Source organism: Glycine max, chromosome 16 (assembly GCF_000004515.6).
Source record: "Glycine max cultivar Williams 82 chromosome 16, Glycine_max_v4.0, whole genome shotgun sequence".
In the NCBI taxonomy this organism is placed as follows: Eukaryota; Viridiplantae; Streptophyta; class Magnoliopsida; order Fabales; family Fabaceae; genus Glycine; species Glycine max.
The window spans coordinates 15,299,477-15,371,565 of record NC_038252.2 but is presented as its reverse complement, the minus strand read 5'-3'; the positions used below and the strand labels follow the sequence as shown (position 1 = coordinate 15,371,565).

General features: G+C 35.3%; 1 protein-coding gene and 1 long non-coding RNA gene across 3 annotated transcripts; both read left to right on the top strand.

Moving 5' to 3' along the window:
* Positions 1-20,634: 20,634 nt before the first annotated feature.
* Positions 20,635-28,005, top strand: LOC100811896 (G-type lectin S-receptor-like serine/threonine-protein kinase At1g11300). 2 transcript variants are annotated; one of them, XM_006599125.4, is made up of 8 exons: positions 20,635-21,334; positions 21,756-22,538; positions 22,937-23,059; positions 25,674-25,825; positions 26,491-26,701; positions 27,069-27,309; positions 27,390-27,540; positions 27,626-28,005. In XM_006599125.4, exons 1-8 carry the CDS (start codon positions 20,659-20,661, stop codon positions 27,929-27,931), a joined length of 2,643 nt encoding a protein of 880 aa, XP_006599188.2. In that variant the 5' UTR covers positions 20,635-20,658; the 3' UTR covers positions 27,932-28,005. The 2 variants fall into 2 exon arrangements, with proteins under 2 accessions (XP_006599188.2, XP_006599187.2); XM_006599124.4 differs by having other exon boundaries at positions 20,637-21,334; positions 22,934-23,059.
* An 8,129-nt stretch (positions 28,006-36,134) lies between these two features.
* LOC102667603 (uncharacterized) lies at positions 36,135-39,377 on the top strand. Its single transcript, XR_418781.4, has 6 exons — positions 36,135-36,320; positions 36,525-36,777; positions 38,192-38,364; positions 38,462-38,751; positions 38,874-39,010; positions 39,107-39,377. It is a non-coding gene; the product is annotated as an uncharacterized lncRNA (long non-coding RNA).
* Positions 39,378-72,089: the final 32,712 nt, after the last annotated feature.

Below are 72,089 nucleotides of genomic sequence, written 5' to 3'. Positions count from 1 at the left end.
ATATTATAAATTCAGGAACAAAAGACATAAAGCCTTAACAAAATGAAACTCTAAAGCCTAGGCCCAACCGTAGAGTTTAAAAGCCACAAAGGGTTATATTATGCTTGTCGCGTAAATGTCCGGGCGCTCCTCCACTCGCCAATTTCCTAGTCGAAAACCAGGACGGCATGGTCGTACCAAATCCGACCCACTCAGAGAATCATCGTCGCATATCGCAACGACTTGGCCTTCGTGTCCTAGACCCGCGCTTATAAAGCTCCTACTGATGTGGCAGGGCGGGCCCCCTTTGACTTTTCGTCCCAATTGCGAGCCTTGGCTTCCGCTCTTCCTTCCCGCAACACTTTTTCTTATGTCCACCTGTGTGGGTTTATAGCCTAACCCAAACTTCCCACGGTTTCCTCTGGTGCTTATCAGGCTGGTTCTGCCGCCGTTGTTCTTTCCTAAACCCATTCCAGGTTCGTAACTATTCCCCAACATCACCCAGGCTACCATCATTACCGTATCGGACAGGCACGGTTGCCCAGAGAAGGAATCTACGGAGGCAATGCTTACTACCTCAAAAGATTGGAATGTTGTTTCTAATGACTCCTTCGCGGCTTCCACATATGGCATAGAGGATGGGCAACTTACCAAGATGTCTTCCTCGCCCGACACAATAACCAAATGCCCCTCTACTACAAATTTCAATTTTTGGTGGAGTGTAGAGGGAACGACTCCCACCGAGTGAATCCACGGGCGTCCCAAAAGACAATTGTAAGCCGGGTTAATATCCATTACTTGGAAGGTAACCTGACAGGTATGGGGGCCTATCTGTATAGGGAGGTCGATCTCTCCCCTAACCTCTCGGTGGGTGCCATCGAAGGCACGGACCACCATGTAACTTGGCTTTAGATGGGAAGCGTTAAACGGTAATTTCTCCAACGTGCTTTTGGGAATTATGTTTAAACTGGAACCGTTATCGATGAGCACCTTGGCCACGACGTGGTCCATGCATTTGACTGATACATGCAAAGCCCTGTTATGCCCTTTCCCCTCGGCAGGGATTTCTTCTTCGACCAAAGCGAGATAGTTGTTGGTGGTGAAGTTATTGACGAGTCCTCCAAAGCCTTCTACAGAGATATCTTGGGCCACATGAGCTTCGTTCAAGACCTTTACTAGAAAATCCCGATGAGGCTCAGAGCTCATGAGTAATTCCAAAAGAGAGACCTTGGCCGGGGTTTTGTTGAGCTGCTCAATGACCTTGAACTCGCTTTGTTGAATAATGCGGAGGAACTCGCCTGCCTCCTCTAGCGATACTTCCTTCTTTCCACAGCCATCCCTTTTCTCCGAAAGACCTTTCACTGGAATATCCTCGTTCGGAGTGAGAGTCGTTTTGTCATTTTGTTCTTCCATCATCTTTGCCTTCCCTTTAACATTTGGGGGTTGTGTCGGCAGGTCGGGGGGTGCAAACACGCGACCGCTGCAGGTCATGCCGCTCAGCCCCGTGATATTGGTTACCATGGCTGACAACGAGCTGATGTCGGTGGCCTCTTCCTTCCTTTCACTTGGAGGTGCATACCTCCACAGGACTGCGTGGCTGTTTCGGTATGGAAATGGAACAGGTTTAACTACCGAGGGGTATCGGGGCTTTTGGGGAGCTGCGTCTTTGGTGAAATATACCACCAAAGGCTTAGGCCTTCCAAAACTTCTCTCATCTACGGACTGCATACATATATGCTGCTCTTCCCTCCCCTCATCGCCGACTTCCAGTCGGCCTTGATCTATCATCTGTTGCAACAGGTCCTCCACTGCTAAACATGTTTCCATGTTTCCATTGGTGAGCGGGTTTGTTTTCATGTTGGGCCGATCCTCTTGAAACGCCAACCATCCGGCGTCTATCAAATGTTGGACCTTGTATTTAAGGGCCAGGCATTTTTCGGTGGAGTGGCCCGAGGTTTTCCCATGGTACGCGCAAGTTGCGTCAGGGTCATACCACTTTGGGAAAGGAGGTTGGTAGATCTTCCTGGGAGATATCACAGCCATTTGGTTGGCGATGAGGGACGGCAAGAGGTCTTCGTACGTCATTGGGATCGGGGTGAATTCCGGAATTGGCCTCGGGGGAAAGTTCCTCATCGCGTTGGAACCGGCACCAAAGTCGGCATTGTCGGCCGGGCGAGTCGTGGTTGGAGCCGGAGCTTGGGGGCCTCCCTTTGGATGGGGGCGGGCACCCTAGGCTGTCGGGTGCTGAATTCAAAGAGTTCCCGGCGCGAGCTGAGAAGCTCGGGTGATGTTGCGCGTACTGATGGGTACCATGAGAGGTCTGCGGTGGCTTGACCCATGCGGGCATTGAAGTGACGGCATGGGTATCTCCTTCCTTCCTTATTGCCCCAGTTGCTCTGATCCTCCTAGCATTGGTACTTGTGGAGGAGACGTAATCGAACTTCCCTCTCTTCAAACCTACTTCGATTCTCTCCCTGGCAAATACCAAGTCCGCGAAGCTGGAGGGCATATAGCCTACCAACTTCTCATAGTAAAACACTGGTAAGGTGTCTACCATCATGGTAATCATCTCCCTTTCAACCATGGGAGGGGCCACTTGTGCTGCCAGGTCTCTCCACCATTGTGCATACTCTTTAAAGGTCTCACTTTCCTTCTTAACCATGTTCTGCAGCTGAGTGTGATCGGGAGCCATATCGGAATTGTACTAATATTGCCTAAGGAAGGCAGTAATTAGATCCTTCCAAGTATGGATGTGGAAAGCTTCCAGATTAGTGTACCAAATAACCACGGCTCCAGCCAAGCTATCTTGGAAAAAGTGCATTAACAACTTTTCATCCCTAGAATGTACCCCTATCTTGCGACAATACATCTTGAGATGGTTCTTAGGACAAGTTGTCCCTTTGTACTTGTCGAAATCAGGTACCTTGAATTTTGGGGGGATGACGACGTCCGGCACCAAGCAAAGATCTGTCATGTCCGCGAACGGATAGTCACCAAAGCCTTCAACAGCTCTCAATCTCTCCTCGATGAGATCAAGTTTCCTTCTTTCTTTCGCCACTGGGGGTGGTCCTTCTGTGGACAAGAATATTGGCTGTCCTGGGAGGTTGTGCTGAGGCAATGTGTTGGGCGCCGGACCCTCGACGGGGATCGGGGGGTAGAAATCAACGTCTACTTGGGCATGATCCTCGTGGACCTCGTCCGACTGTCGAGAAGGCTCCCCTTCAAGGATGGGGGAAGGGACATGACCCGCGTCATCACACACGACTGGTGGCGTGTAATTAGGTGGTAATCCATAAGGGTAAGCCACTTGGTTGTATCCCAAATGGGGGTTGCTGATGTGCCCCAGTGTGCTCATTTCTCGTCCTACCGCGTTTGGGAGAGGATGGCGCACGGTAGCTGGGAGAGTTGGGTCTGCTTCGACAGCCGAACTAACAACGGCAGCAGTGGCCACGTTATTCTCCATGAGTTGTCTCATTCCTAACATGGCCTCCATCATGGAAGCCATTTGCTCTTTCAAAGCTGACATGTCGGCTTTCATCTATTCATGTGTCTCCTCTTGATCACCCATCGTTCTAGATTTGGATTTGGTGCGATAGGGATGCCTTGGGGCACGTTTAGTTATGGTGTTCTTCCTAAAAAACCAAACGTGAGGAGTAGGTAAAGAAAAATTAATGCATGCTAGAGATAAAATGCAGGAGCGATTTGATTCGCACTGATCTTTGGAATAAAAACATGGGATAAACTCATTTTATTCAGAAAGTTATAACTAGTCAATATCTGAGTGACAATACAAACTTCCTAGTGGTTTCTAATTATATGGGCCATTAAATCTATCATATGCTGACAATAGCCGAGAAGTCCGTGGATCTCCTCGGGGGCGGAGTAGGTGTTCGCCATTGCTTTGGCCTTGGCTAGCAATCGGGGAAGTTCTTGACTCCCGTTCAAGGTAAGAGCAAATCGGTCCATCCACATTGTTGCCTCTTGATGTAACGAGTTGATCACCCTTCCTCTAGCCTCCTTTTCCGCATACACTTGGGCATACTCGTTCGCCACTTTATGCTCGTGGGTCGTGGCTAGATTTAGTTCTTCTTCGTACTTGCTGACGATGGATAACATGTTGGCCTCTGTCTCGCATAAACGCTGAGACAAGTTTCTTTTGGACCTTGAGCAAGCAGCTAACTCCTCTTTCAAGACCATGCTATGTGCTCATGATTGGTCTCTCTCTTCCCTTCGAAGCTTGAGCTCACTATTGCTGCCCCACAAAGCTCCACGGAATTTGTCTCGGCGAGCCCTCTTGGTTTCTTGTTCAAGGGCTCTTGCGGTAGCTGCATTTTCTTCTCGTAACTCGGCACACTCTTTCCGGACGTCTGTAGCGACCAACTTGAATTTTTCTTTGGCAAGTATTGCTTTTCCTAGTTCGGTTTTTAGAGCTCGGACTTCTTCATCCTCTTCCAGAGCTTCGAAGTTCTCCTCATTGATAATTTTCAACTTGGAGAGCCAATCTAACCCTCGTGTATGAACTTTCAGCCATTCATGATAACCACCGATGATGCCATTATGAATGCCCCTAAGTTCTTTATCTTTCCTTAACGGGCTTTCCCACGCCTTATGGACTCTTTGTATAATTTTGAAACTTTGTGTACCAAAATCTCTCACAAGGAAAGGAGAGAGGCTTTCTTCTATCGGTGCTCCCCTCATGGGGTACCCTAACTGTCTTATAGCAAGTGCGGGATTGTTGTTAATGCAACCCCTCGTTCCTATCAACGGGATGTTTGGGTAGTCCCCACATGAGAAGAGAACTCCCTCCTTTCCTTCCTTCCATCGAGGAAACCAGTTGATTGTTCTACCTCCTATCCCAGCCAAGTGTTGGTCCCAATCTACTCTTCTCTTTTCGACACTCGAGTGATGGCTTTGGAGCGGACATGGATGCCTTATGTCTTATTGGAATAGGTGCGAAACCAACCATACACAAAGAGCGGGTAAATAGCAGATGATCCGTGCACTACTCTTCTCGCATCTTCGGTCAAATGTGTCAAATAAGTCCGCCAAGATAGCTACCACAGGGCTCTCTTTGCTATGGTGATATGCAAGGAAAGCATAAATTGTGGCTAGGTCCACCAAACCATCCATGTTTGGAAAGAGGACAACCCCAAAGATAAGCAATGCTAATACGTCCATAAACGGGACCCGCTCCTCTTGATTCGCCATATCCCTTGCCTTGCCTTCTAAGTACTTCCAGGGTAGGCCCACTATGCCGTTTCGAGTTTGCTTTACACGATTCAATCCTCTCGCTGAATCCCTGACCATAATTGTAATCTTGCTCAATGAGGGAAGAAACCTGGAGAAAAGATACGGTTTCCTTCCCCCAAGAGGACATCCTAGAATCTCCTCATATTCTTCGACAGTTGGTACTAATTGGAAGTCTCCAAACGTGAAGCATCTCAAAGGCTGGTCATAGTATTGGGTGAGTGATACAACGGCTTCTGTAGATATCTCTGCTATGGTCAAATCTAAAATCTTTTCGTACGCCTTGCGGAAGGCTTGCATTTGGAGAGGTCCCATCAACCGCCCCAACTCCTTAATGTTGGTGATATCTAGGCCTATAATCTTGACTTGATAAAACCTTTTTCCAGTTTGATTTGTTCCCATGTTTTACTAAAGTGAAACAAAAACCCAGTGCGAATCAAAACTTCGACATCTATCATGGGTCGAATGGATGAATGCATGAAGAAATGCATATGACACAGATGCAATTTATGAATACGGGAGCTCGGGAAATTGGCTCCTTCTTAGATATAACGTCTTGGGGTAGCACGGTGCCCAACGGATGTATTTAAGAAGGTGACACGGACCCTCCGTTGGTTTGCCAAAGAGAGGGGATCAAGACGGAACCCGTGCATGATGCATATGTGAAAGGCACAACACGGGGATGTACATAGTACGACAATATTCACAAACAAATATAAGCAAAGGGGTACATGACACTTAGGACTACATGCATGGCAGTGTGAAAAGTGGCACGCAGCGTCTTTTCTCCGTGCCCTTATTTTAGGGACCTACATGGGAGGGAGCTAAAAGGGCTTTTAATGATAATTCCCAAGGTGGTCATATCTCTCTTGATGGCCTCTAGAGGTATTATCCCCTTCGAAGAACGTATTGCAGCAGTAGGGACTACTAGCAACAATATGTTATCAAAGAGAAAAGCTCTAGATGAGGGTTCACTGTAATCAAGCAAGTCAGAGACCTAGCATGATCACAAATTCACCTCCACTTCTTATGTTCCCACAAACCCGGGTATAGGGCCCTTTTTCAACTCACCGTGTGTGCAAATAGTGTCGGTGTTTGTGTGCATCAAATGAATAAATATTTACCTCATGCATACATTTTAAAACACACTAAAAGCATCAAAAGAGTTTATATACACAAGAACATAAGAAAAAGAAAAAGGACAAAAGGGAAGTCATAGTAAAGAAAGCGCACTTATTGATTGGCCTAACTCTCTAACAACAGTCCCCAGTGGAGTCGCCAACTGTCACAACCTACCCTTCGGCGGGAGGGCGACGCGAGACTCACGAGTGCGTCTTCCAAGAAAGAAATACACGTGGAGTCGCCACCAACGTTTATTTGAGGAAAACGTCGGAAAAACCGGAAAAGACGTGGTCTACGAACTTTAGGTGAAAGGTTCGAGAGTTGTATTTACGCACAGGGAAGGTATTAGCACCCCACGCGTCCGTCACAAACGACGGCAGCCTTTAATCAAGTGTGCGGATATGACTTCGATTTGTGTTATCTTCCCTTTCTTACGTTTTTATGCCTTTTATATATTTTTTCTTTTGTGGTCGACAAGGGGTGTTTCCCTTGCTCCTACGTATTCCTCAATTGAGATAAGGAAATCAGACCTACGTAGTTCTTTGAGAACTAAACGTTGGTTAAATTGTTTTTATCCTTTTTTTGCAAGATATATTTTTATTAAATGAAAGGTCATTTAAGGCGTTGGACCATTAAACAATCTTTCGATTCTTTTGAAAGGAGAGAAAACATTAAGGCATTGGACCATTAATGATCTCTTGTTATTTTTTAAAGAGGTAACAAAGCTACATGTTGATTTTAGGCTTTTAGAAATCCACGTTTAACCAATAAAAGCGGAAAAGACCATTTCAAGGCGTTGGACCTTAAAAATGGCTTTTTAGGTGATGACAAAAGTTTGATTTATGAATTGATTTTAGCCTTAGTTTCACTTTGGTTATTAGTCAATTCGATTAAGAAAGAAAAATCCCAAAGAAAAACGTCCGGTTGATTTTTATTTTTTTTTTACTAAAAGATATTTTTTGATTATTATATTATTATTTTGTCTCTTTTTTGGTTTTAAACGTGGTTATGGCATGACCGAACGGTCAAATTTCATTTTTACAGAAATTAAAAACTGTTACAATTCAAATGATCGGTGGAAATTTATTTTATTTTTTGATTAGGCGAGAAAATGACTTAAATAAATGACTAAAGCACGTCAAAAGGGGGTACGGAAAGTAAATGAAATGAAAATAAAAGCACGCGAAACAAGTGGGGACCACTAAGGGTACATAGAATGAATTGAAAAGTTCAATTTCGGGAACTTACCAGTTGAAGACCGAAGAGCGATGAAGAACAAACAAAGAACGATGAAGAACGGTGGAAAATCTTCGCGAAACTGCCCACGAAAACGTCTCGGAAGCGTTACAGAAGCACCTCGGCTTGGATTTTCTTCACGGAAAAAATTTTTCTCACTAATTTTAAGTGAATCTCAGATACCATGAGGGTTGAACATTTTTGTTCTGCCCTCCTTCCCCTATTTATAGGGGAAAAGAGGGAGGTGGTTGCCGCCCAGCTTGCCCAGGCGAGCAGGGTTGCTTCCACCAGAAGGCACCGCCTTCTGTTGGAAGACCCTGGAACGCCCAAGTGGGCATTATTGCTATTTGTACCCCCCCTGTTTACTAAATACACCCCCTATCGTTTTTTGCTGATTCTTTTTCCGTAACGTTACGGAACTTTATGAATTACGTAACGATACTTGTTTTCTTTCTGTAATGTCATGAAACCTTACGGATTACGTAATCATTTCTTCTTTGGCTTCTGGGATGTTACGGAACTTCACGGATTGTGCAACAACGCTTCCTTTTGACTTCTGCCATGTCACGGAACTTCACGGATTGTGCAACAATGCTCCCTTTTGACTTCCGGCATGTCACGGAACTTCACTGATTGCCTAACGATGGGTGCCAAGTACCTCGAAGTGGTCAAACAAGGGTCGCATCCCAACAAACGAATGGTCCCCGAACGAAATTAGGGTATGACAACATGCCTCACAAAGTAAATCATCCTTACATGACATACTTGGTATACCCTTTACAAAATTGTTTTTCTACAATTTAGAGATTAACCTCCAACTTGTATGACCAAGTTTTTTTATGTCATAACCAGTGATTTTCTTTAACAGACAGTAAGCAAGATACCTTTTGATCTAAACGTTCTCCTAGTCTAATCTTGTAGAGGTTGGATTTTCTCTTGGTAGAGATTAGAGAGGACCTATATTTACATTTTATGACACATTCATCCTTGTTAAAGGAGACACCCTATCCCTTGTCATATAATTGACTTATGCTCAACAAACTGTGTCTAACTCCTTCAAAAAATAGAACATTATCAATAGATGGGTAGGGATGAATACCTATATTACCCACTCATGTTATTCTTCCTTTTTTATTACCTTCGAAAGTGACAATTTCACCATGATAGGGAGTTAGGCATTGGAACATAAACTTTTCACCATGATTATTTTTCCTTAAAAACTTCACAAGCATCACAAGTCTGAGTGGACTCGTCCAATGAAACATCTACTTTATCTTGAAGAGTTTTTTCAAGTTCCTAATGATCTTTGGCCAACTTTTTGAAATCTTTTTGCAATTTTATGTAAGCTTTTAAAAGAAAGGATAAGTTTGATAATAGTTCATGATAAGCTTTTTTAAGAGATTCAAGATCATCAAGATTTACCTCACCCTCGTGGTCTAATTCAAATTCTTCAAAAGTTGCATCTGCCATAAGACATAGATTGGCTTATTCTTCATCTTCATCAGATGAGGTGTCATCTAGATATTCTTAGGTGCTCTTAAGATCTTTCTTTTCCTTGTTCTTGTAGTGTTTCTTCTTGTCTTCAGACTTCTCCAGTTTTGGGCACTCAGATTTGAAGTGTCCAGGCTTTTTGCATTCATAGCATATAATGGAGCTATTGTCTTTATCTTTCTTTTCCTTAAGCATCCTTTTTAGTGAATTCTTCCATCTAGATCCACCCTTGTTTTTCCATATTTTGTGGATCTTCCATGAGATAAAGGCAAGTTCATCTTCACCAGATTCTTCTCAGAAGAATTTTTTGCTGAGAGCTTTTGACAAGCTCTTGGACGTTTGCTCTCTAGAGGATGAGACTTTCTTGTTCGTTTGATTGCTTAGAGCCAAAGACTTTTTTTCTTAAGTCCTCTGTCCTACTAAAGTTATTGTTCATGAACCTTGAGAATGCCAACTAGTTCTTCATGAGACATATAGTTAAGATTCTTCAAAGCCCTTAGCGTTGTTACCTATGATCTTCATTTTTTAGACAAATTTCTCAAGATTTTGTCAATATGATCATAATTGTCATAGGTTTTTCCTAAAGATCTTAATTCATTAAGAATGGTTTGAAAGCATCCAAACATACTTGTCTTTGCCTTCTTCCATAGAGAATAGTTCATACTTATGAGTAAAGAGCCTTAGTTTGTTCCTTTTAACTTATGTTGTTCCTTAGTAGGTTACAACAAGAGTAACCCACATTTTCTTGGCACTCTTGGAGCTATGTACTTTGGTGTGTTCTTCTTCAGATAAGGCGCATAACATAACATTTCAAGCCTTGGAGTTGAGCAAAAATTTGAGTTTTTACTCCTCCATCTATTGGCTTCTAAGAATTTCGTTTAACTCATCGTCATATGGAATGTGATTTCCATTTGCTACCATATCCCATAGGTCAATGTGAATGGACTCAAAATGAGCTTTCATTTGTTCCTTCTAGTAATCATATTTGGCACCTCTGAACATGGGTGGTTTGTTGGTAGAGTATCTTTTTTCCATTTCCTTCTTTGATTGTTGGATCTTTTCCTAAGTGTTGTTAAATACTCAACCTCTGTGAGGCCAAGCTCTGATGCCAACTAAATTAACAACAATCACACTAGAAGGGAGGTTGAATAGTGTGTTAATCAAAGATACTAACTTTTCGATAAATAGAGACTTTAAGTGCAAGCTTAGAAAGTTAGAAAGAAAGAAGTTGTCCACTGATGAGAAAAACAAGTTTCATGAAAACAAAATATAGATGTCATAGTAATATCAAGACAATATTTTCAAAAACTCTCATCAGTGAAACGTTGGTGTGAAGACAGTACCAAAAACAACTTAAAAGAATACTTAATAAAACCACTTAAGAGACATGTAGAAACACTTGGTCTATATTACTTCACTCAAATAGAGCTACATCTAGTTCTCCTTTACTCAACTGTAAAGGGTTCTACTAATCAAAACTTTGATTATAAACAAGTATTCTGACCTGTCACTCCTAGCTATAAAAGTATTATCTTTGCCACTTCTGGCACACCCTTAGACTCCCCCTAAATCTAAGACAACCCAAGTATTGTTTAACACTAAGCCACTATTGGACTTCACAAACAAAAGTTTAAATGAATACATCTATTCAACAACACTCAAAGAGTGAATAGACAATTAAGGATATTAAGTGTTGATTATATCGTCCACTTAATTGTACAGAGTTTTACTTTACAGAACTTGTGCTTATTTTTCCATCCCAAGAAGTGATTGGGGTTGCCATCAACTACCCTAATCTTTTTAGAGGCCAGGAAGATCAAAGCCAAAGGGGTGGTGATGCAACCATACAAGAGGAAGAACCTCATGTTGATATTGTTGATGAAATACTAATAGGATTGAAGTCAGAGAAACTGAGCATATAGAGCCTGAGCTTGTGGCTGAGAAAAATATGGAGCTTAATGATAATGATGTGGTGGAGAAAAATGATGCAGGTATCATTGTGGATGAAGATGATGATATCATTAAAAGTGTAATATCTTCCATTGATAAAGAGATTGTTTCTAGTGATGAGAAGGATAAGGAAGTAGCGGGTAACGCTACCGAAGGTATTACTAATGCAAAGCAAATGGAAAAGGAAAAAAATCTCATGAATGATGCTCTTCTCGCTTCTTCTTTTTCCCTCCCTTATCAGTTTTCTCTCTAATTCTCTCTGATTTTGAACAATATAATGTTTTTATAGAATTTGGATATGTTTTTTCATTATTTTGGAGATTGACAAGTTTTATTTTGTTTTGTTGTATGTCTTTAGTTTAATTTTTCCTTGTTTCTATTAATAAAATTCGCCATAATAAGTGGTGAATTTGCTATAATGAAGAACACTCAAATCAAGAATGAATAAGTGTCTGTTCATTGTAGCAAATCATACATTCGTTGTAGCGAATTCACAAAAGAAAAATTTAGAAAATCATACTATGATTGCCATGCAAACCTCACTGTCCAAAAAATAAAAATAAAATTAGTTTTCAAAAATTTAAAAAGAAATAAACTAGATGATTATTAGTCCCTTTTTCTTAGTTTGAAATGATTGAGCACATCATAACACATGATGAATTTATGATTGTGCTAATTCCATAGGGACTTGTGCATGTGAGAACTTGGGTGAATTCAATAGATTTGCGTATTTGAATGAGATTGGTTGTGTGACATTCTTTGATGAGATTCAAGAATATGCTCATATCTAGTGAGGTGTGAGGTATGAACTTACACAGTGAGTAAATGTGCATCACCATTGTTGTGTTTTCCATTGGTTTTGTTTGATTCATATGTCATAGGATATCACTTAAAGCATGAAAGTGATCAAGGAACTTACTAGAAGAAGAAGAAGAAGAAGAAGAAGCAAAAATAAAAGAGAGACAAAGTCTCCAAGAAAACAAAACAAAAGCAAAAGTTAGAAATAAAAGGTCAAAAAGAGAAACTTGGTTCAGATAAGTGAGTGCTTATGTCAAAAGTTTCACAAGAAGAAGAAGAAGAAAGAAAGAAAGAAGAAGGAGAAGAAGATGAATAAGCAAATATAAAAGAGAGAGACAAAGTCTCCAAGAAAACAAAACAAAAGCAAAAGTTAGAAATAAAAGGTCAAAAAGAGAAACTTGGTTCAGATAAGTGAGTGCTTATGTCAAAAGTTGCACAATTATTGCTCTCCTTGATCCTTGGATGATTTTGATTATCTAGAAAAACAAACATTTGTTATAAGCCCAACCAAGTTACAAGCCTAAAACACCTTAGTGATGCATGCTTCTGTGTGATGTCTTTGATGAAAAATAAGAAAAAACACAAAGTTGAGTTAGGACACTTCAATGTGTGAATGATTAAAAGTCATAATCTTGGCAAATCATGTCTTGAGTGAAACACTTGATTTGTTCAAAATAATGAATTCTCAGTCATAGGATGTTATGCTTCTTCATCTTAAAGATTTGCTCCCATGATTTTGATGAGTCCTTGTGAACATTCTTGCACATGTAATGCCCTTTGTTATGCATAATTTGAAATTTCATTGTGGTGATGTATGCTTGATAATTCTAACCACTATTGTGTTTTGTAAATATTTTCTTCACCCTTTGTTGAATTTTGTATTGCTTGGGGACAAGCAATTGTCTAAGTTTGGGGTAAGGTTATCGAACTCGAGAGTCTACATAGACTCGTGTGAGCTCCATAGACTCATAAGAGCCTACTTCATATAAAAGTAATAATAAAATACCTATAAATAACATACCAATTAAACATCTCAACCACATAATAAAGCAAAATAGTAAACCATAAATTTTGTAATACTTAAATAACTAAGTCTGTTAATGCATCACTACTAGATAATAACTTACGGAGGTGATAGTAGTCGTAAAGCATTCCCATTAAGGGTTTCATTTTGTTGGAGAACAAAGGTTTGATGATGTTAGAGATGAGGGTTCTTCGATTCATTACAACACACCAAATGAATGTATGATAAACTTTAAACAAATAGAAAATATCCCAAAATGACCTGTGTTTTTATCTACTTTATTTAACTTGCTAATTCGGTGGTAAACTTGAGAGTTTATCGAGTTTGCATAGAGTCAACCAAGTCTACCTAGAGTCTACTAAAAAGAGAGTTTGCCTATAAGTCAACTAGTAGTCAATGGACACGAAAACTTGTAAGAATTAGCAAGTTAACTCGAGAGTTTGATAACCATGGTTTGGCGTATGTCAATAATTTCTTTTCACACTTTATTTTTTGAGCAATTATCCTAGTTTTCTTTATAATTTTTGCACATAATTGTAGTTTTGTTGATAAAGTGTATAAAATGGTTTTAGAAACTCAAAAAAATAGTTTTTGATGTTTTTGTGTAAACTTTGATGTTATAAGAGCATATTTTGATCATCAAAGTATGAAAAGTTGTAGAGATGATCTAGACATAATGAGATATGTTTTCTCCATAACAAAACATGATGCTTGATCAGCTAGAACTGACAAAGATTTTCCACAACGAAGGTGCAGTTTTCCATTACGAGTCCACAAAGTTGAAGACCTTAGAAGTAAGATAAACTCTCCACAACAAAGAAAGGTCCATAGGCTTGAAGATCAAGTGTAGAATCCTTAGTAGATAGAAGTAGTTTTGTTGCAGAAAAAATCTTTCGAGGCACAAAAATTAATGGTAATTTCAACTCTATTTAAAGAGCTTGTAACATCATTGTAAAGGAATTTTATTTAATTTTGATACTTTCATAATAGAATCTCGATCTCAATCCCTTTTTCTCTCTTCTCTCTCTCTCCCTCCATTGTTGCTCTTTTTGAGGTTCCATTTGGATCCCCCATGATCCAAATAAGTTGAATTTCACAATTTCTAAGTGATTAAAGTAGAAATCAAGTATGTAATCTTTGTTTTTCTGATCAATTCTCATAGTTAATGTGATCCTATCTCAGTTTTATGCTTAAATACATGTTAGGAGTGATCAACCTAGATTTTAGGGATTTGGATTGTGTCAAAACAAGTTCAAACCCTAGCTATACAAGGAGAACCTTTCGAAGGTGGGAGATGAGAAGGTTGAGTACAACTTCCTTTGCAAGGAAGCAAAACTCAAGAAGAATATTTGTAACAAGAGCTTGCTACACAAGTTAGGCTCTAAGGACTCTATATCTCACCTACACAAGTTCATCCTCTTCCATCTCATAGAAAACATCCCCTTGGATTGCCTGGCACCATTTACATCAACATTCTTCACAGTACCAATACTTTGAGTGTATATGAAGATATCTACTATGCATCCCTAGCCAATAAGATTCTTTGGGAGCAGTGTGTGTATTAGATTTTCAACTCTAAACTAGATGAGAAAACAAAGAATGTCATCAGGGTCAGAGGATTGATGAATTCCAAGTAGTAGAACTTTGGTGTTGCCAATGTCAAAGCTATAAAGGTTGGAGATTGACACAGCAAAAAGGGAGGTGCCTCGAGTGGATGAGGAAGACATCATCTGACGATGACAAGAGCAATCACCAGAGTCCAAGCTAATAAGATAATGCTTTGAATTTGTTCGGGATTGTCAGCAAAGTGGACAAGATTATGCAAGAGAAAGCTAATAAGAAGAAAACTAGAAGCCAGGCTCAACAACAAGAGGAAGAGTTGATCAAAAAAGAGAAGAAGACTAAGAAGAAACATGAACAAGTTGGTGTGTCCAATCCTCCTGAGATTCAAAGTGATGTAGCTCTATGTGGAGCTTGCAGGTCTTGGATCTTCTTCATCAATGGAGTCATTTACTTCTTGAAGATGAATGGCAGCAGAATGGAGAAGGAAGAAAGATGATTGGAGACACCACTTCAAGGAGAAGATGAGTCAAGAAGAAGCTCACCACCATAGGAAGCTATGGGTAAGAGCTTGAAGGTAGGAGAAAATGAGTGGAGGGAGAGGGAGAGAAGGAGCACAAAATTTTGTGCCTCAAATGAGGTCTGAACTTTGAAGTGTAATTCTCAAATGATCAAAGTTCCAAAAATGCACACACATGGCCTCTATTTATAGCCTAAGTGTCACACAAAATTGGAGGGAAATTTGAATAGAAATTCAAATTTCACTTGAATTTGAAATTGAATTTGTGAAGTCAAATTTTGGAACCAAAATTTCACTAATTATGATTAGTAAATTTTAGCTATGGTTCAGCCCACTAATCCAAGATCAAGTCCAAGATTTTCCACTAAGTGTGCTTAGATGTCATGAGGCATGTAAAACATGAAAAACATGCACAAAGTGTGACTATATGATGTGAAAATAGGGTGTAACAAGCAAATGCTCACCTCCCCCTCTAAAATTTAATTGGATTAGGCTTCTCCCAATTCAATTAAATTTCTCTCCCAACACACATTAAATAGTGGACACCGTGGATAATAAATGGTGGTTATTAGTCTAGTCCCTAAAAAATCTATGGTTGTGATGATAACAATTATATTAAAATCTTGAATTGACTAATAGTTTAATTAAGCATTACATGTAACACATCATCCAAACCTAGTTTGGTAATGAAATCCCAATCCTATGTTTTATTATCTAAACATCCAAACAAACATGGAACTCGTTTCTCTTAAGTTTTATTTTTTGGAAGGCACTTGCTTTTCTTAAGTAGTATCTAGCATTCAACACACTATAAACAAACAAGTGTCCAAATATTTGTGAAAACCAACTAGTATGCAATATATGAGATCATTTAAGCATCCAATTGAAGCTAAAGTACTTGTACTAATATTTTATATCTAAGTCAAATAACTTCCAAATACATGTTCATACACTTGTTGATGCAATTCTCCCTAGGAAGGGACCAGTCCCTAGAGCCATGAGCAAGAGGCTCCAAGAGGATTGGGCTAAAGCTGCTGAAAAAGGCCCTAGGGTTCTCATGAATCTCAGGGTAGATTTCTGAGCCCATGGGCCAAGTTTGGATCCAATTCTCTTTGTACATATTAGACTAGGATGTCATTATATTTGATCCTTGTATTTAGGGCTCCATATTGTAGGTAGGGTACCCTAGAAATATAGGATTTTTCAGCCCTTGTATTTTAGGGCACCTAGACTAGTTTTTGTATTAGGGGTAGTTTTGTAATTTCACATGCACTAAGTGAATATTTGATGTGTGTGGTTGGAAATAAATTTAATTGAATTGGTAGAAACCCAATCCAATTAAATTTTAGAGGGGGAGGTGAGCATGTGCTTACTACACCCCATTGCCACATCATATAGTCACACTTTGTGCATGTCCTTCATGCTTTACATGCCTCATGACACCTAAGCACACTTAGTGGAGAATCTTGGAATTGATCTTGGATTAGTGGGCTTAACCATAACTAAAATTCACTAATCATAATTAGTGAAATTTTGGCTCTAAAGTTTGGCTCCACAAATTCAATTTCAAATTCAAGTGAAATTTGAATTAAAATTCAAATTTCCCTCCAATTTTGTGTGACACTTAGGCTATAAATAGAGGTCATGTGTGTGCATTTTTTTAAACTTTGATCATTTTAATATTAACTTCAGATTTCAGAGCTCTTTTAGAGCACAAAATTTTGTGCTCTTCTCTCCCTCTCCCTTCATTCATCTCCTTCTTCCTCCAAGCTCTTTTCCATAGCCTCCTATGGTGGTGAGCTTCTTCTAGACTCATCTTCTCCTTGAAGTGGCGTCTCCTCTCTCTCTTCCTTCTCCATTCCGCTGCCATTTATCTTCCAAGAAGCAAAAGAATCCAATGATGAAGAAGATCCTAGGCCTACAAGCTCCAATGGAGCTTACATCACTTGTACACAACACAAGGTTCATACATATTCTACAAGCTCTGAAATATTTGTTTCCCTTGTATGTTTTGAAATTCTAACCATTTGAATTCAAGTGTATACAAAGACAACTCAATAGAAACAAATATTCTCTACAAAATAGTGCGAGTAGTGACAACTAACACTTTTTGAAGCCTATAAAAGGAGCATCAAGCACTACAATAAAATGCGTAGCATTCTGAAATTTTCTAAGTGTTGAAACTCTGCTCAAATCTCTAAACGATCTAGACTAACACTAAAAAGGCTATCCTTTGCTATGCATGTCTTGTAATATTGTGCTTAATTGTACATCCTCTCTTTGAGAGTTTATTTGAACTTGTATACATTCAAACTTCTGTTTGGAAAGCCAAAAATGGCTTATTGACTAAAGAATACTTTGGTATTTATTAATCTTATGAGGAGATTAAAGGTGTATCAGAAGTGGCCTAAAGAATACTTATTTCTTAAGTGTAAGCACTAACATATTAAATTCCTTAAACACGCATAGTGTTGTAGGACATTATGGCAAGTGAAAACTGAGATCAAGAATAACACTGCTCTTGAACATCCTTAGTTGTATGCATGTCTTGATTAGAAGAAATAAATTTATTTTCTTACGCGTGATGTTTTTACCAGGAATATACTTTAAAAGTTGTCTTAAATACATCTTTGGTCCCCCTATTAAACTTAATTCATAATTTTTATCCCTTTATTTTTAAATAAAGACATTTGGGTTCCTATATTTTAGAAATTTGCAATTTTTGCTCCATCCTCAATTTACCTATGTTTTATTTCTTTTACTTTGATACAGTAGAACTCTAAACCTAATATTATCATATAAAGTATCATCAAGAAATTATTTAATTGGTTAAAATATAAGAAATAAAAGAAAGAAAGAAATGTAGGCAAACTGAATATTGGACCGAAATTACATATTTTCTAAAAACAAGGACAAAATGTCTCATTTTAAAATAAGGAGTTTACAAGTATGGATTGAAAAATAGAGGGACTAAAGTTGTATTTTAGTTTTCAAAGTTTTACCTATCATAATTTTTCATTAGTTGATAGTGTAATTTTTTTAAATTGCATGGAAATTAACTTCATTAATTAGTATAAATTTATTAGATTAAGGTTAAATTAGATTTTTAGCCTTCTAATTTGTTATTTAGTTTCATTTAGTCATCTAATTTTTTCGTGTTTAATTTGATCCTTTAATTTTTTGAAATCAATTTAATTTTTTAAAATCAATTTAATTTGATCCCGTCTAAATTAAATTGATGTTATTAAAAAAATATGTATTTTGTGATGATTTAAAACCTGATAGTGACCTTAACCGTCATAAAGTGCAATCAATATATTGACCCAATTTAGACGGTAGATCAAATTGAATCGATTTTAAAAATTAAAGAATTATCCTAAAAAAATCTAGAAAATTAAATCAAATCTAAAAAATAAATTAGAAAAAAAAAACTAATTTCTGCATCTTGCCTCTCCCGAGTCTCTCATTAACAGGTCTACGATTTACAGTGCAGTCAAAACAATAGTATGCGTGTTTACGGAATTTAATAACTGATACGCAATGGAAAATTATTTCTGAATCAATAAGTCCAAAGAAGAAAATAAATTTTCTCTTAACATCGTTGAAAAGTAAGTCATCCCTAGCTATAATAAAAAAAATGAAATAAAATAAATTATCTACTCCCGCGAAATTGACTAAATTTATGTGGATAACTGTTGTCCCTTTCTAGTTTTAGAATAAAATACTTTCTGAGTCAAACTAAGATGATAGGGAAATGATTTTTCAATTTCCTTTCAAACAACCACAATTGTCAATTCACATATTATTCTTTAGTATGTAACTTTGTAAGCTCATAAATATATCTTAATTGTAATTCTTCTCCACCTTGACTAGTTAATTTCCTCGAAATTTCTTAATGCATGCGTGATATATGTTGAAACTATATTACTAGTTACTCGACAATTGAATACATAACGGACCCGAACACCCCACCACCCAACCAATTATAGATGTCAAAAAGTAAGAAATAAGGGTAGTCAAAACAAGTCATTTTCTGTATTTTCTCATGGTAATTTTGCAATATAAATTAATTATAAATTTAAAGTTGTTATATAAGGACTTATCAACGAGTTAAAATATATATATATATATATATATATATATATATATATATATATATATATATATATATATATATATATATATATATATATATGTTCTTTTAATCAACTCTACCAGAAAATTATTTAACTTTATAACAATTGCTGTAATTTCTTAATATTTTTAAATTATTATAATAACCATCAATTTTTTGTTTTAATAATTTTTTTAATGTAACAAAATATATATTTGACGAAAAAATTTAATAGTCTTAATTTTAATAAGACATACTTAATGTTACTAAATGAAATCTAAAAGTTTATAAACAATCATCTAATTTTATTTTTAAAATAATTATAGCTTATAATCAGGGCCGTGTAAGCCACTAGAGCACTGAGGCGACGGCATTAGGCCTCAATTTTTTAAGATCTCAATATTTTTATATATTTTTTAAATAAATATTTACCATTAATTTTAATTATTAAATAATAAATTAAGTTATAGTATGATATATTATTTGATATTATTTTTATTAATAAGACCACAAATATTAAATATAGATGTAAGTATTATTATAAATAATTTAAGTATATTTTTCTTATTTATTTAAAAAAATTAAGCAAATTATTTTATATCTATTTTGCATCCTACTTCTTTCTTTCTCAATTTTTGGATCTAACAAATGACCCTTGTAAATGATTTTGTAGTTAAAAAAGCTAGAAGATTAATATAAAAATTGATATTTTATATAATTTACTAAGTCTCTTTAAAATTCTTGTAAAAAAAGGATCTTTTTAACATTTTCGTCTTAAGCCCCAAAATATCTATATACACGGCCTTCTTATAATGTTCAAATAATCTATCAAGTTTCTAAAAATAAATGTACCTAAAGTCAACTAACATGAATTAATTTATACCTAAAATTTTTGAAGCCGATAAAACAAAACAAACTAAAAAATTGAAACTGGTGAATTACTTAATAATAATATTTGGTACAGTTGGTTCAATATTCTTAATAATATGTATAGAGAATGTTCTGTAGAGGAAAAAAATTCATTGAAGTTTACGCATTATTTTTTACGCAATAATAATATTTTTATACTTCTAAAGATTACTTAGTCTTTGCCAATGTGGATTATCACTTGGTATGTAACTCTCTTCATGAAGTTTACGCACTATTGTTTAGAATGTAATTGACATTGTGTTTGGTATCTCCCAATTAAGAAGAATTAGTCTTCTAATGTTAACTGAAGAATATTCTCGATACATAAAAAATAATGAATTAATTTAATAATTCTATAGATAGAGCTTTGACACTAAGTGTACCAGTCCAAAAAAGTAAGCTCAAATAATAGCATTGTCATATTGCTTATTGGAAACACTACTAACTAGTATTATTTATATAAGTACAGATATAATTTATTCAGGCACTTAATTGCTTATCTCATGTGGCCAAAGTAACTCCTAATTAATTACATATAATTTATTGTAGTCTTAGTTCAATTGTTACTTTTTTGGAGAAGTAGCTACTTACAAGGTACACAAGTTGGCTTCTGAAAAAAAAATAAAGACAATCACGATTTTTTTCCCCGTCCAATTAGCATATTTTACGCGCTACTAAAGTCAACTTGCTAATAAAGCATAAGAGAGTATGGTCACTATCTTGGTGCGTAGCACTACAATTGAACACCAACTGCAACGCGAATTTTGGTGGCAAACATGGAATCAAACTCCTCAAACCCAAAGTTGTTGTATTAGCATTCACAAAGAGAGCACCATCATCCAAAGAACGTCAAGATTCTCCACATTCAAAACCATTAGATTCATGGGTTTTCTAACTCTCACTAATTACTTGATTTTTTTGCTCATATTTTCCAGCTTCTATATGGGTGTAATCTCTGTGAATGATACCATCACATCAACCAGATTCATCAGGGACCCTGAGACTATAATCTCAAGCAACGGTGACTTCAAGCTAGGATTCTTCAGCCCTGAAAAATCCACACATCGCTATGTAGCTATCTGGTATCTCGCTGAAACCTACATCATATGGATAGCCAATAGAGACCAACCACTTAGTGATTTATCTGGGCCTGGGGTGTTCAAAATTCACAAGGATGGGAATCTTGTGGTATTGAATGCACAAAATAGGGTCATATGGTCAACAAATGTGTCAATTACTGCTACCAATACAACTGCTCAACTTGATGATTCGGGAAATCTGATCCTGCGTGATGTCACAAATGGAAAAACATTATGGGACAGTTTCACACACCCTGCTGATGCTGCAGTGCCATCGATGAAGATTGCTGCCAACAGGCTCACAGGTAAGCTACGAGACACCAATACTTTTGTTTACTTCACATATCTGTATCCGATAATGATACTCTTGGATACTTCACCAATATACGTATATGCGAGATGTAGTAGTATCCAAGACTTTAAGAGAAAGTTATGATTATGAAGATCTAATCATACTTGCATATGAGATATAGAAGCAAGTATAATATCCTATCTGATACAAGTATCATATCAGGGCATCGTAACAGGTGAGAAACTTATGTGCATGAAAAATAGTTATGGTCCTTCTTCTGGGTCCTTCATACTTCGCCAATACCTACCAGTATGAAGTATCCAAGTCTTTAAAGGAAACTTATGGTTATGATATTGTTGCACAAGTGATATAAAAAGCATGTATAAATATCGTATCTGATACACGTATTATATTTTATCTGTGCATCATAACAGGTAAGAAAATCGAGTATGTGTCATGGAAAAGCAGTTCAGATCCTTCTTCTGGGTACTTCACAGGGAGCCTTGAACGGTTGGATGCTCCAGAAGTCTATTTTTGGTACAACAAAACAAAGCCATATTGGAGAACTGGTCCATGGAATGGAAGGGTCTTCCTTGGGTCACCAAGGATGTCAACTGAGTACCTATATGGCTGGCGTTTTGAGCCTAATGATAGTGGAACAGCTTATCTAACCTACAACTTTGAAAACCCTTCTATGTTTGGAGTCCTGACCATAAGTCCACATGGAACACTTAAATTGGTAGAGTTTTTGAACAAAAAGATATTTCTGGAGCTTGAGGTGGATCAAAATAAGTGTGACCTTTATGGGACATGTGGGCCTTTTGGAAGCTGTGATAACTCAACATTACCAATTTGCAGCTGTTTTGAGGGGTTTGAGCCCAGAAATCCAGAGGAATGGAACAGGGAAAATTGGACTAGTGGATGTGTGAGGAATGTGCAACTGAATTGTGGCAAGTTGAATAATACGAGTGATGTTCAACAAGATCGGTTTCGGGTGTACCAAAATATGAAAGTGCCTGACTTTGCAAAGAGATTATTAGGTAGTGACCAAGACAGATGCGGAACAAGTTGCTTAGGAAATTGCTCTTGCTTGGCATATGCATATGATCCTTACATTGGTTGCATGTATTGGAATAGTGACTTGATTGATTTGCAGAAATTTCCAAATGGAGGGGTTGATCTCTTCATTCGTGTGCCAGCAAATCTTCTAGTTGCAGGTATGTTTTTCTCTACTTTTACTCAGAATATTTTGGGGATATTTAGTATAAAGTTCATTCCTTTCAGAAATGTTATGCTTAGTGAAAACCTGTTATCCGTTTCCATGTTCTGTTTCTGTTTTTTAATAGGAAAATAAAAAACAAAATGAAAATAAAGTATCACTTTCATAATTAGTGTTATTTTTATGTATTGATAGTGTAAAAGATGTGACTCTATCGATCAATTATATATAATTGTTAATAGTTAGTATGAGTTTTAAGATGACAATTATAAATGTTAACAAATTTATCAGTAATTTGTCAATGTAAATACATTATTTACTCTTATAGTTAAAAGTAAAATCAAACCTTTGTTTTCCGCATGTTATACCCCTAATGTATTGAATAACAAGCAGCAGCGGGTGGTAAAAAGAGAAGAGAAAACATGGGATTACTCATTGGCATTACTGGGGCAATTGGAGCATTAATCATAGCTGTCGGTGCTTATCTTTTGTGGCGGAAGTTTACTCCTAAGCATACAGGTAAAAAAAGTTGACTTATTGTCATTTCTCAAGTCAATTCAAGAGCATTCACATAATTTTTCATGTTTCATGTTCAAATTCAGTAGGGTAGTCAAGAAAGAACACGACTAGGAAGGAGGTTATCGTTAAAATTGATAAGAAATTTTTTTAAATGACAAATATTACTTTAATTAGTTGCTTTTATTCTTGTCATTATGATCTCATATCAAATATATATGTTTGTAAATTGATCTGCAATTTGTTCTAGTAAATGTAAAAAAGATATCACGTGGCATTACTTAATTTGAGAATTTAATATCAAAGATATCAAAAATTGAAGTTAAATACTATATGTTTATTTTAGCTTAGTTTAATTTTAGAGTATCTCTAATCAAAGAAAGGAGTTTTTAACTCTCTTTTGATGAATGCTTATATAAGCGACTTCTATAACTCATTTGCTTTCATAGTATTTTTCATGTTACTTAACATTAGTAACTAATACGAATAAAAGGTGGTTGAAGTTAAAACCCACATTTTTATGAGCACCTCAATTGAAAATCTACCACAAAGATTGAACCTTTTCAACCATGATGCATTGGGATTGGAAAGCTAGTAAAAGTTGCAACACATGCGAGGGTCCTAACACGGGGAACTTCTAGCACGTGTGAGGGGTTCTGGGCATCGCGAGGGAGAGCAACAAGGTGGGGTTTCAAAGAATCGTTGCGGTGGAGAAGGGAAGGGCTGGATGGCAACACAGGTCCAAGGGTGGGAAAGTGAGAGAGAGAGAGAAGAAAGAAGGTGGTAGCATTAGCGTAGAGTGAACACAGAGTGAGAGTTTGATGGCATCGACAAAAGGGTATAGATTCAAAAATACTATTGCTCACAACTAGTTGTGGATGTGGTAGTTGTGAGGTTAGAGGAGTGAGATTGTAGGAACTGCGACTAAGCCAAACACACGAAAAGTGAGAAGGTAGCCAATTATGACCATAAGATCGCTCAGGTAGTTTTGGGTTTTGCCCATGAAGCCGAGTCTGTTGATAGGGTCATTGATGCTAGAGAGATCGTCGGAAGGGAATGGAAGAGAGAGTAAAAGTGGCAAAGAAAAACGAAAAACAACAAAACGTTGCCGCAAAAATAGCCTCTAACAATAACAAACAATGGTAGGAGGGATGGCTGGGAAGGGGTCAGGGGAATCTGGTTTAGAATGACTTATAATAATAAGATTTATCTAACCGTTAAAATTATGATGGACTGTGTACCACCTATCAAGATTGTCTTTCCTAATCTTCTCTTAATTTATATATTAAACTAAATAAATGTAATGTTAGTTTTTCTGTGAAATTAATCATCCACAAAATTAGTTAATATTTTGAGTATTAAAAAAACTAGTTAAAACTTTGTACCTTAAAAGAAAAAAAAAAGTTGAATAAACACTAAATTATATGTTTTGTATCGATAAGATATTAAATTAAAAAAAAAAGACGTTAAGATATGTTTCAAATCTTTGCCAATAAGGATTCCGTACATACTAACAAGATGACATTTCATTCAAGTTTTGTGCATAATTGGGCATTGACCAACATGATACTAGTTGAAACTCTTCGTCAAGAGGCAGAAAAAATCACTAAATAATATACAGCGCCTGCGGACATTTTTTGAATAAATCCTTGCGAGTTATGACCACTAATAGTCCGAAGAGATGATGAATCGATTCCCATAGAGCCAACCCATGTGTACTAGCTACTGTTCACTGTTCGGGCCGTGAATATTGAATTATTTGTTGCATTTCGAAAGCTAAGTCATTGTCATCACATGTATTATGAAAGCTAAGTGATGTCCTGTTTGGTATAAATTTTTCCATGAAAATCGACAAATATAGGCAAAAAATAGTACTATTAAACAAAAAAAAATAGACAGAACAAAAAAACAGTAAAAAAATTATAGATATGATACACCGTGTCATGAAAAAAGATAGAGAGACATAAAAAGAAAAATCAGATGAAAATAAGTTGTAGAAGAGAGGGAGTATTCAGCCAAAAAAAAAGTACATGGAGAGTAGGAAAAACAAAACAAACAGGGTATTAGATTATGTAATAAGTTTTTTAATTAATTAACAAAATTTACTTTCTTTATTCTATTTAAATATTTTAGCACTCCATTGCTAGCTATCCTAGCTACACGATCATGACTAGACCAATTAATTACTTGCATTTTCTCAAGTAATTCTGAAAACTAGTTAGCGCTAATGTAAAATTTACATACGTCATCCAATAATATTTTTTTATCAACTTAATTATTAAATTATGTAATAATTTTTTATAGATTAAGATTAAACAATGTCAAATTAGATCTGTGTTAAATTAAAAGTGATTATCATATCAATCTTATGTCAAAATATAGAAAGTTCAAACATAAATAGCGTTGATTGGTACTTTCATACAGAATTCGGAAGGTGTGAGATATCGGTACGTAAGAGATCTTGGTATTTATTATTTTTTCAAAAGTCAAAACTTCGGGCTTCTTTAGAATCATTGTTATGAAAAATAAAGTAGATTGGAAAGAAAAGCACAAAGTTATTTTTATTTAAAAATTTTGCGTATTCTGAATTTATTGGGCCAACCACAAATACATTCAGGAAATCAGCCTCAAAACATGATTACCGGAGACCAAAAACAAATTAAACTGGAAGAGCTGCCACTGTTTGAATTCGAAAAGCTATCAACTGCTACAAACAACTTTCACTTGGCCAATATGCTTGGCAAGGGAGGTTTTGGTCCGGTATACAAGGTAATTTTGTCTTTTTTTTATTTTTTATTTTTAATCAATGTATCTCTTAGTTGAAAGTTAAGAATTAATTCTCAAGGTATTAAAATTTATTTAATGGATTGACCTCTTCATACACACCACTCACACCACTCACAGATTCAATCTATGATCACATACTTAAAGTGACAAGGTTATCTACAACCATATCCCACTAGATTGATGGTAACTTGACAGGGTGTGCGAAGACATTTTAATTAATTTTTAGTTTTTTTTATTAGTTAAAAAATTTATTTGATCATTTGATAAATAAGTTTTTTAAATAACTTTTAATGTTTTTTTAAAACACTACTTGAAGTAACATTTTTTAAAACATTAGTTTATATCTTCTAATTTTTTATATTTTTTTTTTCATTTTTATCCTTAATATATATATTCAATTTTTTAGTTGTCCTTTTAAATAAATTATGATTGTATTAATTTGTCTGTCATTTTATACTTTTCAGTCACTTCAAATTAGTTTAACCAAACACTTATAATTTAATAAGTTAATTTTTCAATTTTCAACTATTAACTTACTTTTCAACTAATTGAATGTAACCTTTGTCTAAAATTAAGATAATTAAGATGTTTGTCATTTTCACATTATATATATTGAATAAATCAGAATTTTTCTTTTACCATTTTAGGGGCAATTGGATAACGGACAAGAAATTGCCGTGAAAAGACTTTCAAAAGCATCTGGACAAGGATTGGAAGAATTTATGAATGAAGTTGTTGTGATTTCTAAACTTCAACATCGCAATCTAGTGAGACTTCTTGGTTGTTGTATAGAACGAGATGAACAAATGTTGGTATATGAGTTTATGCCAAATAAAAGTTTGGATTCATTTCTATTTGGTTAGTTCTTTACTCTTTTTACATCAAAACTTATTGACACTCTTTACATATTTCATTTTAGACAAAGCTTATGTGTTGTTCTATTGGTATTTTGGTGTTATACTATAATGAAAACATGACATCTATAAATTACATTACTTGTTCTTTTATCAGAAAATAGCACGAAAAGTACCTATAAAGCAATATTCAAGTTACGTGCTTTCATATTGTATACCAAATACATATTATTGATTAAAAGTTCTTTTAAACTATTAAGCTCTTGACATGCTACTTTTACAATTAAAATAAGAATGTTTTACTATTTAACATGTATATATATAATATTTAATTTGGTCTTAATTTTCATGTATTCTATGTTGTTTTGTAGATCCACTCCAAAGGAAAATACTAGATTGGAAAAAACGCTTCAACATAATTGAAGGAATAGCTAGAGGAATACTTTATCTTCATAGAGACTCAAGACTAAGGATTATACACAGAGATCTTAAAGCAAGCAACATCTTACTAGATGATGAGATGCATCCCAAAATATCAGACTTTGGTTTAGCTAGAATTGTTAGAAGTGGTGATGATGATGAAGCTAACACGAAAAGGGTTGTTGGAACTTAGTGAGTAGTACTTTCTCATTACACTCTTGAAATATTGAATGTGATTTAATTATTACTTATAGCATATGCTCTATATGTAGTGGTTATATGCCGCCTGAATATGCAATGGAGGGAATTTTCTCAGAAAAATCAGATGTCTATAGCTTTGGAGTGTTGTTGCTAGAGATTGTAAGCGGACGAAGAAACACTAGCTTTTATAACAATGAGCAATCACTTAGCCTTGTTGGATATGTAGGTCATTGTACCCTATATCCCCTCCATATTACAAGAAAAAAAATATTATTATTAGTAATAAAGTTTTGTTTTGTTTTTCTAGGCATGGAAACTATGGAATGAAGGCAACATCAAGTCTATAATAGATCTAGAGATACAGGATCCAATGTTCGAAAAGAGTATATTGAGGTGCATACATATAGGACTTCTATGTGTGCAAGAACTTACAAAAGAAAGACCAACTATCTCCACTGTGGTTTTGATGCTCATAAGTGAGATTACACATCTTCCTCCTCCAAGGCAAGTTGCATTTGTTCAGAAACAAAATTGTCAAAGTTCAGAGTCTTCTCAAAAAAGTCAATTTAATTCAAACAACAATGTAACTATAAGTGAAATTCAAGGTAGATAACAACATGGAATCGACACTGCCATTGCTAACAATAATTTCCTGTGCTTAATATATAATTATTCTCTGCTTGAAAATTTGTCAATTTTTAAATTTAAGTCTTGTTATGATTTTTTAAAATAAGCAAAATGTTGTATTATTGATTGAAATCCAAACAAAGCACAAGATGTGCCACATTTGGGAAAAGTGGTACAGAAACACAATCATGTGTAGTTACTCACAACTCCCTGGTACCACTACATGATGTAACCAATACAAAACATCAAACTGTAGGACTCCCTTTGAACCCTCGATAACAGTTTGATGTGAGCAAACTTAATAAGGCACTAACATGTCTCTAAGGATTAAAACTCGTGATTTACACTTAGATGGAGACTTTGTGCTATAGCTGAAGAAATTGTTTTTCAATTGATTTGATTACTCCTTTTATGATTATTTTCTTTGATAACTACCTTGTATAATTCATCGATGAAGACAATGATCATTCAAGATTACTTACTCTTGTAATTAACATGATTGTTTCCTTCAAAAATTCAAACTTAAAAAACTTTTCATTGTGTGTTATTTGGACAATAACGGTTCTTTCCTTACGACCAAAGAAATGGTTTTTAAATTTCATGTTATCTTTGATTTCTGACTGATGAACAAAATCCTTTGATCGTGCCTTATCTATTATAAGTGGCTTCAGTGTGACTTTGAGTTTGGTCTGCTTGAAGCTACAATCAACACTAAAAAGTAGTGGGCAATATTGGGTAGCAAACTTACAGATTTAGATAACTACTTATTAAATAGTTCGAGTTAGATAACTACTGATTAAACTTGTAGATTTAGATAACTATGTATTTGTTAATCATGAAAATTATAAATAAGTTTTCGAAAGTATTTTATATTTCTAAGAAGTCAATTTTCATTAGTGATTCTACTAACAAATAAATGTTTAAGTGTGAGATATAAAATTTATTTTTTATTGTAAATTCTTTTTAGTCGAACAAGTAATTATAGTTTTCAACTTTAAGAGAATTGTCTAAGTATTGATAAAATTGGTGATAGTAATTTCTATACTAATATCCATGGTAAACAATTTAATAGAAGTAATTTAGATTATAATAATTTTGATAGAAAGGTTTTTTTGCAAGTTAGTTATACATGTGATAACCGTTCTAGTAATAATTATGATAATAAAAAGTAATGGAGGAGATTGGATAAGAACACAATTCAAAAAAAGAAATGGAGATTGACAAAAATAAAGGTTTTGAGAAGAAAGGAAGATTTGATAAAAGTAAAGTTTAGAGAAGAAATGAGGATTGAAAAGAGTTAAGGGTTTAGAGAAATACAAAAAAGTAAACGAGAGGAAATTTGATTAAAAGTGGGATGAATACTTACACTGTGACCTTCGAACCGAGAGCCATTTTTGTGTACCACGTTGTTGGTGTTGAGGATTTGAGTGGTAGTGGTTCAATCCAATGAAAAATGGCTATTGGATGTCTTATTTATAGACTTCTAATAATAACAGTCGATTTATATGATTTCAGCATGTGTATAAATATATTTCTAACTACTTAAATCTAACAACATTCTAATGTCTTTGAGTAATCCTTTATCTCCAACCGCTTGTAACTTTTGTCTCGAATTCAAATTCAAACTTCTTGTCTAAGTGTCCCATTCTTCTATGTGCACATTTCTTTTACCAAAACATCTTCATTGAAATAACACCATCCAACTATGTAAGACAACATTGAAACTCATATTCTATCGAAACGGTTTTCTTCAAATGCATGCTTCCTCATCGAAAATGAACTCGATTTTTCATAACTTATAAATTTTCTCAAACAGAGATAATAGATGCCCCCAAAAAATAATGTGTTCAAGTATTGATTCTCGAGAACATAATATTTTTGTATTGAACTTCCTGAAGGGTCCTACAGTAAATTACCTTGTCTCACTGCATCCATAACCACCAAAGCTCGGAGAGCACGTCCAATCATGGAACAATTTTTGTGCTTGACAAGATAGTCATGATCACATCTATATACCTATAATTGTCTATCCACACTAATTACGCTAGTTCATATCTCATCATTGATTTGAAATTTAAATTAATGAATTTCAAATTATCTTCTTAGATACTTATAAATTAATACAAACTATTGTAGTTAAATCTCTTTACCTTTTTTTCTCTCCTTAAACCCTAAGCCTTATTCATCATTTTCTCCCTTGTGTTGTTGTGCTCTTACTCCTAATTTCTTAAAGAGAACATGTTTCCAACCTCCCTTTCAACTTCAAATGGCCTCCTCTTCTCAACAAAACCCTTCGATGGAACAATAAGAGGCTTCTACCAACACCCAAATCCCAACATATGTAGTGAAGACACAAAGAGAAGGGGGTTTTGACTTAATCCTCATTCCTAGACATGAAGAAGAATGCAGGAAAGTTTGGGAGACCTAGGTATTACTTCCAACCACACTTGATACTAAACCTATTTGCTTTGCAGGTTTGTATCACCCATATATATACTTAGAGGTAATTAAGGATTGGTTTCCCACTCATGAAGGTGAACAACCTCTTATTCACATAGATAGTATTAGGAGCGATTTTTTGAAAGACAAGAGTGGGATTTTCAGAGCTTCACCCCCAAAAGATAGAAAGACTTATTCAGTTGGTTAAAACATTTGGAGGCGAAAAAAGCTCAATATTGAAAGAATATAGGCATTTATGACTTGATTTAGCTTAGCAAGTATGATGTGGTCAGCTTAGATATGCCTATGTTAATGGTGTAACACCCTAGTTTTCAGTAAATAAATATCCATCGATAATTATTAAGTATGTATTTTTTGTTTTTATAATTAATTGAATTAAGTAAATATTTTGGGGTGAGATATTGGATTGAAATTGAGTTTTAATTATTAGAAATTAATAGAGTTTTTAGAAATTAAATAAATGAGAGAAAAAGGGTTTTGTTAATTAAAATAAGGGTTTCATAGTATTAAAAAATAAATAGAGTAAAATGATGTTTTAGAAAATAAAAGGATATTTTAATTGGTTGTTTTTTTAATAAAAGAGTAAAATATAGTTCATTTTATAAAATAATAAAATAAAGAAAAATAGGATAAATGATAGACTCAGAGTACTCAGGCATATAAATAACCCTTTTAACGTGTTTTTATAGACCTACATACGTTCTTTGCTCTCTCTTTCTTCCAAATTCGTTATTCCTTATTTCTCTCCCAAAATCCTCTCTTTTTCCCGCATACACTAAAATTTGTCCCAACAAAACTACGATTCCAGACTCGTTAACCATTGGATCGTCCTAAAATTTGGATATCACCTTCAAAATTCATTTCCGCACATTTCTACCGTTGAGATTTGTGAAGTAATGTTTGTAAAGAGAGATATGCCCCCTCGCACAAAGATAGTGAAATTGAGGCTCCAATCCCTTCTCATTCTCTCTATTGCTTGGAAACACTAGCAGAACAACCAGACAAAAGGCTTAACGAATCTTAGGGAATCGCTAGAGATGTCATTATTGCTTCCAAACTACACATGTGATCCTGCTTAGAGGTAAGTGATGAGTTACTCAAGATTGGGGATAATAATGAACATGTGTAGAGGACCATAGAGGATCAATTTTAGGTTATTTTGGATTGTTTTATGAAATTCAATTATGTTCTCGTGTTTTGAATCACAAATTGATTGTGTTTGATGGGCCAATTGATATCCCGATGTGAAATTATTGTGAAATTGATGTGTTCTATTCCCCGATTTTGCGCTTTAAAAATTTATCTATGATTATAATGTGTGTCTGTTGATGGATTGACAAGTGCTCCAATTCATCCCAAGTAGTAAAGTTAAAACGGAAGTCTGAGTATCGTATCCACAGAGACTTTATTTGTACTTAGGTAGATGAATATTTAATTAAGAAAAAGATTTGGAAAAGGTAATAGAAAGCAGTAAAATAAATTGTTGAAAATTAAATCAAACAAAAAAAAGAATTAAACATGAATTAATTAAGAATAGAAAAGATTAGAAAATCCAATATTATTGTAAAAGGAAATTCAGAAGATGAGAATTTTGGAAACTTAACCTACCAGAGCTACTCTTTGATGTAATGTTAATGATTTTTCTCTATTTATAATTATTCCGATTTACACCTGTATCTACTAGTATACTCTAACTTTGATCCCCCGCATGAAAGAGCCTAAATTATCTATTTTCTCTCCCCAAATCCCTTTGCAGAGCTAAAATAGTAAATTACATTAAGAATAGAGATGTATAACAGGCTAAACAAATATCAATCTATACCTAGTGATGACTTTTTTTATATACTCTTTCCTAATTCTATTAGAAGATAACGTTTCCAAACACTACCCCTAAAACTTACCATGCAAATGGGTGATCAAGTCACAAACAATAATATTAAGCACAAGAAAAGATAATGCAAATGTAAATATTTATAAATAAATAGGAAGAGAAATTATATCAAGGATAGTTGGTTCTCAAGTTTCCAACAAAGAGGGTTTAGCCTCTCATTTTCATGGAGGTTTTACAATTGCAAAAGAGAAATATTTAGTAAAGGGGGAAAAGATAAGAAAGAGAATGAAGGGAAGGAATGACTCCCAATGCTTGCTTGCTTCTTCTTCTAGCATTTGCTTTCTATAAGGAATTGTATTCTGTTAGAATTTCTGTGTGTCTTTTCCTTCTTCTCTCTTCTTCTTTTATAGGTGCAAATTAGTGGGCTTCTTGCACTAAGCCCGACTTTACTTTCCTTAATTATTCTTCTTTCCTTAATTAGTCATGCTTTCCTCAATTAGTCTTCTTTCCTTAATTAGCTCGTTTTCCTGGCTTTATTTTAGTCACTAAGCATCATAAACTCATCACTTTTAATATTCTCTGCACAAAAACTTAAATGATGTTAATTTAACAATTGTTTGCTCAAAAAGGAAAAATTAGGAAAAAAATTACAAGTTACTATATAATTTAACCCCAAAATATACTCATAATTAGCAGTTATCAGTGTCTTTCTCGTGTTTCTCGTACCTATAAATTGTATGTCCGATTGCTTTATTATTGTGAATTGAGTGCGCTTTCAGTATATTTGTATCACAAGATATCTATTTGATTTTAATATATTATTGTTCAATTAACTGCTAAAAACCTCTGTATTTTGCTTATTGATGATGATCGAAAAGATTTTTATATAATACTCCATGATACCATGCAAATGTACAGGGTTGCATTTTGTTCTTGAATAATCATAAATCTATATGAAGAATATGACAAGATTCATTATATTAGCATGAGAATTAGATTGTTGGAAATGTTCTTTGTCATGTTTTGGTCTCATAAGCTTATTATGCGTTGATGATTATAACACATATATATGTATATGAATTTTTAAAATAAATTAGAAATTAATAGTTCAAATAATAAAATTAAACTGAAGGAAATTAATATATTAAGATTCAACGATAAATACTTTTAATGCATTTTTAGTTTAATTATTTATTAAATCTTTTTAATTGAAAATAATATAGTTTGATTTAATATATAGATGTTTTGTGTCATGTAAATATTAATATTGTTTGATATGTATATGATTTGTGAGGTGTGATAACATGTTGCTTTGGAATTATAACATTGTGATTGAGATTGGATGTATGTCATAAATTGAGTATGTGTTGAATTGTAAGATACATGTGTATTGAGATTTTATACGCATTGAGTTGTGGGCTATGGACCATACAATCATACAACTATAAAACCCTTTAAGGGAAACGAGTTAATGTGCATTAAGTTTTATGATGGACGTTATTAAGGGAACCCGACGAGTCTAATCACTTTGAGGCATGACGAGTTAAAATGATTTTGAAAATAATTGAGTAGTGATGTGTATTGCATAGTTCATAAGTAGAGTATGTGTGTTAAAATGTTTTTTTTGTTGGATTTGAATCAGGAAGGAGAGACCTCAATGGACTTCTCGGAGTCTAGGCCTTGAGAGTAAATACACCCGGTTTCAGTACTCCTTTAAGTCTGTGTCAATCCCACATGGTTGAAGCATTCTAGTAAAATAGCGTGACCCTGATTGGTCTCCCTATGATTTCACCTAGTGAGAGTGACCTAACTTACCAATGTGTGGTTTGTCTTGTCATGTACTCCTGAGCACTTGACGAGGTTTTTTACTGACATGGTACCACATTGCATCTAGGATTGAGTCTTAACATTCTATTACATAATGCTTGTGTGTTGATCATTATTGACTAGTTGAGTGATATTGTGTTTTGATCCTTGAGTACGTGAATGATGTAAAAATGTGTGAGACATGTTGTGGTGAGACATGATGTTTTACGATAAGTGGTGGAATGACGTGAGTTGTGTTTAAGTAAGTTGTATTTCATTTATATGATATGTATATCTACATGTTGTCTTATTTCTCTTTATTGGCTAAGAATGTGATAACTCATTCCTTGTGTGTTGTTTGTGTTTGGATCCAATGATGATCTTGAACCTTATGTTCGTGGGAGCAGATGGTTAGGTGGATGGTTATGGAGAACCTCATGCTAGAGAATGTTGGGACACTTTGCTCTGATAGGATGTGACATCAGGGCTTAGGGTTTTATGTTATTTTTATCATATGCTAGTTTGAGATATGTAGTTGAACATGATTTACTTCTATGTTTCTCATTGGAATTTCAGTTGTAATACCGGTACGGTCTTTGTTTGGAGTCAAAACATGTTTTTATATTCTTACCGATAAGTTTTAACTTGGTTAATTGGTGAATGTGAACATTTTACTCCATCGAGAAGTTTATATTGAGTTATGAAGTAAATTTTTTTAAATTACTCCCGCTATTCTATGTTTCCTTTCACTATATGTATGTCATGGCAAAAAGTGTCACAAATGGCCTCCTCCTTATTCTTGAATCGAAGTCTACATGCCCCAGAACTGCCTTGTGGTCCAGTTTCACCTACTTTAATAGATATATTGATGCTATTACTGATCTCAAACCTTTAGGGAAAACTTATGCCCTTGGTTTATTCGAGGATCAAAAAGAAAGAAATGAAATCAAAATTGACTAGAGCACTAAGTCTTAAGGTGGTTTTATCGAAAAGAATGCCAAAGAGACTGGAGAAGTATCTGATGAAGAGCATATCACTTTTTTTATGTATTAGGTTTCTTCAAACTTGTTTTGCCCTCAATCTCTTCAAATTCCCATATATTGCTATAATTTAGCACATGCTCTTCATTTTGGAGAAAATATGTGTCTTAGTAATTTTCTCTTGGCTCTAGTGTTTAAGGTAATGGATGAAGTTGTTGAAACCATAGATGCACCTAGGAGGATGAAACATATAGTTGGCCCTCTATGGCTTGTTCAACTTTGGCTAAACACGATTTTGGCCAATCATATAAATCTTAAAAGAGAGAACCCAAATGACATCAAACTCAAGATTGAAGGAGCTCAATTGACTTTCCTGACACCCAACAAGGAATTTTGTACTTATGAAAGTTATAACAAGTACATTAAAGCATTTCTTCAATTCAAGCATTTTGATAGTAACTTAGCTTTTTCTTGAATTCTCAATTTACTGGGCCATCATGGTTAAAGCAAAGATTCCCATGAGACTCCTAGTAGACAGTCAGAGGTAATCAAAATTTGGAGTGTTTTTCTTACTTGGGACATAATTTTTGCTAGCATTACTCCAAAGGATATTCGATTCTATCCTTACCAACCTTAACTTTTTCCAAGACAATTTGGACTCTGTCGATCGGCCCTAGTGCCAATGTATCAAAATAAAACATTTCCCTACCAGATCTAAAGGGACAAAAGCCTTATTCCTACCATAATCGAGAAAGGAACTCCCAAAGTGAAGCTTCACACTACTAGAAAATACGCTTTTAACATTGTCATTTTCACATCATTTTTTATAAAATCGATGTTCAAAAAATGTGATTTCATATTTGTAAATAAATTGAGTTTGTTAACATTCGTTTTTCAAAAACCAACGTTGTGTGTCTATATTAACATCGATTTTTATAAAAATTGATGTTGTTAGATGTTTGTTAACATCGATTTTTTAAAAACCGATGTTATGTGTCTATGTTAACATTGATTTTTATAAAAACTGATGTTGTTGCTTGTTTTCCCAAATTAAAATTGAATAGACGGTGAGGCAAAGCTAGACACACAACACAGGGTGAGTGAGTGAGTGAGTCCCCACTCTCGGTATATATTTCCCCTCAATTTTTCATCGTTTTTCTACAATTCTCTTTGTTTTCCAACGATTTTCTTCATTTTTCTACAAATTCACAACATAAAAACTAACCTGATTGTGTGATTGCAATATTCTTCATGAAAGGAGGAAAGGCCAAGACAAAATTGAAGAGAGCTTATCCCAAGTAAGTTTCACTCGCTTTTGATCCAACCATGAATTGTTTGTTTCTGTTACAATTTGATGCTCAGTGAAATAATCGGAAAAGCTAAGGTTTATGAATTTCCAGATTTGAGATCTGAGATCTTTGTTTGGTATGGTGATCATTTCAAATGTGTGCATTTTACTATATTGTGGTTTTTTATTCTATTTATTTTGCTATGAATTTCAGACTTGCTGTGAACAAGAAGGGAGCAGCCACCAAGGATAGGAAACCCGTGGGCAAGGGGAAGGCAGTGAAAGACCCTAACATGCCAAAGAGGCCTCCAAGTGCTTTCTACTCTAATTCCTTTTTTTTTACAATTATAGGATGCGCCTAAGCGCCTGAGCGGTGTATTTCCAAGGCTTGTGTTCAAAATTTCAACAAATTGAAATTGTTTTCTCCTCACTGAGCATTCACTCTATCACTTCAACTCTACATTTGAGTGAGTGCCTCCACCTTTCTCTTCGATTTTCCAAGTTGTGTGCAGTCAAAAAAACGAGATTTTCGTTTATTTTATTCTATTATCCTTTAGAATCTCAATTGGAGTGTTTTGTTATCATATATTTCAATAGAAAAAGGGGATTTGTGTGCAAACTTCGCCATGAGCCCATCCCACCACTTAGATGTTGTCCTCTTTGATAATGCTGGAAGCTTAGAACTTTAAAAGCACAAGTTAGCATCCTTCCTAGATAACACGATTCAGTTCAATATGTAAATTTTGGATAGCTTCATCGTTGGATGGAAATTAGAACTACGGTGCAGAATTTTCTTTCTTAATTATAATATTTGACATTTGAGGAATGGTTCGTATATTTTGATTTCTAGATAAACCAGAGGCTACATCATAATTATTTTTTTGAAGTTAATGTCTTCGTAAATTTTAGGTTTGGAAGGGAGTCTGCAAGAGGTTAGACTGGTATTGTAGAATAGGGATTAGAAAGTGTAGATTTGGAGTTATATATGTTTAGAAGATTAAATAACAATGCAGTGCCTTAAACTAAATAACAAAACAATAGCGGCAAAATAATTTTAGTTTACAGAACATAATCAATAATATAATATATCATACAATAAGCACAAAGGAAAATAATTTAAGGGAGAAATTTTTAATTAGCCTAGATTGGAGCACGCAAACTCTATCCTTAGAAAGAAAACACCCCCACCTTACCTGTAGGAAAATTTGATTGCACTCCTCTTCCAAGATACGACAATTCATTGGTTTCGATCGTGTGCAGCGAAAGGATTCCTGACCCTTTTAAACACCAATGCTCTTGCTCTCAAAAATAATTTTTTGTTATAAGAAAGAAAAAGACAAAATTTAGAGAGATAAAACAAATTGTTTAATCTGCTTGTGTGTATTTTATAAAAAGGAGGAAAAAGATATATAACAAACGTACAAATACGTAACAAACTACATTGACCCACTAAAAACAAAATATTATTAGAAAAGATAGGAAATCTAATTTTACATACCAGATTCTAAAACAAATAATTTATTTTATAAAAACAGAATTAATGAATAAAATATTTTTATAAATTTAAATTATAAAATAAATATTTACTAACAATATATATATATATATATATTTTGTTAGTAATGTTATACATGAATTCAGAAAGTGTAGATTTGGAATTAAAGTGTTTTCATTTTATCTTATTTACATGGTGTTTTTCTTTTTTTTTATTATTAAGCTTTATTAAAATGTTTTATTAAACCAGACTTCATGTAGGACTAAGTATCAATGTTCATGTACTTAATCTTTTATTGAATCCAATATCAAGCTTTCCATTTGGTCAACACAGAATGTTTCAGCTGTAACTTATAAGCAATAATTGGTCACAATGTACTCCTGTAGGGGCAACTCTTGGCAAAGGGCTTAACAGAGGATTGGGGACTTTGTTAGCAGGAGGACTAGCTTTGGGAATGGGACTTTGTTAGCAGGAGGACTAGCTTTGGGAATGGGACTTTTATCAAAATTGGCTGGAAAATAGGAAGAAACCATTATAGTTGTTAGCATTTTCACTGCAGGTCAGGATTTTGAATCACTTCTATTTCTTATCATGTTGACAAAGATTTATTTGACATTTATATTTTGTTTTTTTGCTCATACCTTGTTCTCTGACAGGATTATGACGTGTGAGTGGTAGGATTTTGTGCCACATATGCAAAACAATATCCAACAATGAAAGCTTGTGAATATGGTTTTCGTGTGTTCTTGATCACCTATTGCTATATTATTTATCAGGGTATCATACAGGAGAGTTTGTTGAAACAGCTGTTGATAGATTTTTCTCATTGCATTGGGCGCTGTTGTGGTTCTAGGGATAAATGTTTGCATATATCCAATCTAGGTTGCTGAGGATCTACACAAGCTTGGGGCAAAAAATTTCAGGGGCATTGTTGCATCATTGGAAGGTTGTCTACAATATTTTCTTTATCCTCACATTTTGTTTGAAATCAACTAATTACTACCATTTAGTTACTACTTCATAATCTTATTTTCTATGTTGAATAACTTTGTTAAGCTTCTTTTTCAGGTGTTGTAAATAACTATCTTAATTGTATTGAATATGAGACAGTGGCTTCAAAAATTCTCACGTACCAAGCTTCTAAAGATGAGGTTTACAAAGGCTACAGATCAGTTGTTGAATCTACAAGCATAGAGGATTCATTGGTATACTATTGTCTACTTCATTTTCTGTCCGTTTTATTTTCACAAAAAAAATATTGATAATTTTTTTGACTCAAATTTATGAACTTCTTATTGAAGATGGGTTTTGCTGTCTAGGAGCCACCTTATGGTCAATACTTAGATATCCATGGCAAAATTATAAGAAAGTAAGTGGGGCACTAAGGCATTGTGCCTTTATGGTCATGGCTATACATGGATGTATATTTTCTGAAATAAAGGTACTTGTTGCAATTTCTGCAACATAGCCTTTGACTCTATATTTTTGTGTTTTCTTCTCAGGGGAAGTTTTGGGATTTACTTTTTTTCAATATGAAAATCTTGTAATGCTCTGGATTCTTTTAGTTTTGTTTTCATTCTCCAATTGTTTCCATTTTAGTTATTAGTTCACCGAAACTTGTTAATTCTATTGAGTGTTTTTAAATTTGTTTAATATATAGAGAAGTGGTAATTTCAAGAAATTTTATTATGAAGAATTATATATCACCATTGGGCTTTAGTTATTATCTCTTGGTTTTGGGCCTCGATTAAAATTAATGGTAGGTAATACTAATAACATGATAATATTTTGGAAATAATGTAAGTAATAACTACAAAGTGTAAAAAATTTAGCCATTTGGCTTTATAGATAGGCAAAATTGCATTTTTGATCCCCCCGTTTATCTTCAGTTTCGGATTTGGTCCCCCAGTAATTTAATTCACAAATTGGGTCCTCCTATTTTGTAAAATCGTGCAATGTTGATCCCCCAGCCACAATTGAACGTTGACCATTAGCAAGTGATATTAACTGCCACGTGTCATGTTCTTATTGGATGATGACTGTCAGGTGTCACCTCAGAGTCAATCGAACTCGAAAGATGACCAGGTGAACCTTATGAACAATTTGTAAGCCCTTTACACCCATTTCGATTTTGATTTTAACTTTATATACCGACGAGATGAAGGGACTCATGATACCCTTGTTATTAGTTCCATTGCAAAAAGTGTCAACAAAGGGTCAAATGGTAAATGACTTCCATCTTTTACAATCTTACTCTTGAAATGAATAATTACTTATAGTATTATGTATTATCAGCTTCAGAATCTGAAATGCCCAATTCAACACCAGAGGTGAGAAAGGCAACAAAAAGGGATGCAAAGGAAGAAAAAGAAGATGCTTAAAGCCATAGTAAATCATCTCCATCAAGACTGGTTAAAGACAAAATCATGGAAACTGATCCTAACATGAACAATCCTCCTATCCCTATCATAAAAAAAGAAACACCCATCAAAGTCATAATTAATCAACCTAGTGAGGAGGAACATTTAAACATTGATGTACTCACAATAATTGTTCATATTCCTATTGTTGATACGACTCAAACTTTTGAGCTTGCCCCATAAAAAGGTATAAGGTTTCTAATTTTGAGTACATTTACCATTTCAACTAACATTTCCTTATTCATTATTAGGAATTGAAGAACCAACAACATCAAATCAAGAAATTCACCCACTTGGATTAGTGTTTGCTATTTCAATGGCCTTACATCAATCTACAACACCCCCAACTGTTGACAATGAAATTCCTTCAACAGATATAGATCCCAAGAAGGTAGATCCTTTTGCCTTTATTGATATTTGGTCTTTAGATTCAATACCTTCAAAAGCTTCTAAATTGAGTGACAACATACCTTTTAATCATTTTGATGAAGTTGTGACCCATTTTTGGAAACCTGCTTTCAATTAGAACCTTGAAGATGTTTTTTCAAATCTAGATTACAAATAACAACTTTGACAAGCAATTGATAAGGTTTTTAAATTTCACGATCTAGTAGTCGATGAGCTTTGTGAGGAAATGGAATTATTCCCCAATGTCTTCAACAATGCTTTTGAGGGCCACCAACTTTGACCAACATGCTACTAACATTACTAAAATTGAATCTTCAACAGAGCATGATGGGACTAAACTCATTCAAGCTCAAGAAGGATTTCCAAAAGCCAAAGAGAATATTATGTCAATACAAGGACCAATGGAAAAAATTGAAAAATCTGAAGAAGACTTGGTCAAACAAAAGGAAGAGCTCTTGGCAAAGCTTAGACCAATCCAAGATGAACTTTGAGCAGTTCGAGAAAAGTGTTTTGAGCTTTGAGCAAGTAGAGAGACCAATGAAAAGAATAAAGATTTTCTTTGTTCTTCTACCAAAGAAATTTTGCAAGATTTGAAGGGTGTTCTCGAGAAGCGAAGGAAACTCGAGTTTACTCAAAAGGAATCCATGAATGCATTATCCACATGGATTGAGGCTTTCAATGAAATGAAGAGGAAATATTTCTTGAAATCTACTAAAATCTTCATCAGTTGTAGACTCTTAAAACAATTTTCTTATCATTTTATTTTGGGATAATTTTGTTCATGTAATTTCCTTTCTGAACAATTGCACTTTTATTTCCTATGTTATAAGAATTTTTATCTTAGTTATTACTAGTTTATAGTTTTTTAGATATTTTCAATTTATCGAACTAATATAATGATATATCAACAATCACACTAGAAGGGTTGGGGGGGGGGGGGGGGGGTTGAATAGTGTGTTAATCAAAGATAATAACTTTTTCATAAATAAAATGTTTTATCACAAGTTCAGAAAGATATATGCACTGGAGTTGTCCATTGATAAGGAAAACTAAGTTAGATGAAAATAAAGGTTGATCATCCAATAAGTATAAAAAATTATTTTCAAACATGTTGTCGAATAAACACTTGGTGAGAAAATAGTGACATAGTAAGCTAAGAGAATTCTTAATAAAACCGCTTAAGATAGGCATACAAACACTTGATTTATATTGGTTTACTCAAACAAAGCTACATTGAGTTTCCCTTTATCTTAGTTCTTAAATCTTTTATTAATGTTAAATGTTTGGTTGATCTTTAATTAAAGCATGAAATTTTGTGCATGCAGTCTATTTTTCCTAAAAGAAATGCTTAGGCACTTCTTATGTTTTTTTTGCTTTAATGATCGCGTTTTTGCTTAACCAAATAGGGTTTATTTCTGTTTTATGGGACAAGTGCATTTATGGTATATACATCCGTTTAAGCTTAATGTAGAAGCAAGCTTCATGATGAATCAAGATTGATTCAAAGAAGTTTTGATGATAACAAAGGTGATGACAAAAAGCTCAAAGATCAAGAACACTTCATGATAACAAAGATGATGATCTCAAGAATCATAGAACGAGTTCAAGATTGAATCAAGAACACTTCAAGGTTCAAAGAGAAAATTTGATTTCAAGAATCAAGAATCAAGTTTCAAGATTCAAGTTCCAAGAATCAAGATCAAGATTCAAGACTCAAGATTCAAGAATCAAGAGAAGACTTAATCAAGATAAGTATGAAAAAGTTTTTTCAAAAACTGAGTAGCACATGGATTTTTCTCAAAACCTATTTACCAAAGAGTTTTTACTCTATGGTAATCGATCACCAGATTATTGTAATCGATTACCAGTAGCAAAATGGTTTTCAAAAAGCTTTCAACTGAATTTACAACGTTCCAATTGATTTCAAAATGTTGTAATCGATTACAATGATTTGGTAATTGATTACCAGTGTGTTTGAACGTTGAAATTCAAATTCAAATGTGAAAAGTCACATTCTTTCACAAAAAAGCTTTGTGTAATCGATTACACTGATTTGGTAATCGATTACCAGTGATAGTTTCTGAACAAATCAAAAGATGTAACTCTTCAAATAGTTTTTGACTTTTTCAAATTGGTTTTAAGTTTTTCTAAAGGTCATAACTCTTCTAATGGTTCTCTTGACCAGACATGAAGAGTCTATAAAAGCAAGGCTTTGTTTTGCATTTGATACAGCTATCTTTTCCAATTCATTCTTTACACAAGCAATTTTTCCACATTGATTTCTGAGTCTCTTTGAACTTCTTCTTCTTCCTTTTGCCAAAAGCTTTCCAAAGTTTTCTGGTTTTCCAAACCTTGAAAACTTGTGCTATTCATTCTTTTCATTCTCTTCTCCCTTTGCCAAAAAGAATTTGCCAAGGACTAACCGCCTGAATTCTTTTTGTGTCTCTCTTCTCCCTTTTTCCAAAAGAACAAAGGACTAACCGCCTGAATTCTTTTGTGTCTCCCTTCTCCCTTGTCAAAGAATTCAAAACGACACAGTCTGAGAATTCTTTTGATTCTTCCCTTTCCCATATACAAAAGATTTCAAAGGACTAACCGCCTGAGAATTCTTTTGTATCCCCATTCACAAAGTTTCAAAGGTTTAACCGCCTGAGAACTTTGTCTTAACACATTGGAGGGTACATCCTTTGTGATACAAGTAGAGGGTACATCTACTTGGGTTGTTGACTGAGAACAAGAGAGGGTACATCTCTTGTGGATCAGTTCTAGTGGAGGGTACATCCACTAGGTTGTTCAAAGAGAACAAGGGAGGGTGCATCCCTTGTGGATCTTTTCTTGTAAAAGGATTTTTACAAGGTTGGAAAAGAAATCTCAAGGTCCGCAGGTCGCTTGGGGACTAGATGTAGGCACGGGTTGTTGCCGAACCAGTATAAAACTCTTGTGTGTTTGTCTCCTTCTTCCATACTCTTTTAATTTCCATTGTGCACTTTGTTTTCCGCTTTTACTTTTGGTTAAGTTTCTTTTCTGTTCTTCATTTACTTAACAACATAGTAAAAGCCTTAGAAGAGTAAATTTTTAATTAGTAAAGGTTTAGGAATAATTAATTCACCCCCCCCCCCCCTTCTTAATTATTCTGAGGCCACTTGATCCAACACTTAATGGCTATTTTTTTTATAAAGATATGTTTTATCATTTAAATTTTTATGGTTTTATGCTTTACCTTTTCTCTTTCCTCTACTACTTCTATATAAAGAGTTGCAATGAAAAATGGATTTCACTTTCACTCTCTCTCACTTTTACTCCTCCTATCTACCTCTCTTGTGTTTTTCTCCCTCAACCTTCACAAATAGCAAGAACTAAAATAGCTGTCACAAACCCCCCAAACTCTTCTAGCTCAAAAAATGAGTTTGTTCACTCACCCTTTCTTAGAACCCAAGATAAGGTGTGAGGCAGGTTTTGATGATGTCAAAAAGAATTTTCTTGATAATGATTGTCGTCATAAAAAAGGAAGAGAATGTGAATGTATGAATACAAGATTTTGATGATGCCAAAGTAGAATCAAACAAGGTTACATCAACAAACATTCAAAGGTTAAGCATTGCTTCAAGATTAATACAGGGTTGCTTCAACAAACACTCAAAGGATCAAGAAAAAGATAAGACCTTAAACAATCTCATTGGTTGATCAAGCTTTTTCCTCAAAACACATTGTTTCCAACATCCAAGGCTCTGGTAATCGATTATCAGGCAGTGTAATCGATTACCAAAATACAATTTTGAAAATCAACTTTTAGAAGGGTTTTGAAATTTGAATTTAAAATCTGTAGTCGATTACCAATAACGAAATTTCTGAAATTAAAATTGAAAAGTCATGACCCTTCAAAATATAATTGTGTAATCAATTACCAGAAACCTGTAATCGATTACCAGTGAGAAAAATTCAGAAAAACTTTTTGAAAAGACACATCTCTTGAAACCATTTTGAAAAGGCACGATGGGCCTATATATATGTGTGTATGACTTCGAAAAGCAAGAGAGAGATATTCTAAGAGAATTTAACTGTCAAATGCTATCTCAACAACTCTTGGGCAAACACTTGCAAATCTATGAAGAATTCGTCTTGGAACTTCAAATTGTATTATCATCTCTAAAAGAGAGAAATTCCTCTAGGAACTTCAATTTGTATCATCCACCCTAAAGGAGATAAATCTTTCTGTTCATCTCAGAAAGTCAGTTGTAATCAAGAGACTGGTTGTCTCTTGGATTGTGAGAATTGTAATCAAGAGATGGGTGTTAGTCGTCTTATACGTCTAACTTTTGTATAGAATTTTTTTAAAAACTTTTATAGTTCCCCAATTTATAGTTATTTGTAGGAATTTGTATATAAATCTTGTTTTGTTTGAATATCTGCCTTTAGAGTATCTCCTATGAGATTTAATGATAAAATTTGCATAATTTTAGGTTTAAATGAGGCTAAGTCTTGGAGTGGAAAAGGAGCAGTCGCGCTAAGCGAATCTTGTGGGCTCAACGCGCATCCACCGCTAAGCGCAGCTTCATCGCGCTTAGCGTGACAAGGGAATCTGGAAGAGCACAAGAATCAAGGCCGCACGCTAAGCGCGAGATCAGCTCGCTAAGCGAGACATTTGTCTCTTGCCAGGCTCAGCACACGACTGGCGCCAAGCCCAAATCCACTTACTCGCGCTAAGCGCGACGTCGCGATTTCAGAGCCTATTTAAGCCTAAATTGTCAGAATTAGGGTACGATTTTGAGAGACCAGAGCTGCATATTTTTGCACATACTTTGAGAGAGACTCTAGAGGCAGCAAAGAGGAGCAGTTGTGTAGAGAAGCCTCGGGTTTTACATTTTTAGAAAGATTAGTAAGTGTTAGAGTGATTGTGAGGAGCTAAGAAGAGGAGGAGGGATCCTCCTTCTTGTGTAAGCAACAATTATTATGTACTCTCTATCTCATTTGTGTTAGGGTTTCTGTGTATGGCTGGCTAAACACCCTAGTTGGGGATTTCTAAGGGACAATTGATGTAATTATCTTTAATATCTAATTAATTGTGTTTTGTGTGTTCAATGCTTCTTTCAATGCTTAATTATTGCATGCTCTAGGTCTGATCACCCATTTGTGTGTACTGTTAGGTGACTTTAGCATTGGGAAATGTACTGTTGCCTTAGAACTTGATAGAAGCAAGACTAAATAACTACATTACCAAGGATGGATTGTGGGGTTTTGGTTTTCTGAATATGCTGTGATAATAATGTTGTTTAAGTTAAGCCTAGTCTGACAAGAGGGATCTACGGATGAAGTTTAGGTTAAATTAGTCTAAACTTATGAGGGATCGAGGTTTAGTACTTTAGGCTACAACATAGAACACAAGAACATGATTAATTAGAGAAATATCCTCATATGCATCAACTTATTTGTTAGAAAGACCCAACGCTCTTTACCTATTGTAGTCAACTTTTACTTACTTGCATTTACTGTTTTTACCATATAATTAGTTTATTTCTGTTATTAACCATCAATTATCAATGTTTGTTCCAACAATACCTTACTTCTGAATAAAACTCTGTCTAATAAGCAAGTTCCCTGAGTTCGATACTCGGATCACTCCGTTTTAATTTTAAATACTTGACGACCCAATATGTTTGCCGGTATTTCATTTCCCTTGAATATATTTGTAAAAAATTGGAGAAAAAGGAAACATATGAGAAAGTGAACAAGTATTTATGGCGCCGTTGCCGGGGAACTTAATTCATTAGAAGTGTTCAGTTCAGTTTTACGACATTGCTTTATATTTTTCTCTTTGATTCATTGATTCTTTTTGTTCATATTTTAGTTACTGTACAAATTCATTGTTCTTTTGAATTGGATAATTGTTGTTCAGTTTCTCTTGTATGCAAAGAAAATCTACTGCAGGTGATTTGATCCCCATCGATTTGGAGATTAACGCTACTTGCAGGAAGCACAACGCAGAGAGAATAAGAAAATTTTTGCAGGACTTGGAAGCAGCGGCAACTCCAGAAGAAGAACCTCGATCTTCCGAGGCATCTTCTAGCTTTCCAATTGCAGGGCAATCACATACTGATTGTGTTGAAGAAGTTATTATGGCTGAAGAGCCAAGAAGAGTGACCCTGGAAGATTACTCAAGTTCCACTGTGCTGCAATTCTTTTTCAGTATAGCGCAGCCAGAGGTTCAGGCACAAACAATCACATATCCTCCTTCTTTGATACAGCTGATTCAAAATAATCTATTTCATGATCTACCAAATGAAGACCCATACGCATACCTGGCCACTTACATTGAAATATGCAATACCATTCGGCTGGCTGGTGTGCTGGAAGATGCAATCAGATTGAGTTTGTTTTCGTTTTCACTATCTGGAGAAGCTAAGAGGTGGCTTCATTCTTTTAAAGGGAACAGTCTGAAGACCTAGGATGAAGTTGTAGAGAAGTTTTTAAAGAAATATTTCCCTAAGTCGAAGACTGCAGAAGGCAAAGCCGCCATCTTTTCCTTCCACCAGTTTCCAAATGAATCGTTGAGTGAGGCCCTAGAAAGATTCAGAGGCTTGTTAAGAAAAACTCCTACTCACTATTTTTCAGAACCGATACAGCTCAATATCTTTATAGATGGGTTAAGACCACAATCTAAGCAGCTTCTTGATGCTTCAGTTGGGGGTAAAATCAAGATGAAGACTCCTGAAGAAGCAATGGACCTTATTGAAAACATGGTTGTAAGTGATATTGCCATCTTAAGAGACAGAGCCCACATCCCAACCAAGAAGAGCTTATTGGAGCTTACATCACAGGATGCGCTGTTGGCGCAGAACAAGTTGCTATCTAAGCAACTGGAGGCATTGACCGAAACATTAAGTAAGTTGCCAACTCAAATACATTTTGCACAATATTTTCCATCTACTGTTTTACAGGTCGCAAGGTGTGCCATTTGTGGTGGAGCTCACAATTCTGGCTTCTGTATCCCCAATGAAGAACCAGCTGATGAAGTCAGTTATATGGGGAACCAGCCAAGACAAAATTTCAATGCAGATGGATATTCTAGATTTCAGCATGGCCAGCCATATAATTCACAGCAGGGACAGTGGAGGAATCACCCTGGAAATCAGTTCAACAAAGACCATGGTGGTCCATCTCACAGGCCACAACAACAGGGGCCTAGTCTCTATGATCGAACAACAAAGCTGGAAGAGACTCTAGCTCAGTTTATGCAGGTTTCTATATCTAACCAGAAGAGCACGAAGTCTGCCATAAAGAATTTGAAGTCCAAGTGGGACAACTCACAAAACAGTTGGCGGATAGACCGTCAAGCAGCTTTAGTGCTAACACTGAGAAAAATCTGAAGGAGGAATGTAAGGCTGTCATGACAAGGAGCAGAATGGCAACCCATGTTGATGAAGGAAAAGCTGAGAAGAAGGAGGAGGAACATAAACAACAGCTGGCAGCTGAGCCGACACTAGAACTAGTTTCAGACTTTGTTGAACTTGAGGAGATTTTGGAAGATGAAGATGACCAGGAGAGAGAGACCCAAATAAAAGATAGTCAAGAAGGAATAAAGATGAAGGAAGAACAAGAAAAAGAAAAGCAAAATGAAATAAAAGAAAAAGAAGAAGAAAAAGAAAAAGAAAAAAATCAGAAAAGGAAAGAGAAAAAGAGAAGGTTGATGAGGAGAAAAAGAAGGGCAAGAGTGAGGCTGCATAAGAGAAGAAGAAAGAGACTACTCCTACTAAAGGCAAGAAAGTACCATACCCTTTGGTACCTTCTCAAAAAGACAAGGAAAGACACTTGACCAGATTTCTTGACATCTTTAAGAAACTAGAAATTACTTTGCCTTTTGGAGAAGCTCTCCAACAAATGCCCCTCTATGCCAAATTTTTAAAAGACATTCTAACCAAGAAGAATCGGTACATACATAGTGATACTATTGTAGTGGAAGGTAACTGTAGTGCGATCATTCAATGTATCCTTCCCCCAAAGCACAAAGATCCTGGAAGTGTCTCTATACTGTGTTCCATTGGCAAGGTTGTTGTGGGTAAAGCTCTCATAGACTTGGGAGCTACTATCAATTTAATGCCTCTCTCCATGTGCCAGCGACTTGGAGAGCTAGGGATAATGCCCACACGCATGACCCTCCAGTTAGCTGATCACTCCATCACAAGGCCATATGGAGTGATTGAAGACGTTTTGGTGAAGGTCAAGTATCTAATTTTTCCAGTTGATTTCGTCGTGATGGATATAGAAGAGAACTTTGACATTCCTCTTATTCTTGGACGCCCATTCATATCTACCGCAAGTTGCATGGCAGACATAGGAAAGAAGATGCTGCAAATGGGCATAGAAGATCAGAAAATCAGCTTTGACCTGTTCCATGAAGATAAAGATCCACCTAACTGAAATGTCTGTTTGAAGGTTCATGTGATGGAGTAGAGGAGACCTGAGAAAAAGGTTCTAGAAGTAGGAACCTTGTTGGATCTAGGATAACATGAAGATGTGTCAAGCTAATGACGTTAAACGAGCAGTTACTGGGAGGCAACCCAGCTCTCTTTTTATTTCTATTTTTCTTGCATTTAATTTAGTTAGTTTAATTACTTGTGATTGTGAATGACTTCTAAGCTTGGTTATTATCGAGAAAAGGGTTTCAAAGTTTTTGTGAAGAGATGGACAGAAAAGACTTAGAAATTTTTTTTTCAGTTGTCCATCCGGTATGCACAGCCCTTGCGCTAAGCGCCATGTCTTCACGTGATAAGCCTGAGCTTGCTCACGCTAAGCGCTTTGACCCTTCACCAGTTGGCTAGATGGTTCAGCTAAGCACACATCACTGCGCTAAGTCTAAGTTCTTTTCTGGATTTGAACTTCATGACTTGGGCTTAGCAGAGCTTATGTGCTAAGCACCACTCCTTCTCTGTTGAAAAATTATTGTAGTAGCACTAAGTGTGTATCCTGCGCTAAGCTCAATTTCCTCTCTGGAATTGAACTTTCATGAATTGGGCTTAGCGACAGGATGCGCTAAGCATCAATCCTTCACTGTTTTGAAATACTTGGAATTGCGCTTAGCGTAAGCGTTGCGCTAAGCCTAGAACCATCATTGTAAGTAGAGCTTGTTTTAGCGCTAAGCCTGACATCTCAGGCTAAGCGAAAATTGTAGGACCAATCAGAGTTGTAGACAACGCAAAGTGCGTGTCCTTGTGCTAAACCTGAATACCTCTCTGGAATTTGAAATTATTGAATTGGGCTTAGCGCGAGAGGTGGCACTAAGCGCATGGGCCTTAAACTCAAACATCCTGTTGGCATGCTAAGCACACCTATGCGCTAAGCACGCCAAATGAAAATGCTAAAATAAAATAGAATTGCCAATGGCAGTTACCATTTACATTTCAAAGCTTTTTCTCCCTTGTGCTTGTGCCCACATTCGTGCTTTTGTGCATTTTGCGGCCTTTGCTTCAAGTTATTCCTACTTTCTTGCTCTCATCTTGCATTTCAATCACAATCCAAGTAAGATTTCTTGTTTATTTTCATTTTCTTTTCAAAGCTTAAACCTTAGGGTAGATGATTTAGTGCTTTTTGGTTTGCATTTCTGTTTAGGTTTAGTGTTTTAGCTTAGTTGTTAGTTAAGGTAGGTTTAGGGTTTACAATGTAGGTTTTAGGTTAGGTTTTAGAGCCCCTTAGGGGCAATGCCTGAAAAAGGGGTGAAAACCCCTGAGTAATTTTTGGAAATAGCGATGAACGCACTAAGCACGCCTGCTGCGCTTAGCCAGTTCATCGCAATTGTTAAATTTTAGATTTCTAGATGACCAAATGATCGCGCTAAGCCTGACCGTGTCACACTAAGCACGTTCATCCTTCTGATGAGTTTCAATGATGAGCTCGCTAAGTGCGTCTGTGCGCTAAGTGAGACTAGTGTTTTAGAAACTTCGTATTTTTTTTTCAATTTTTGTTCAACGCTAAGCCTGGCTTCTCAGGCTAAGCGCAACTATGTCTTTGTTTTTAAATTGTTGGAATAAGGCTAAGCGCAGCTTGCTGCGCAAAGCCCATGTTATGTCTTAGTGAGGTTGAGCTAAGCTCAACTCCTCCGCTGTTTTCAAAATTGTAGATTTAGGCTAAGCCCAGCATGTTGCGCTAAGCCTAATCTGCAGAAAAACATTTTTTGTGTCTTCAGGCTAAGCACATGTCTGTCACGCTTAGCCCATGAGTAAATTTGCATAAGGTGCGCTAAGCCCAGCATGCTGCGTTAAGCACACAGTCCAGTTTTCAATTTTATTTTTCTATTTTTGATGAAAATAATCATGTTTAACCCTGTGGTTTGATCTTATTTCTTTCAGATGGCATCAAAGAAGAGAAAGGCACCTGCCACACCTTCCCAGGTCTGATATGACAGATCAAGGTTCACTTCTCCAAAGGCTTGGGAAAGGTACACAGACATAGTGGTGCCTAGAAAGATACTTATAGAGAGAAATGTGGTGATATACCATACTAAGTTCGATGATTTCAAAGAAGAGCTTGAGACAAGAAATTGGCATGAAGAGTTAACCAGCTTTGCAGAAGGCAACATTGATGTTGCCATTGTAAAAGAATTTTATGCTAACCTTTATGATTCAGAGGATAAATCACCAAAATAGGTGAAGGTCAGAGGTCATCTAGTGAAGTTTGACCAAGACACCCTCAACACATTCTTGAAGACCCCTATGATCATTGGGGAGGGGGAAACACTATCTGCTTATTCTAGGTTCACACTCCTGAGGCCTGATCCTCGGGAATTGGCAGCCAAGCTCTGTATCCCAGGGAGGGGATTTGAGCTTAATGCTGATGGCTTGACATTGAAGATCCTCAGAAAGAACCTGACTACCATTGCTCAGACTTGGAGCATGCTTTCATTCTCAAACTTGGTCCCTACCTCACACACATCAGATATCACTCTGGATAGGGCCAAGTTGATTTATGGAATAATTCAGAGGATGGACATGAATGTGGGCTACTTAATTTCTCATCAAATCTGTATGATCGCCCAGCACGACTCCTCTAGGCTCGGGTTTCCAGCCTTAATCACTGCTTTATGTAAAGTTAGAGGAGTCACTTCTAATTCTAAGACGCTGGAGAGTCTCAGCCCCGCCATTAATTTGGCATATGTGAAGAAGAACTGTTGGAATCTTGATGATCTAACAGTGACTTTTAGAGGGCCTAGGAAGGCCAAGGGGAAGAAATCTGAGACTCTTTCATCTTTTGAGGTTCCCCCTACCACATCAACTCCTTCCACATCAGCACCAACTTTTTCTACCCTAGCTACTTCTGCTTCATCACCAGCTCAGCTACCAGTTTTAGCTCCTTCTTCTTCCGAACCATCAGATTTTTCTTTTACACCAGAGATGCTACATGTCATGATTTAGAGCCTACACTGAGGGCAGGTCATTATTATCAAGAGCTTCCAGATCTTGGGCCTACCATCTATCATGAGCATGGAAGACTTTCACACTCAGGTGGCTTGGCCAGGAGTCCAGCCTTCTCCTTCTAGAGTGGGTGGGACCTCCACAGCCCAAGAGCCTGAGCCCATAGAGGAGCATACACCAGCAGCGGAGGATGAGCTCACTTCTCCTGAGCCCTTTTCATTTGCTTCTGATTTAGTTGTGGCTCAGGAGGAAGTACCTTTACCAGAGCCTATTCCAGAGCCATCCCATGCACCTATCTCTGAGGATACCCTGCCATCCGCACCAGCATTGGAGCAAGAGCATCCCATTTCACAGGATCCACCAGCTGCTCTAGTGCTGGATCTGAACGAGCATGCAGAAGACCAGCAGTAGGATGACCAAGAGTTTTAAATTTTGCATAGTTTTTTTTTAAAATTTTTTGCAAATTATGAACAGTTTTATTTTATCAGTTATTTAGTTTATGCTTTATTAGTCTTTTAAATTCCAGACTTTTAAATTTATGTTGTTTTAGTGTTTGTAGCTTGTACAAAAGCATGTTTGAACAGTGAACTGATTGAATATGATATTCAGTGGTTTGATTTCGTATGAAATGAAGTGTTGTGATTGAGTTGAATGAGAAATTGTATGAATTGAGTGGATCGGAATGTTAGATTTTGTTTTGAGCAAGCTTGCAATCATTAGAAGAGAAAGAACATGTGATTAGAATTATGAATGAAAATGTTAGTCAGTTTGTCAGATTGATTGTGAAGGAATGCATTAACCATAAACCGGTGAGAGTGTGATCCTTAAATTTTGAGAGAAACGACTATCATTTAGTACTGATTTTTGCATGAATCTCTGAAGTATGGACTGAATGCATGAAATTAAGAATGATGAAGGCCATGTTTGATTGTGATAGCCACTTAGCCAAAAAGCTAACCATGTGCTTAAATGATTTATCCCTTGAACCCAATTTTGAGTTGATTGATTGATTGATTGATTGAACCTTGAGCCTATACATTTTTAATTCTTGCTACCTTGTCTTAGGTTGTAGGAGAGCATCATCCAGAGAAAAGCTTGGTTCAAGACAAATTTGTCCCAAATTTGTGGGAGTTATATGTCAAAACAAATTTGTTCCAAATTTGGGGGAGACACTGGGTAAGAAATAAAATGGTCAAAACAGAGCAGCATATACACACTATTTTCTGTATATACATATATATATATATATAAAAAATTGGAAGTACAAATAAAAGTGTTTAAGTGTGTGTGTTGCAAATCAATGAAATGAAGCTAAGTGCCTAAAAAGAGGCAAGTATTGGGGGTAGGAATGAATGAAAAGTAAAGGTTTATCTATGGATGAATACTCTCCTAGAATCTAAGCTTTTGAATTCTAGAAAAACCATGATTTGTTGGCAGCCCAACCTCATTACAAGCCTAGAAAGTCCTTCGGATTCATTTTGTGTGTTTATTTATGTATGGTATGAGATGAAATGCAAAGGTTGGGACTTATGTTAGTTGTTTATGATGGAATAAGCCTAAACACTTGTGCTTGAGTGAAATAATGACTATGAGGCTTTGGTTGATGATCCTTCCTTGATATTTGTCATTTTCACTAGCTTATTTCAGTTGTGACTCTAATGCATATGTTCCTATCTTTGAAAAGATGCATGTTTGTGAAGGGCATTTGATTGAAGCATTCCATGATATTCATTTCATATGATTAAATTTTTCTATGAAACAAACACCATTTTGATTGACCACTATATTTTGTCACCTGAGCACAAGTGAACTGTTCTTTCTTTGCTTGAGGACAAACAAAACTATAAATTAGGGGGAGTTTGTTAGTCGTCTTATACGACTAACTTTTGTATAGAAAACATTTTCTAAAACTTGTATAGTTCCCCAATTTATAGTTATTTTGTAGGAATTTATATATAAATCTTGTTTTGTTTGAATAGTTGTCTTTGGAGTATCTCCCATGTGACTTAATGATAAAATTTGCATAATTTCATGTTTAAATGAGGCTAAGTCTTGAAGTGCAAAAGGAGCAGTCGCGCTAAGTGGACCATGTGGGCTCAGCGCGCATCCACTGCTAAGCGCAGCTTCAGCGCGCTTAGTGTGACAAGGGAATCTGGAAGAACACAAGAATCAAGGTTGCGTGCTAAGCGCGAGATCAGCTTGCTAAGGGAGACGTTTGTCTCTTGCCAGGCTCAGTGCAAGCCCAAATCCACTTACTAGCGCTAAGTGTGAGGGTGGCGCTAAGTGCGACGTCGCAATTTCAGAGCCTATTTAAGCCTGAATTGCCAGAATTAGGGTATGATTTTGAGAAACCAGAGCTGTATATTTTTGCACAGACTTCGAGAAAGACTCTGGAGGCAGCAAAGAGGAGTAGTTGTGCAGAGAAGCCTAGGGTTCTACATTTTTAGAAAGATTAGTGAGTGTTAGAGTGATTGTGAGGTGCTAAGAAGAGGAGGAGGGATCCCCCTTCTTGTGTAAGCAACAATTATTCTATACTCTCTATCTCATTTGTATTAGGGTTTCTGTGTATGGCTGGCCAAACACCCTAGTTGGGTATTTCTAAGGAACAGTTGATGTAATTATCTTTAATATCTTATTAATTGTGTTTTGTGTGTTCAATGCTTCTTTCAATGCTTAATTATTGCATGCTCTTGGTTTGATCACCCATTTGTGTGTATTGTTAGGTGACTTTAGCATCGGGAAATGTACTGTTGCCTTAGAACTTGATAGAAGCAGGACTAAATGATGGAAGCTTGCTTGTGGGGTTTCTATGGAGGCTGGATCTTTGAGCTTCAATGAGGTCCTTTAATGGTGATTTTCCACCATGGAGATGCAGCGGAAGACAAAGGAGAAGAGGTGAGAGGAGGCGCCATCCACTAGGGAATAAGCCATGGAAGAAGGAGCTTCACCACCAAGATGAGCCTTGGATAAGAAGCTTGGAAGGATGCTTCAATGGAGGAAAAGAAAGAGGGAGAGAAAGAGAGAGGGGGGAGCACGAAATTGAAGGAATAAAAGAGGGAGAGAAGTGGAACTTTGAAGTGTGTCTCACAAGACTCTCATTCATCAAAGTTACAACAAGTGTTACACATGCTTCTATTTATAGACTAGGTAGTTTCCTTGAGAAGCTTTCTTGAGAAAACTTCCTTGAGAAGCTTCTTTGAGAAAACTTCCTTGAGAAGCTAGAGCTTAGCTACATACGCCCCTCTCATAACTAAGCTCACCTCCTTGAGAAGCTTCCTTAAGAAGATTCCTAAAGAAGCTAGAGCTTAGCTACACATACCTCTCTAATAGCTAAGCTCACCTCCTTGAGATGAGAAGTTAGAGCTTAGCTACACAACCCCTATAATAGCTAAGCTCACCCCCATGACAAAAAACATAAAAATACAAATCAAAAGTCCTTATTACAAAGACTACTCAAAATGCCCCGAGATACAAGGCTAAAACCCTATACTACTAGAATGGCCAAAATACAAGGCCCAGACGAAGGAAAAACCTATTCTAATATTTACAAAGATAAGCGGGCTCATACTTAGCCCATGGGCTCGAAATCTACCCTAAGGCTCATGAGAACCCTAGGGCCTTCCCTTGGATCTCTAGCCCAATCTACTTGGAGTCTTCTACCCAATGCCCTTGCGGAGTAGGATTGCATCACTAAATATCTACATTATCAGGGATGGATTGTGGGGTTTTGGTTTTCTGAATATGTTGTGATGATAATGCTATTTAAGTTAAGCCTAGTCTTACAAGAGGGATTTACGGACAAAGCTTAGGTTAAATTAGTCTAAACTTATGAGGGATCAAGGTTTAGTACTTTAGGCTACAACATAGAACACAAGAACATGATTAATTAGAGAAATATCCTCATATGCATCAACTTGTTTGTTAGAAAGACCCAACGCTCTTTACCTATTGCTGTCAACTTTTACTTACTTGCATTTACTGTTTTTACCATAGAATTAGTTTATTTTTGTTTTTAACCATCAATTATAAATGTTTGTTCCAACAATACCTTACTTCTGAATAAAACTTTGTCTAATAAGCAAGTTCCATGAGTTCGATACTCGGATCACTCTGTTTTAATTTTAAATACTTGACGACCTGGTGCGCTTGCCGGTATTTCATTTCCCTTGAATATATTTGTAAAAAATTGGAGAAAAAGGAACCATATGGGAAAGTGAACAACGGGTTGTCTCTTGGAGAATCTTTGAACACAAGGATGAGAGATCCCAAGGTGTGTTCAAAGTCTGTAAAGGATTTATAGGGATAGTGGAAAATCTCAAGTGAGTTGCTTGAGGACTGGACGTAGGCACGGGAAGTGACCGAACTAGTATAAATTGAGTTTGCATTTCTCTATTCCCTTATCTCATTTATGTAATCAATTTTATCTTGCATGTTTAAAGAACATTATTAAATTGATTGCTGCTTCTTCTTCTACATTCTGAGCCTATCATTTAGAAGGGGGTTAAAAATTTGTTAGTGAGAAATTTTGTAAGACTTAATTCACCCCCTCCTCCCCCCCCCCCCCCCCCTCCCCCGTTAAGTTATTGAGGTCACTTGTCCAACAAGTGATATCAAAGCTTGATTCTTGTATAAAGTTTAGAAACTTCAAGAATAATTATGACATCATCTAACTTTTTATTTCCTGAGGGAAACTCCATTAATAGGCCTCCTATATTTAATGGTAATGGTTATCACTATTGAAAAACCCGAATGCAAATCTTTATTGAAGCCGTTGATTTAAATATATGGGATGCTATTGAAATTGGTCCCTTCATTCCTACAATGGTAGTGGGAAATGCAACTATAGGAAAACCTAGAGAAGAATGGGATGATGATGAAAGAAGAAGGGTTCAATACATTTTAAAGGCCAATAATATAATCACTTTTGCATTAGGCATGGATGAATACTTTAGAGTCTCAAATTGTAAAAATGCCAAAGAAATGTGGGATACATTACAAGTAACCCATGAAGGCACAACCAATGTCAAGAGATCTAGAATAAACACTCTCACACATGAATATGAACTATTTAGAATGAATCAAAATGAGACCATACAAGATATGCAAAAGAGATTTACACATATAGTTAATCATCTTGCATCATTGGGAAAAATATTTTCTAATGAAGATCTCATTAACAAAGTGCTGAGATGTTTAAGCAGGCAATGACAATTAAAAGTAACAACAATTGCAGAATCAAGAAATCTTACTGACATGTCTCTTGCAACTCTTTTTGGAAAGATTCAGGAACATGAAATGAAACTTATGAGACTCCATCAACATGAAGAGAATGACAAAAAGAATAAAGGAATTGCACTCAGAGCCTTATCATCTTCTATTCAAGAAGAAAGTGACAAAGAGGACTTGAATGAAATAGAAGAAGATGATGATTTCAGATTTTTTGTGAAGAGATTCACTAAATTTCTGAGAAACAAAGGAAATTAAAGGAGATCAAATATCAATCCAAAGAAGAAAGGAGAAGATTCCTCCTTAGCCCCAAAATGCTATGAATGCGATTAACCTGAGCACTTGAGATTCGATTGTCCTGTCTTTAAAAGAAGAATGGACAAATCTGATAAAAGAAATTTCAAAGAAAAGAAAGCATACATCACTTGGGAAGATAATGGCATGGATTCTTCAAGTGATTCAAAAAATGAAATCATAAATTTGGGTCTCATGGCCAAAGACTATGAAAGCGAAGAAGAGGCAATGTCATCTAACTATGACTTATCTATTTCTTTTGATGAACTCCAAGATGCATTCAATGATTTGCATAAAGAATCTGTTAAACTTGTCAAATTAGTTTCATATTCTAAGAAAACTATTTCAAGTTTAGAAAAGGAAACTTTGAAATTGAAATTTGAAATTTGAAATTTGAAATTGAAATTTGAAATTCAAAATTCAAAATTTGAAATTTGAAATTTGAAGATTTAAAAATTGTTATTGCCAAATTTACTCTTATTACTAGTTCTACTTTGTTAACATGCTTTTACTGTGGTAAGAAAGATCATAGTGTATCAACATGTTATATTAGAAAGAATGGTAGTAGCATTGGAAAAATGGTATCGATTCCAAAGGGATCCTTACTCAAAACTAACATTCAAGGATCCAAGAAAATTTGGGTACCAAAATCAAAATATGATTATATGAATGATGGACTCCTTGAAACAAAGTTGGCACATTGATAGTAGTTGCTCCAAACACATGGCAGGAGATGCATCAAAGTTTATTCATATTTTTCCCAAAAATTGTGAACATGTGATCTATGGAGACAACAACAAAGGTAAAATTGTTTGAGTTGGAAAAATAGGTACGAATCCCTCTACCTCCACAGAAAATGTTTTACTTATTGATGGTCTTAAGCATAGTTTATTAAATATTTATCAATTATGTGATAAAGGCTTTTTGGTATCATTTGATTCTCATATATTACAACAAGCGGCAACATTTTCTTTTAGGCCAAGAAATGATACTTTGAACGGTATGGCATGCTCTACTCTATTAATTCATTATAAATTGCTGACTGCTTTTCTCTTCTCTGCTCATGATTTATTTTTGATGTTGACAAAGGGGGAGAGATAGATAAAAGATAAGATAGTAAGGAGAATTATCTATTCTTTATGAGACAACTTTTTATATATGAAATCTTCAATTGTTTCATATAAGCAATCATTGCAAAATCAAGGGGGAGTAAACTATACAAATAGATATTCTTTTGTTTTTACTCCTAACCTACTGATGGTTGTCATCATCAAAAAGGGGGAGAATGTGAATCATGCAGGTTATGATGATGTCAAAAAAAATTTGCTTGATAATGATTGTCATCACCAAAAAGGGAGAGAATGTGAATGTATGAATACAAGGTATCGATGATGCCAAAGTAGAATCAAACAAGGTTGCTTCAACAAACATTCAAAGGTTAAGCATTGCTTCAAGATTAATATAAGGTTGCTTCAACAAACACTCAAAGGATCAAGAAAAAGATAAGGCCTAAACAATCTCATTGGTTGATCAAGCTTTTGCCTCAAAAACACATTGTTTCCAACATCCAAGGCTCTGGTAATTAATTATCAGGCAGTGTAATCGATTACAAGAAGACAATTTTGAAAATAAGCTTTTAGAAGGGTTTTGAAATTTGAATTTAAAATCTGTAATCGATTACCATTGATGTGTAATCGATTACCAGTAACGAAACTTCTGAAGTTCAAATTGAAAAGTCATGACCCTTCAAAATATAATTGTGTAATCGATTACCAAAAACCTGTAATCGATTACCGGTGAGAAAATTTCAGAAAAGCTTTTTGAAAAGACACATCTCTTGAAACCATTTTGAAAAGGAACGATGGGCCTATATATATGTGTGTCTGACTTTGAAAAGCAAGAGAGAGATATTCTAAGAGAATTTAATTTTCAAATGCTATCTCAACAACTCTTGGGCAAACACTTGCAAATCTATTAAGAATTCGTCTAGGAACTTCAAATTGTATTATCATCTCTAAAAGAGAGAAATTCCTCTAGGAACTTCAATTTTTGTATCATCCGTTCTAAAGGAGAGAAATCTTTCTGTTCATCTTAGAAAATCAGTTGTAATCAAGAGACTGGTTGTCTCTTGGATTGTGAGAATTGTAATCAAGAGACGGGTTGTCTCTTGGAGAATCTTTGTACACAAGGGTGAAGGATCCCAAGGTGTGTTCAAAGTCTGTAAAGGATTTACAGAGATAGTGGAAAATCTCAAGTGGGTTGCTTGAGGACTGGACGTAGGTACGGGAAGTGGCCGAACTAGTATAAATCGAGTTTGCATTTCTCTCTTCCTTTATCTCATTTATGTTATTGCAATCAATTTTGTCTTGCATGCTTAAAGAACATTATTAAATTGATTGCTACTTCTCCTTCTACATTCTGAGCCTATCATTTAGAAGGGGGTTAAAAATTTGTTAGTGGGAAATTTTGTAAGACTTAATTCACCCCCCCCCCCCCTCTTAAGTTATTGAGGTCACTTGTCCAACATAAGGGTAAAGCCAAATCAATCCATATCTTTGAGGTAACCATGACCTTAACACCCCCTCGTGATAAGGGCATAGTGATTGACTCTCCAAGAAAAAGATGTTCTATAAACTTGGAGATGCTAGAAAAGAAAAGGAAGAAGTTGGAATATGAGGTTCTTACTCTTTTCTTTGACAAGGAGTTGAAGGAGAAATTTGACAGAAGCTGGGCTGGGAAAAAATGGTTTATAGGAGATACATTGATCTCCTTGAGATCAAATCTCTTTAACATTCTCCATTTTATCAAGAAGTAAAAGTGGACTATTTTGTTTGAGATGTATGAACCAGTCTGCCCAAGTATAGGTGGATAACAACAACTTCACACTAAAGGCTACACTAAAGGCAACTAAGATTCTGGTCTCAAAACAATTCTATAGTAAAAGACTTTATGATGATTGGTTCAAGGACAAAGGGCTCAGAAAGAAAAAGGTAAAGAGGAAGTTTTTGAAGGATAAAAGGGAAAACTTCAAGTCTAAGTCTTTAACTTCTTTTGGTGGGATTTGTAGAAGCAAGCTTCATGATGAATCAAGATTGATTCAGGGAGTTTTGATGATAACAAAGATGATGACAAAAAGCTCAAAAGTCAAGATCACTTCATGATAACAAAGATGATGACATTCAAGATTGAGTTCAAGATTGAGTCAAGAACACTTCAAGGATCAAAAGAAAATTTGATTTCAAGAATCAAGAATCAAGATTCAGGATTCAAGAATAATCAAGATCAAGATCCAAGACTCAAAGATTCAAGAATCAAGAGAAGACTTAATCAAGATAAGTATTAAAAAGTTTTTCAAAACATTGAGTAGCACAAGAAGTTTTCACAAAATCATTACCAAAGAGTTTTACTCTCTGGTAATTGATTACCAGATTATAGTAATCGATTACCAGTAGTTTTAAAATGTGAAGATTTTCAAAATTCAAAATGAAGAGTCACGTCTGTTGTTGTGTAATCAATTACACCTTTATGGTAATCGATTACCAGTGACTGATTTCAAAAAATTCATTTCCAAAAGTCACATTTCTTCAAGTGACTTGTTTCTGAAGATTCTTTCAAAAGCCATATCTTTTTAAGTGATTAGTTTTTAAAGGAATTGCCAAGAGTTACAAGTTTTGACTTGAGTCATCAAGAAACTATAAATATGTGACCTGGGCATGAAACATTAGAACAACAATTACATTCATATCAATCATCTCTTTCAATCATTCTATCTTTCAATCTGTCTTTCAACATCTTCTTTCATTTCTTTCAACAGAACTTTCTAGTTTCATTTCTCTTCATTTTTCTAAAAGTTTTTGTTCAAAACTTTTTCTTTCAAGAAAAGTTCTTTGATCAAAAACTTGTGCTATTCATCTTTTTCATTCTCTCCTCCCTTTGCCAAAAAGAATTCGCCAAGGACTAACCAACTGAATTCTTTTTGTGCCTCTCTCCTCCCTTTGCCAAAAAGAATTCGACAAGGACTAACCGCTTGAATTCTTTTTGTGTCTCTCTTCTCCCTTTTCCAAAAGAACGAAGGACTAACCGCCTGAATTCTTTTGTGTCTCTCTTCTCCCTTTGCCAAAAAGAATTCGCCAAGGACTAACCGCCTGAATTCTTTTTGTGTCTCTCTTCTCCCTTTTCCAAAAGAACAAAGGACTAACTGCCTAAATTCTTTTGTGTCTCCCTTCTCCCTTGTCAAAGAATTCAAAACGACACAGTCTGAGAATTCTTTTGATTCTTCCCTTTCCTATAAACAAAAGATTTCAAAGGACTAACCGCCTGAGGGTACATCTCTTGTGGATCAGTTCTAGTTGAGGGTACATCCACTAGGTTGTTTAAAGAGAAAAAGGGAGGGTACATCCCTTGTGGATCTTTGCTTGTAAAAGGATTTTTACAAGGTTGAAAAGAAATCTCAAGGACCGCAGGTCGCTTGGGGACTGGATGTAGGCACGGGTTGTTGCCGAACCAGTATAAAACTCTTGTGTTTGTCTTCTTCTTCCCTACACTCTTTATTTTCCGTTGTGCACTTTAATTATCGCTTTTACTTTTGGTTAAGTTTCCATTTGTGTTATTTACTTTTGTAACAATATAGTAAAAGCCTAAGAAGGGTAGATTTTTAATTAGTAAAGGTTCATTAATAATTAATTCAATCCCCCCTTCTTAATTATTCTGAGGCCACTTGACCCAACAGGATTGTCCATTGGATCAACATGATTTCAGTGCTTCCAAGTATTGGTACTATCCAAGAGGTAAATGACCATGATTTTCAAGTCATTCACTATCTTTGGAAGACAATTCCTCTTTGTCTACCTTTTTTATCATCAACACATGATCAAGGCTACCAAGCCTATCAAGTCTACCTTTAATGTTCCTTATGAGATGCTAATGACCTTGATTTTTAGAAATTTTGGAGTTTCTATGGAGGATGAACCTAGAGATGATGAGGTTTTTTCTTGGGGTGACAAGAATGTTGATGATTTGAGGTTGAACCCTCAAGCAAGGATATGTTGAATCCACATCTCTAGCTTTAATTATGACAAACCATTAGCAATGAAAATTGAAAGGATGATGAGTTTTAAGTGATGGCTAACAATTATGCTTAAGCATTTCTATGTTTATTAATTTGAGAAGTATTGATGTTCTTTGAATCTGATGTACTCAGAATGATGCTCATAAAGGTTTAGAGAACTGTTGTTAGAGTTGAGTGTAACACCCGAAAATTTTGATAATTGAAAATAGATGGTTGATGTAATTCTAGCATTATTTGATTAATTTGGATTAGTTAAGGTGTTGTGTGAATTATCTTTGTGTGATTGTCTGGTGTGGATGTTAGGTTATGTGGAGTTTGATTGATCTGCATTGGAACTAAATGATTTTGAGCTTAACTCGAAACGTATTTCTGTAAAAACCACAATCCTGGACTCATTAACAATTGGATTTCCTTCAAATCTGGGATGTAGCTTACAACCCACGTCTTCTAGTTTTAACCATTGGGATTTTTGAACTAGTTATTGGAGCCTGAGCTATGCCCTTTGCACAAAAGCAGTGAAATATGTTGAAGCAGCAATTCGCCTAGAACTCGCCCAGGCTTGAAAATTTTTTCCTAGGCAAGTCTTGCAGGTTACAAATACATCGATCAACATAAAAATATGCATTTTCCTCCCCTCTTCTCCCCCAAACCCTCACCCAGCACCCCAAACCTCCTCATCCACCACCCACGACCATCGGTTGCTTGCAGTCAGACCACTGCATGGAGATGAATGCTTTAATTGGAGCGAAATCTTTAGAATCCACCTCAAGGATTTAATAGAAAACGGAGCTCTTAACTTTTCCTTTGTGGTTTCTTCGAGGTAACCATGACTATAGGCGTCGTAGTAGGATGTTTTTACGCTTCCTTTGAAAAACCTTTGAAAATAAGACATTGTAAAAGTTATTCTTTTATAAAATTGATGTTTTATTCTTGACCTTTGTTGAACCCCGGTCACATTGGCGTGATTGGAATTCCAAAATGACATCTCTTTGATGTAAACCCTGAAACACCTTTTAGCCCTTTTTTTAATTTGGATGGGTATTTGACCCCAAATGTTGATATTAACCTTGTCCTTGAAATTTATACTAAATTGTCTTCGATTTGGTATGTAAAGCTTTATGATTGGATTGATAAATGTGAACGTGAGAGACCTCTGAGTGATGCAGAGAGTAGCTGACGAAGAGATATCGATAGGTGAGGGGAGTTTATTTTTGGTTTATAGCTTTTGATACCATACTTGGGGTTAGTAAACCCAACTATGGGGATGTATGATTCTCCCTATGCATGCTAGTTTTCAAGAAAACTGTGTTTTTGACTAATGGGATGCGATATATTTCTTATTGATGAATGAAATTGTGAATGATATTGTTGTTTTATGAAACTTGTGTTGTCTGAAGACCTGGGAAATGTGAATCCTAGGCATGAAATTATATGTATATATGTGGAATGCGATTACTGATGATGTTAATATTGATGATAATATTGATATGAAATGATGTTGATATTGAGATGAGATGATATTAATGTTTCTAATAATGTTGATATGAGATGATGTTGATGTTGATGAGGATATTAAGATGAGAGGATATTGATGTTGATAATGACATCGAGATGAAATGATGTTGATGTTGATGATGTCATTGTGATTATGCATGTTGTGTATGTACATGGGGGTGCAGTGACCATGTTGGATATCCCTGGTGGGGAAATAGTGGTTAAAGAGTTTTAAGCATCCCTGGAAATGGAAGGGGATTACATAAAATCTTTAACTATCCACAATCAGTGCATTGATGGTGTCCATGTTTCATACTTCATATTGCATGGAAATAGTATAAACTTTGTCAATAAGTACTCGTAGTATTTCATGAGGAAAAATACTTGTACTTGGGGGCATGTTACTCGGTTTAGAACTTCCTTGAGACTCAGGTTGATCACCATGAGGGAAAGTTGTCTATCCACAATAGAGTGACCTCGATACTTGCTACCTAGTTTTCCTAAGTGAGAGTGTTGCATGGACACACTTAGGCTATTTCCTAACAAATGGTACTACTTTCCATTTGAGCGTTGAGTCAGGGGCATGCATCATTGTGAGCATGATTGATTTGAATTGTGTAAAAGTTGATGACTAGTTTTGTTAAATGTATGTTGAACTGATGGATTATTGAGAATGATTATGGTTATTGTTATTGTTTTCTTGCTAATCATTGTCATCTGATGCATTATTGATTTCTTTTATAATAAACTCACCCTTGTAATTTTGTACTGTGTGGTTGGTACCTATGATGATTGTGAAACTTTGTTCGTGGGAGTAAATGAACAGCAGTAGATGATATGGAGGAAGATTTTTTTTTTGGAGCCATCAAGCCATCGCGATGATGTTGGGATTATTTTGGGAGAGAATTGTGTTTTGTTATCAACTCCTCCATAGATGGTTCCTTGATTCTTTTGATTTGGACATGTAAATCCCTAACTTAGATACATATATTAACTAAATTACTTTTTATCATGTGAATGATGATTCATGGTTTAATATATATATATATATACACACACACACACACACACACACACACACACACACACACACACACACACACACACACACACACACAGATATATATATATATATATATATATATATATATATATATATATATATATGTATTTATTTATTTATTTAGGTATTTGTGCGTTGTTTGATAAATGTATATCACGAAAGAAAATTTAACCCATTTTTCATAATCAAATTAATGGACTTTTCACTTAAAAACTCAAATGTCGCTACATTAAGAACTCAAAGGAATTCTTGAAGCCCATAAGAATGATAAAGTTTGCTTCCCTCTGAGTACTTGGTTCTTGGCAAGATACTGAACTACAAGGCCTTATATATAAGATTCATCAAAGGCTACATGAAGAGCACCATGGTTCAAAATGATGCTATGTAGAGTCTACATTAGAATAATGAAGACCCTAACTCTAAGTTTTTGAACATCAGAATGACTCAGAAAGACTCAAAATTCATCACTTGAATAATATTATCAAATTGAAGTCTGACAATTCTTCACCCTCCATAAGTTTCCACAATCACCGAAGGCACATAAAAAGGATGAACCAAATGCATAAGAAGATGTAAGATTGTCGAATGATGAAGTTGTCCATGTAAAGCATTGATGTGGAGCTTCAAATTGAAGGATTAAAGAAATCTACTGCAGTCTGGCCTTGGATAGAACACTAACACACCAACAACATAAACTTATACTAAGTCTTTCTAAACTAATCAATTTTAGAATGCTTTGAAGTTGTGAAGAAGTGTTAAGAGTGATAAAGCTGCACTACATTAGAATGAGATATCAATCTAAACTTCATTAAAGGAATTCACCAAAGTACAGACTCAATTTCAGCAAATATCAAAATGGCTATTATGATGGTTCTTCAAAGTGCCCATCAGAAAGGCTCCATAGAATGAGAACTTCATAATGGTTTTGTCAACTATCACATCATGATAGCTGGAAAGTGAACCTACTTTCTCCAGAAGTGTGACAGTTGTGTGCAACCCACTATAAAGGTCTTCTTGGGAGCTCTAAGAGGCAATTTTGAAGGCTCTAAAGAACAAGTTTAAGCATTCCAAATCTGCAACAAAGTGTGCTAGATCTTTGAGTGAGAAATTTATGTTTTAGCTTTAACCCTCTTTGTGAGAGTGAGCTACTTTTGTATTGTGCTTTCAAAGATATTAAGTTCTTGAGTGTAATCCCTCTTGTGACTTGAAAATCTATAAAATGTGTAGTTAATCACAAGTGGTCTCAGATATCTTAAGAAGGGGGGGTTGAATTAAGATATCACAAACTTTTCCTAATTAAAAAATTCTATTTTGATTTTAACCCGTAACCCTAGATTCCTTAACAGTAAACTCTTAAGAAAATATGCAAGATAAACTTACTGAAAAGAAAGAATAAATAATAAGCAATTAAAGGAGTTTAAGGGAAGAGAGATTGCAAACTCAGATTTATACTGGTTCGGTCACACCCTTGTGCCTACGTCCAGTCCCCAAGCAACCTGCTTGAGAGTTCCACTATCTTGTAAAAGCCTATTACAAGATCTGAACCACACAAGGACAACCCTTCCTTTATGTTCAGATTTCTTTACAACAAGAGACCCTCGGTCTCTTAATCCTTTTTCAGAATAAAGAAGAAGAGAAGAAGAAATCTCTCTTGAAAGAGATAGATTGAACAATTTGAGCACTCGAATAATTCCTTATTGAATCACAAGTGTTTTGGCCAAGGAATTTGTAAGAGGATAAAACGATTTTTCTTTTTAAGAGGATAAGACCTTTTTGTTCTGAAAACTCTTAGCAAATTCATGTCTCAAGTCACATATATATAGGCCTTTGATGGCCATTCAAGAACCAAATGAAAAGATGCGACTGTTGAGAATATTTTCTGAAAATCTCCTCTGGTAATCGATTACAGTATGTGTGTAATCGATTACAAGCTTTAAAATTTGAATTAAAACGTTCAATAACTGCTGGTAATTGATTACCATATATGTGTAATCGATTACACAGTGCAAATTTGAATTCAAATTTTAATAGCTGTTGTAAATCATTTTTGGCCATTGGTAATCGATTACATCCTCTGGTAATCGATTACCAGAGAGTAAATCTCTTGAAAAAGACTTTTTAACTTCCATTTCTTGGCCAAACCTTTTGCTACTTCAATTAGGAATTCCCTTCCTATTTAATATACCTTTCCTAAGACTCTAGAGACTGTCTTGATCATCCATCTTGAATATCTTTAATTTCTTTGTCTTGAATAAAGCTTTGAGAAGCATGTGATCCTTTGGCATCATCAAAACATTCAGCTTGATCCTTTGTCTACAGCAAGTTGCTGAAATCCAGTGGTTTGCTGGTTTAGTTGTGCACTAGTTGTGTTAGTGAAATCTCATCTTTAAGGGTGACGATTGAACGTGGCCTAAGGTTAGGGTGAACCAATATAAAAACCTTTGTGCACTCTTCCATTTTCTTTTTCTTTACTTTTCTTTGCACAAATTCTTTAACTAGTTTTGACCAAATCATTAAATATGTTATCTTTTCATCTTAACAATAGATCTAAATTTTAGTTTACCAAGAGTATTTTTATTAAGCAACTATCTTTGAAACTAAAGCTTTAAACTACAAAAGAATTATTTTTCTAGAATTGTTGCATTTTTATTCTGAGCAACTTGGATTTCCATTCTTAGCTCAAAACAACTTCTTGTTCTGAACTATCATCATAAATCTTTTGTTTGCAATGAAACTTTAAAAGTTCTCAAAACCCAAACCCAACCCCTCTTCTTGTGGTATTTGGTCACTTCAATTAGCATCAGAGTTTAACTCTCAAGGTTAAGCACACTTGATAGTGTGAGAGGAAGATTGTGGAAGAAGTGATAGTTGGATAAGCTCCAACAATGTTTATACCCGAAGGCGCCTTAACCAACAAGCCTTCTAATTTTGATGGAAAATATTTCTACTACTAGAAAGGCATAATGAAGCTATTCCAGGAGTCTCAAGATATGGATGTGTGGACATCATACAGATTGGTCCCTTTATACCAAAGAAGAAAAATCAAACTAGAGTTGAAATAAACAAATCAAAAGAAGAGTGGACCTTAGATGAGAAAGCCATGATTATTTTGAACTCTAAAGCCAAATTCTTTTTGACATGTGCTCTAAGTATATCGGAATATGAGAATAGAAGTGTGTTAAACAATATAGCATATTTGGAACACACTCATAATAGTACATGAGGGCACAAATCAGGTAAAAAAACTCAAATGTCAATATTTTAACTCACAAATTTGAGATCTTTAAAATGCAAGAACATGAACTCATACAAGAGATGTCCACAAGGTTCACTACTATAGTGAATGAACTTAATGATTGGGAAAAAAATATACAACAGATCAAAGGATCAAAAAGATTTTAAGGAGTTTGCCCAAAATCTAGAGACCGAAAGTCATTGCCATAATAGAAGCCTAGAATCTGAAAACTTTGGCTATGGATGAACTTATTTGTAGAAGTAAAGACTTTGATGTTTTGATGATGCCAAAGGACCATGTGCTTCTCAAGTTTAATTCAAGAGGATCATGCGCTTCTCAAGATTAATTCAAGACAAGAATCCAAGAAATTCAAGATATATGATCAAGATAATCTCTAGAGACTTAGGAAGGGAATTCCAAGTTGAAACAACAAGAGGTTTGGCCAAAGAATATGAGATAAAATGTTTTTACAAGATATTTACTCTCTAGTAATCAATTACCAGAGGATGTAATCGATTATAAGTGGCCAAAATGATTTGAAACTATTTATAACAGCTATTAGAAATTTGAATTTAAATTTCACAATGTGTAATCGATTACACTTGGATGGTAATCGATTACCAGCAGTTATTGAACGTTTTAATTCAAATTTTAAAGCCTGTAATCAATTACACAAGTCTTGTAATCGATTACCAGAGGAGATTTTCAGAAAATAATTTCCAAGAGTCACATCTGTTAAAATGGTTTTTGAATGGCCATCAAAGGTCTATTTATATGTGACTTGGAACACGAATTTTCTTAGAGTTTTTCAGAACAAAAAGTCTTATTCTCTCAAAAGCAAAAATTGTCTTATCCTCTTAAAAATCCCTTGGCCAATACACTTTCAATTCAATAAGGAATTATTTGAGTGCTTCATTGTTCAATCTATCTCTTTCAAGAGAGATTTCTTCTTCGCTTCTTCTTACTTCTGAAAAGGGATTAAGAGACCGAGGGTCTCTTGTTGTAAAGCAATTTGAACACAAAAGAAGGGTTTTCCTTGTATGGTTCAGAACTTGCAAAGGGTTTTTGCTAGTTAGTGGAACTCTCAAGCGGATTGCTTGGGGACTGGACATAGGCACAAGGGTATGGCCGAACCAGTATAAAACTGAGTTTGCACTTGCTCTTCCCTTAAACTCTTTTATTTATTGCTTATTGCTTCTTTTCAGTAAGTTTAATTTGAATAATTATTTAGGAATTCATTTTAAATGGAATCTTGGGATTTGGGTTAAAATCAAAATAGAATTTTTAATTACGGAATAGTTTGTGATATCTTAATTCAACCCCCATTCTTAAGATATCTGAGGCCACTTGTCTAACAAGTGGTATCAGAGCTTAATTCTTGTATAAAGTTTAGAAGCTTCAAGAATAATGGCCTCATCAAACTATTTATTTCTTGAAGGGAATTCAATAAATAGGCCTCCTATTTTCAATGGAGTGGGTTACCATTATTGGAAAACCCGTATGCAAATTTTATAGAGGCAATAGATTTAAATGTCTGGGATGCAATAGAAGTAGGGCCCTATATTCCCACTATGGTGGCAGGAAGTAAAACCATAGAAAAGCCTAGGGAAGAATGGAGTGAAGAAGAAAAGAGATTAGTGCAATACAACTTAAAAGCCAAAAATATGATTACATATGCCTTAGGAATGGATGAGTACTTTATGGTATCAAATTGTAAAAGTGCAAAAGAAATGAGGGATACCCTACAAGTAACACACGAGGGCACAACAGATGAGAAAAGGTCTAGGATAAATACATTAACTCAAGAGTATGAATTATTTAGAATGAATTCAAATGAAAGTATACAAAACATGCAAAAAAGGTTTACACATATAATAAATCATCTTGCATCTTTAGGGAAAATTTTTCCAAATGAAGATCTCATAAATAAAGTATTGAGATGTTTAAGCAGAGAATGGCAACCTAAGGTAACAGCCATTACTGAGTCATAAGATTTATCTAACATGTCTCTTGATACGCTATTTGGAAAGTTACAGGAGCACAAAATGGAATTGTTAAGATTAAATCAACATGAAGAAAATGATAAGAAAAAGAAGGGAATTGCTCTTAAAGCTTCATCTTCAATCCAAGAAGAAAGTGATAAGGAAGACTTAATTGATTTGGATGAAGATGATGATCTTAGCCTTTTTGTAAAAAGGTTCAACAAGTTCCTGAGAATCAGAGGAAATCAAAGGAGACCAAATTTTAAACCTAAAAGAAGGATAGAAGATTTACCCTCTACTCCAAAATGCTATGAATGCAATCAACCTGGACATTTGAGGGTTGATTGTCTGATCTTCAAGAAAAGAATGGAGAAATCTGAAAAGAAAAATTTTAGTGAAAAGAAGGTGAAGAAGGCCTACATCATATGGGATGACAATGATATGGAATCATCTGAGGATTCAGAAAATGAAGAGATAAACCTGTGTCTAATGGCTAAAAGTTATGAAAGTGATGAAGAGGTAACATCTTCAAATAATAACTTATCCATTTCTTTTGATGAATTACAAGATGCATTTGCTAATTTGTATAGAGAATCAATCAAACTTGCAAAGTTAGTTTCATCTTCTAAGAAAACAATTTCAGATTTAGAAAAAGAAAATTCAAAATTAAATAAAGAATTAGATCATCTTAAAATTGAAGTTTCAATTTCTAAATCAAATGATAAAGTTTATGTTTCTACTATTCCTGATGAAAAAGTAATATCTAATTCATGTAACTGTTGTAGCAAGTATGAAAAAGAAATTAAAGATTTGAAAAATTCACTTGCTAAATTTTCTATTGGTAGAAATAACCTAGATGTTATATTAGGAAAACAAAGATGTGTCTTTGATAAGGCAGAAATAGGATATAAACCTGAAAAAAACCAAAAATTTTACAAAAATTTCTTTGCTTCCACACAAAAATATAATTCTCCTTTCATCACTTGTTTTTACTGTGGAAGAAAAAGGCATGACACATCTACATGTTATTTTAAGAAAAATTGCAACAATATTAAAATGATATGGGTCCCAAAAGGATCTTCAGTTAACACTAACACACAAGGACCCAATAAAGTTTGGGTACCTAAGTCACAAACTTGATCATGTAGGTATCTTTGAAGAAGAAATGGTACATAGATAGCGGATGTTCAAAACATATGATGGGAGATGCATCAAAGTTCACACATATCTCTCCCAAGAAAAGTGGGCATGTAACTTATGGTGACAACAACAAAGGTAGAATTCTTGGAGTTTGAAAAATAGGTACAAATTCTTCAAACTCCATTGAAAATGTTCTACTTGTTGAAGGCCTTAAGCACAACTTGCTTAGTGTTAGTCAATTATGTGATAAAGGCTATCTAGTGTCATTTGATTCTCAAAAATGTCTCATTGAACATAAACATGAAACTAATATAAAGCATATAGGGTATAGAGTCAACAATGTTTATATGATAGACTTAAGCCAAAAACTAGATAATAATCAATGTTTTCTTAGCAAAGATGATGATCCATGGCTATGGCATAAACGAATTGCTCATATAAACATGGAACACTTAAATAAATTAATTTCAAAAGATTTAGTTGTTGGTTTGCCTAAATTGAAATTTGAAAAAGATAGACTGTGTGATGCATGTCAAAAGGGAAAAAAACTAG

What these genes read in the sequence shown, in the direction of transcription:
- LOC100811896 (XM_006599124.4), top strand. Translation starts at nt 20,659, where the DNA reads ATGGTCACTATCTTGGTGCGTAGCACTACAATTGAACACCAACTGCAA. An exon ending in GTTTACTCCTAAGCATACAG is followed by an intron (nt 23,060 to 25,673) that starts GTAAAAAAAGTT and finishes AAATACATTCAG; the next exon opens with GAAATCAGCCTCAAAACATG. An exon ending in GTTTTGGTCCGGTATACAAG is followed by an intron (nt 25,826 to 26,490) that starts GTAATTTTGTCT and finishes TTACCATTTTAG; the next exon opens with GGGCAATTGGATAACGGACA.